At 34.2% G+C, this 53826-nt stretch overlaps 1 protein-coding gene across 1 annotated transcript; it reads right to left on the bottom strand.

Annotated features, from left to right (window-relative positions):
• Positions 1 to 12172: 12172 nt before the first annotated feature.
• Positions 12173 to 20970, bottom strand: LOC112011288 (agamous-like MADS-box protein MADS4). Its single transcript, XM_024043667.2, has 8 exons — positions 20786 to 20970; positions 18588 to 18666; positions 16486 to 16553; positions 16297 to 16396; positions 13358 to 13399; positions 13234 to 13275; positions 12819 to 12943; positions 12173 to 12254 (listed from the first exon to the last, which is right to left on the bottom strand). Exons 1-8 carry the CDS (start codon positions 20968 to 20970, stop codon positions 12173 to 12175), a joined length of 723 nt encoding a protein of 240 aa, XP_023899435.1.
• Between the last annotated feature and the right edge of the window lie 32856 nt (positions 20971 to 53826).

Here is a 53826-nt window from a genome sequence, read left to right as displayed (position 1 = left end):
AATTGTTTAAATTGCAAGATTTTGTAATTTAAAATTATGTATAAAAATAAGCTTATAAATTATATAATAAATAATATCCGATAGATATGAAATTTGACATGTGTATTAAGAGCATAAAAATCATACAATTTATCGGTTAGATTCTCAAAATATATAGTAAAATTTATTTTATTAAATAAGGTTGTAACCTTAGGCTACAACCACTTTTGTCACTAAACTTTGTCTATATAGGCAAAACTTATAGAAAATTCAATTAGATTATATTATTGAAGTCCAATTTTGCATCATGTGTCATAAATTATTTATTTTTAGAGAGAGTTTTATTTTTTAATTTTATAGTCAAATGTGGGATCACATCATAAATATTTATCTCAGTGAGTTATTGCATACAAAAAATCAAAAAGTCTAGAATTAATGAATTGAAAAAAAAAATTAATTGACAATTTACATTTTCTATCTAATAATATTCTTATAAGACTTTTTAAAAAGTTAAAAAAAAATAAGAATGACTATCAATAATATTTAAGTTATATATATGTAAGAATCATACTATGCATCTTAATGTATATCTTTTAAGTATATCCATGCATATGCATAGGGTTACAAACTAGTTTATTTAATAATAAAGATTATATTTCTTATATTTAGGAGTGTTCTTATACAAAAACAATGGTATCGAAGGAAATGTATTCTTCAGAACTATGGGTTATCTGCATACTTATCACAATTGAGAAAGACACATTTGTGGATGAAAGCATATTAAGATCTGTACACCCAATAAAAAAATTGTATTAATAACTTCTTCTTTTTCTTTAAATGGATTAATTAAGTTATTTTTTAGTATAATTAATTAATTAAGTTACATTTAGAGTAGTTTGTAATTGTTTATATATCCAAAATCAACCTAATAAACACCTATGAGCACAATCATACACTTCTTTTGTCAGTTGGATTTGGAATAATAGAATCTTCCACCCAAATTTTCACTGTTACTTATGTGTATGTGATGTTGTTGGTCCAAAGTGAGAGAATTTTTGAGAGCAAAATGTTAGAGATATTAAAAGTCTCACAATTTTTGTCATAAACTCGTCACATGATAAGTTGTGAATGGTGGAGGTCAAATAGTGGGTTCACATTTCTACCATTCACGATTCGTCATATGACAAATTATGACAAAATTTGCGAGATTTTATGTGTTCTTAACATTACTCTTTTCGAGAGAGTAAGTGAAATTATATGTGAAAGATTCAGTGTCAATAATAGCACCACGGTTACAATTTCTCATAATAGTCCAATCCTCAATGATTGCATCATCACTTTATGCATAATGGGTTTTAAGGGAAAACAATTATGCGAAGTTATAGATGTGTCATAATTTGCTTCTATGAGCATGAAATATGTGAGAATCTATATGTGCTAGGCACAATGTCAGCCAGTGGAGAAGATATTTTGGTCACACTGTCATAGATACATGCCTTCTCTCTGATATTGACACTTGGTACGTCAAACCTTTTTTAGAGTCTGCCATTCAACTATTCGTTATTCTTTCTCAGTTTCTCCTAAGAATCTGAATATTTTATGCCAATGGATTTCTATGCCTGTGATACCCTTTTTCCCTTTCTCTTCTTTTGTTACAGGTCTGCCCTCTCCCATTAAAGTTAGGGAGGAAGAAAACTGAATCACATATCTCTTTATCTCTTTATCAATGCAATGGTAATGAGAAATATTCTGGGGGTCTCAATCAAAGTGTGAAAGCATTGAGTACATCAACTAAAATTGAAGATACTTTCATACTAATGACAAGTTGGATCCCAAAATCTATAGAATGTTGACCATTTTCATATCATATAGTAAGACATTTTAAAAATCCATAGAATTGTAATGATAGTGCAAAGGTTTGCAAATGGTAATGAAACACCCATGAGAAATGATAAGGAAGGAAAAAGAACAATGGACTGCTAACAAGCATTAGCAATTGCATTGGCAGGGATAATGTTTGAGTACCAAGATCAAAATAACACATGTAATGGATATCAGCTAAGGATCCACTATTTCAACNCTGACAAATTAAACGATCAATTCTGCACTGCAAGAATTAATTCTGTCACTAATTTTGTTGGGTGGAGCTTATATCTATTGCATTAGCGCATTGGACACGTGTCTGAATTTCAACGTGTCTAGTGCATTTTTACACTGAATACAAACTGTGTCCAATTTTGTTAATGAAGCACTTACATTCATGCCAAGAAAGCTTCCCTGAGGTGAAAGGCACCCGAAAGTATCTCACAGGAAGATTACCTAAAATTTTAAAACTGAGAGGATTTGGTCGTTAAGCCTATGATTGGTAACAGCAAAAAACACCTCATTCTTGAGAGGATTAGATGACAACCCAAAAAGAGTTATATTCAATGAGAATCTGTTTGAGAGCTATAATTGATTTTAAATTTGACCCAACAAAGATCATAAAGTCATCGGCAAAGGTAAGGTTGGCAATATTTTGCTTGGAAGTTAGAACACTTGGGATCATACACTTTGGCCTTTATTGTTCATAGCAGTAGCATTAAGGAGAGAAGAACAAAGTAAAGGGATATTGGATAGTCCGTTCCTCTAAATACCTAACTAAAGCTTCCAATGGTGCCAAAAACAAGGATGAGATTCCATTCAACAGAGTCAGAGCTAGTTAAAAAAGAAGAAAAAAGAAGAAGAAGCCCATGCATCACATGATTGAAGTGGCATATATTTAAACGAACAAAGTTTAACTATAGTTTCATTTAATATCTTTTTTATCAAATATAAATTTTGATAAATTCACTATTGGATAACATTTTTTATTTTTTATTTAATATTTTCCATGGCTTTTCAAAAGATAAAAAATCAATAACTATGATATCAATTAAATGTTTATAAAAAATAAATTTATGGATAAAATAGTAAATAATATCCAATTGGTACGAAATTTGATATGTCAATAAAGAATATAAAGAACATACAATCCAACTATTGAGTTTTCAAAATCTCTAACCATGTTAATTTTTTTAGTGAAAATTGCAGCCATTTACTATAACAAAGTTTATTGTTAAGGTCATCAAATAGCCCATGGCCCACAGCCCGACCCAGAAACCCGACGGCCCACCGGGCTAATGGGCGGCCCAGCCCGTTGTTATTGAGGCCCATGGGTAGCCCACTAGCCCAGTGGGTCAGGCCATGGGCTATTTTTTATGCCCATGGGTACCCGGTGGGCTAGCCCAGTAGCCCAACCCGTGCCCAGCTCGTTGGCCTAACCTATTAGCCTAGTTTAATAACTCATAATTCATAACAAAAATATATAGGAAGTGTATGAAGGATTGATCTTGAGATATCATAGAGGAATTTCTTAAGAGAACTCCTCAACTATTAAGATATCCAAAGTAATTGTGCTAAATTTAGTTTACTAAATATATATTTTCTAGTAGTCTATCAAATTTGAATTAACCATTTGACATTTTTTTATTAAAGATAAAAAAAAAAAAAACTATTTAAAGCCTTAATAAATAAAAAATTAAATAGGTTTTCATCAACAAAACAAAAAAATAAATAGATTTGATTGTAAAAAATTTGTAATTAAGTATTAAATTATTTAATTCTTTCCTTTAAAAAAATAGATTGATTATTTCCTTATAAAAAATTGATTCTTTCTTTATAAAAATAATAAAATAATATGCTAACACAAGTCCATGGGTGACCCATTAGGCCCAACCCGATAGCCCAACTCGCTAAAAACAAAATGGGCATTGCCCATGGGCAGGGTCATGGGCTAAGGTTTTCTCTTTCGGCCCAGCCCGACCCGGCCCATTAACTAGTTAATAGCCCATTATGCCCAGCCCATTGTGCCCATGGGCCAAGTAAAAATGGGCCGGGCCGGCCCGACCCGGCCCATTGACAACCCTTATTCAGAAAGAAATAGACTAAGTCATGGGCCAATATAAAAGCTTCTAAAGTAGGTGGACGTAGTCTATGGTTATAAAAGCTTCCAAGTATAACCCACCTAGGCCTGTGTTTCAGACTTTCAGTTAACGGTCTATATCTAGGCCCAATAGCCTAATACACTCCTTTATGTTCCATTAATCGGTAACATAACAATGATTTTATTTTTGTTTCAGCTAAAGTTGCAATGTACAGTCCCTAAAGTTTGAAAGTAGTTAAATTTTATATCATAAAATTTCATAATTTGGAATTTTACTCTTGGAGTTCTATTCTGTTTGCATCAGCAATCCTTTCATCCAAATTTTCTATTAAATACCACATAAACTTATTATGTATGTTTAGTTTGTCTAATAAAATGATGCCATGTCATTTTTAATTATTTAATTTTTTTTAGACTACAAAAATGATGTGACATCAATTTATTAGACAAATTAAACAAGTGTAGCAAGTTTATATAACACTTAATGGAAAATACGAATAGAGGGGTTGCTAATGCAAACGGAATAGAATATTAAGAAGTAAAATTTAAATTCTGAAACTTTAGATGCAAAATTTAAACACCCCTAAACTTTAAGCATGTAATTTGCACTTTATCCTTTTGTTTTTTAAGATACGTAATTAATGGAGAAATAGGAGGTGGGTTGTAACTTGTAACTTTTTTTTTTTTGTTTTGAGGAAATGTAACCCGTAACTTGTAAGCATGATTAGTTTAAGAAGCCGAAACAAAATACGAAGCAAGTTTCTATATTGGAAAAAAATTATTTTTACATTGCACTATTCATGTAAAGTGTATATTGTAGTTATAAGAATTGTACACTTTTTCTTGAAGGGTCAAATATTAGTCACATTTTTATCTACAATGTACAATTTATCTGGTACTATTCATGTAAAAGCCCTTCTGTATTTTCAAACCAGTTTTGATAAATACAATCAAATTTTCATTTCAATTCCATTTTGTCTAGTGTTGGAAATTGAGAGGCTTGGGCAAAGTGGCCAGCCTTTTTTCTTCACTTTGCAGTTCCAGCAATGCGGCTTTTAGCAGTAATTTTGTGCGGCCCTTAACGCCACACGGAGCATCCAGTCAAAATCAATTACATCACTTCCTCTTCGTAGCTTAATCGACTTTACACACGTGTGTAGTGTGTGTATATATATATATATATATGCTAAGCTGTCACCAGTGGTATGTCTTCGGTATCAGTCAAACTATTACATAGATGATAGATTGTATCAAATACGTTATCTCACTGGCCATTTACATGTATTTCGTATCCTACTAGTGGATGACCACCTAATAAGAAACTAAACTGTTTTAATTTCATTTCACAACAGTCAGCCCAATGTTTGAGTGGGTTTTCAGCCCCGCGTATAATGCACATTGTAGCATTTCTTTGCCATGTCAAACAACAGGTTAGATTTGAATGTTCCATTTGGGAAAAATTCTTACGGTTAGATTTGAATGTTCCATTTGGGAAAATTTCTTACGGTTAATGTACTGCTCCTTAAAACACAATGTTCATCATTTTACATATGATATACACAATTTTTTGAGCATGTTCACACTTATTATTATTATTATTATGAGTTTAAATTCGGTCAGGCTGTGGCGTAAAGGTTTTACGCCAGCCAATAGAACATAGCCACGTCATCTTCTTTTGAGTGATAAGTTAAATTCCTCTCCAAACACAGAACGAAATAAGAAAACCCACAGAAACCCACAGCCCTGCTTCCTCCCTCTTCCATCTTTGCTTGCCCAAACCTCCACCACACCACACAATTCAATCATCAAAAACAAAGTACTTCCATGGGTCTCGAATGTTCAGGATGGCTTTGACCTTGTGAACGCCATAGGAGGTGGTGATTTTGATATATGAGGGGTTGAAGGAGAGAGGTATCCCGATCAGTGGTTCGGTTGAAGATTCTGACACTGTTGGAGAAAAATGCGAATTGGAAGCTGAGGAAATCGTTGGAGTGGGAGACAATGACATTGCTGGAGGATAAAGGCTGCTCGAGAATGACGTCATTGTAATGCTGGGAGTACAAGATTTCGGGTTTCCAAAATGGGTTTCGGAAAAAGCTGTTGCGGTGGGGAAGTTGAGGAATAAGAATAAGAAGTGAGTGTGAATTTCAATTTCTTAGGATTTGGAGAAGAAGAAGAACAACAACATGAATTTGATCCCATTGATGTGAATTAAAGATTACAAGAATGAAAGAATTACTCTCTGATAAGATTAACAACATGAATTTGAGCCCATTGACGTGAATTAAGATTACAAGAATGAAAGAATTACTCTCTAATAAGATTGAATATTACTCTCATGGAAGAGGGAGGAAGCAAGGCTGTAAGTTTTTGTGGGTTTTCTTATTTCATTCTGTGTTTGGAGAGGAATTTAACTTATCACTTAAAAGAATATGACGTGGCTGTGTTTTATTGGCTGGCGTAAAACCAGTGTTTTACGCCACAGCCTAACTGAATTTAAACTCTATTATTATTATGGTAAATTTCACTAACATATCATGAGATTTGGTAGGGTTGTCCACGGGTCGGTCTGGGTTGGGTTTGTGCCCAACTGGGAATCGACCCGACCAAATTGGGTCTCCTAAACCTGAACCTGCCGCCGACCCGCTGATGGCAGCGGTTCGGGTGGTCGGATGTTAGCGGTTCGCCGGTCGAGTATCGGTCGATTTCGAACTGTGTAAATCATTGGATTTTGCAGAAATCATCGCCGGATTTCTCCGAAATCTCTTGGCAAATCTCAACGAGATTAGGCCAGATCTGACCGGATCTTAAGGAGATCTTGGCAGATCTCAACTAGATTAGGTTGGATCTTGAAGAGATCTCGGCAGATCTCAACGAGATCAGGCCAGATCTCAAAGAGATCCGGCGAGATCTCAGTGTAAAATCGGAGGAAAATAAATAGTAACCATTTTCTGATGTGTTTCTCGGTCAAGTCAGTTGAAAATTGGTTTTTCATGCTCAAAACTGTCAACCGACTCGTCGGTCTCAGGTTTTATGGGCGGAGACTTGCTGCCGACCGTCACCAGCGTCGAGTCGATCAGTTTTTAGGCCGGGTTGGACGGGTTGGTCGGGTTTCGGGTTTGCTTGGACACCCCTAAGATTTGGGTCAATACCAATCAAGTCTAAGACATTTTAAAATTGACTAATTTCTTTCCTAAAACCAATTTAATACCTAACCATGTTAGCCCTCCGTTACTCATTTTTCTATGTTCGTTCTCAAACATCTCTTCTTTAAGCTCTCTCTCTCTCTCTCTCTCTCTCTCTCTCTCTCTCTCTCTCTCTCTCTCCTATGACTCTGTTTCTCTCAGGCTCACTTCTCTCTCTCGTTCCTCTCTCTCTAACCCAACCCACTCTCCTCTCTTTGACTCGCCTTTAATTGTCTCTTTCTACTCTCAAGCAATGACAATGGTATGGTGGGTTTGTTGTGTGGGTTTCGGAGTTTTCTATTTGGTTTTTATGGTTGGTGGTGGTTTTCGATGGTGATGGTGGGTTCCGATCTGGGGTTGATTTGTAGTGGGGGTGGTTATGAGTTCCAATGTGGTGGTGGGTTCGCTATGAGTTTTTTGGATTTGGGTTTTGTTGCTATGGGTTTGGCTAAGTTTTGTGGCCAGTGGTGGTTTTTAGTGGTGGTGGTGTGTTTCGATATGGGGTGGATTTGCGGTGGGGATGGTGGTGGGTTTGCTATGGGTTTTTTGGATTTAGGTTTTGTTGGAGAATTTGGGTGGGTAAAATTGGGTTGTTAGCATGGGTGGCACTAGTTATAGCCCAGGGGATTCAAACCCCTTGACTTGGCAAAAAAGAATATATAATATATAAAATTTTTATTTTTATTTTGTTTTGACCCTCTATGATTAAAATTTGAACACTTTGACCATAATTTTTTTTAAGCACAGCTAAAATAAAAGGGGGGGCGGGGGGGATTACAACTTACGCACATGTGGTTTGGCCAAAATTTAAGTTGTTTACCTATTGTTTGAAATTTAACACATACCCATTTAAAGTTTAACCAAAATTTAAGTTGCCTACCTATGATTTGAAATTTCATGATGCAAGTGTTCCAATGAATAGTTTTTGATCTTATTTGATCTTGTATTTTTATGTTTTTTGTGTTTTTGGAAGAGTCATAAAAGTTGAGCAAAATTACATATTTAGCTTTATTTTTTTAATAGATGTTGGTTATAGAAATCTAACTAAGCTAACCTCAGGTGGGTAAAGAGTCAAATTTCAAATCACAGATAGGCAACTTAAATTTCGGCCAAACCACAGGTGGGTAAATTGTAATTTGCCTTTTAAAAAAAAAAAAAAAAAAAGCCTAACAGCAAGCCAGTTTAATCTAAAACCTTGAAAATAAAAATTAGCTGCTGAATCTAAAGTGCTTTTTGTGAGAGACCGCAACTTCTTGAGAGGGTGCTCTCAAAAAAGAGATTTGGGTGTTTTGAAGGGCACCTCTCTTTTTGGGTAAATGGTGTGGAATCGCCACTTATTTTTTATACAAAAAAATAAGAAAAAATTAGGTACAAATTTACATGACTAAATTGTTCCATTCTTATTGATTGAATAAAAATACAAACTTAATAAGTTGAGTATTACATGACTTTGGGTCCTAGTTACAAACTACCAAAAATACATGGTTTTTTATTCTAGTTACAATCTACCCAAAAAAAAAAAAAAAAAAAGCCTAGGTCTACCTATCCAAAGATACTAAATTCGGAAGCTACATTACGGAATGAGAAGGTGTTAGGCATCTATTTTGCCCAAACAGAGTCTGGTCTTCTAGACTCTCATGACCAATATACCCATTTATGCATGATATGAATGACATGTTGCAAACATGAAACACTTAACTAAACTAAGTCACATACGTCTAGTTCATGAATGTGTCCTCTTCTTTGTTAAAAATTCAGATCTGTTGTTGTGGAAAAAAAAAAAAAAATTTTGATTTGGTTCATAAAAAAAAAAAAAAAAATATCTAATTTGTTTTGGAATAAAAAAACTAGCTTTGGCGAAGAAAAAATCAGATATGTTTTGTTAAAAAAAGGGTCTTTTGCTTAAAAAATATCAAATCTGTTTTGGAACAAAATAAAAATGTTTTTTAGTTATATGGAAAAAAAGAAATCTAGATTTGGAGAAAGCTTTTAAAAACTCAGATCCGTTTTGTTATGTGAAATAAAAACAAAAATCTTTTTTTTTTCTTTTTTAAGAAGAGAACTGCATTCATGAAATAAACCTACGCTAATTGTATCAAACAAAACAAACATGACATTATTACTTATGACTTTATTTTTTATTTCAAAATCTGCTATATTTAAAAATTCAGACCTGTATCTTAAAGAAGATATAGATCAGTTTTTGTGTAAAAAAAAAAAAAAAAAAAAAACAAACAAACAAACAAATCTGCATATAAGGAAGATACAGATCAGTTTTTTTGTTTAAAAAATTCAGATTTACATCTAATGAAGATACAAATCAGCTTTTATTTTGAAAAATTCAGATTTACATTTAATGAAGATGCAAATCATTTTTTTTTTTTTTTTTGAAAAATTCAGATTTGCATCTAATGAAGATGCAAATCAGTTTTTGTTTTGAAAAATTTAGATCTGTATCTAAGGAAGATGCAAATCAATTTTTATGTTAGAAAAAATTCAGATCTACATCTAAGGAAGATACAAATTCTGTTTTTGTATTAGAAAAAATTTTTCTGAATTTATATCAGTCGGTCCAGCTCTCGATGGGTTACGGTGGACCATGACTTATTCTACTCCCCGGGTCTTGATTGGACAAACATCGACCCAAATCTATGCTAAAAGATCCTCCAAACTTGCACCGATAGTAAGTGATTATTGATAAATAAAAAATTAATATATTGGTGAGCATATATGAGAATCAATAAAAATTAATCGCATCAACAGTTTATAAAATGATTATAAAATAGTTTGTAATTGTAATACTATTTATACAATATATATACACAAACATCAGTTCATCAGGAAAATATATATATATATATATATTCCCTGCTTAATTCTAACTTAAGGATCTCAAAAATTTGAGTTCTCAATAATTTGAGTTCAACCAAAGTAAAGTAATTCTACTTTCACAACAAGTTTAAAGTTTACAAAATTACCTAATAGGTACCCCCATAAGTTGGTTTGACCCTTTTTGTTTTGTCCGCCTCCCCCATGTGATTCTGATATGTTATAAGTATGGGAGTGACTTTTCAAACTTTTGTCTTATTCTCACCTACGCATTAGGCTACGTGACCAAGTCTTAACCACACCTTTTATTTATTTATTTTTAAGGAAAACATTTAAGTACTCTTTTCTTTAACCTTAACAGTGCAAATTTTTTAATTAAATAATAGAAACCATGCATTGAATCTATACCCTTTTTTTTCTTTCTTCTTCTCAAACAAGAAAAAAAAATGACACTTGGTAATTTATTTGGTTAACCTTATAATCCTAAGTGCTTTTGTTTTTTTAGCAATGATATTATTATCTGGTAGTATATTTATTTATTAAACTGAAATAAACATAAATTATAATTTTAGATAACGTTTTCAAGCATTTTATTGTTATTATTACTTAATTTTAAAACCTAAAATAAACATGAATTATGTTCATAGATATTAAAATACACCTAAAAATTTATATTTATTAATTTTTGTATCTCAGATGTGTCATACTCTAGTTTTTCAAAAAGATGTCATACTCTCACACTTGTACCTTTACCAATGCAAGTTAGCATCTTAGCTTTCTCAATTCTCATTTTATCTTTTGTTAGTCTCTTTTTATTTTTTTGTTTTTTTAGTAAAAAAAAATTGTAAAACTTTATGTATTTGCATATTTTTTTTTATGTCAATATATTCAAATTTTATTTTTATTAGATTTTTTATTATTTAAGTTTCTTAATGACAACTTAAAAAAAAAAAAAAAAAAATCCTAGGACCACTACTAACCTAAGCATGATTTCAACCTGCTAAGTTCAATTGATCAAGTGTGTTAGGCTAGGACATAGTAGCCTTTTGCCTGTATAGGCCCAAGTCCATTAAGTTTGACCTGTACTCGTGTTATTTAGACAACACTCATATTAATTGCACTATTCTCATATCATGTGCCTATAGATATAAGCATTTTTTTTTGGTACCAAAGCTTCTCTTTTTCAATAAAAAAAAAATTGCTTGCTGTCTTTGGCCCCCTATTAGTGGCATTTTCTCTACCAACAAGTCTAAGGCCACAACCAATTTTATAATGATTAAAATGGCAGTTTGTGATTAGTGTATAGTAAAAGTGATGATAGTTGTGATTTCATATAAAAGTGATGTATTACAAATTACAATCTATCACCTCAATAAGTTAATTATTAAAAGAACTGTGAAATAATAATGTTTTTGCAGCATGATTGTTTTGCTTAATTGTTCCATCTATGTTACTTGGTCCTTCTCATGAAGAAAACTTTCGTTCAAATCTTGTTTTCCCCATATTTCTCTAAGCCAAAAAAGATAATTAATATATATATATATATATAATACTAATTAATGTTTAGTAAGATATACTGAGTTAATGCTTTCACTCGGCATGTGAAGATAAGGGAACTACCTATTCCCTTCCAAAAATCAAGCTTCAGCTATCCAAGTGGTTAACCCAAGGACTCACCTTGAAGTGGTGGTCATGAGTAGATCCAAACTCTAAGTTTATGTCTCTTAAGGTCAGTTGATGGACGAGTTCAGAACTGGGCCTATAGAATTTTGTACATATATATTATTTCTCGTGAATATATTGTTTCCAAGTCGAGCTCGTGAGTGCTTATTCTTAATGAATATATTGTATTCCACAAGTCGAGCTCGTGCACATGTAGTGCTTAGTCTTGGTCAATTAGTGGCTTATTAGTCATTGCAGCTACATTTATATCCAATAATGGACATGAAAGAGTATACGAATAGTTAGCTGGTCTAATTCTGATACGCAAACCACAGTTAATTATTCTCAAACATCTTATGCAACTGCTGAAAGAAGGAAGAGCAGTACTTGGGCACACACTACATGTAGACAGTTAAAACTTAAAAGCATAGTTCCACACCAATACATACCATTACAAATGTTCCTTTCATCAAAAGGACAAAAAAAAGATGAATATGCTGATTCTTACGGAAGGAATGCCTGAAGCAAACCATGTCTGGCCATGCCCTTCTTATCATGGCATCCACCCTGACATGTAGTTATTCAAGGTTGGGGCTGAATTAGTGACGACTGATACTGCTTGATCAGACGGATACCTGCAATTCAGTTAACCAGTTTGATGAATTTAATTAGTGGATCTTCATCATCCATGCTTAATCTGTAATTATGGATGGTGATATTGCCTTATAAACTATTGAGAACATTACATTTGAAAACCATGATTCATTTGCAAGTATAATTAATTGTTCTTTTGGTTTAGCCTCTCCCTGACAAGATATTAATGTACCCTCATGAAATATGGCTAGCCAGATAGTTTTAACATTATATAAGATTACTGACCATTCCCTCTTTATGTTTTCATGCTAACGGGCTTAAGTTGGAGAATATATCTCATGTATTCAATATATGCATATTGATTCACACGTGTGCACACACGGCTAGAGTCCATGCTATGAGGGAAATGATGATCCTAAATTCTTAATGAAAGAAAAGAATCATGACTCTTTCAGGCACTTTCCCATACTGTACTGTACTTGAATGTCTCAGCAGACATGAAAAAGAGACTGTAATGAGTTCTCGGATTAAATAGATTTCTTGGTATCAAATTACGGTTGCATTGATACCCAAAAAATAAAAAATAAAAAATCAGGGATGCATACCCAATATGCAACGTGGGTTCACAGTCTAAGGGATGAAAGAAATCACTCTGAGGTTGAGCATGTTGTCGGCCATATCCCATATCGTTGACACTTGGATTCAGTTGGAGTTCGTATCCTTCCATCAACTGCAAAACATTAGCAGAAAAATCTATTACTGTTTATGATTATTTTGATAATGCAATGCAATTTGGTAGTTGCCAAATATGACCATTACTTTCAATTGTTTCGTCAATTCATAGCACTTCAATTCTTTTGAAAAAAATTTCTTTTGCATATTACAAATTTTGTTTATGAAAGGTATGCTTTAGGAGGTTTATCACAAATTATTTGGTTTTCAAATGAATGCCTTCTATATCAAATACTGAACTCCTAATAAAATTAGTATAGAATCAAAAGAGTTGGGTATGTTGCATACCCTTTGTTTAAGTGACTTATTTGCTTCATTAAGCACATGTTCCTGTACATATGAAAGTTTGAGATAAATAAGTGGGTGAAGATTCTGAACATGATTCAATGAAGTTTTGATAATGTTCTCATACCTTACGTTGAAGATCATTAAGCTGATCCAGCATGTACTGCGTCTGTCAAATAGAGAATAACAGAAGTTACAAAAATAGCTGAGTTTTTTTACCATTTTCATATTACTCATTTATATTTTTTCAGCATTCAGGTATTATTCAGTTTGATGAAGGCTTATTAATTCAATTCAACTGCTTTGGTTGATTTGTTTATGGCAAGGAAAAGCAGAAAAGGTTCTTAATTTACACAAGAAAGACAAGCTCTCTTTAGTGTGGAACGTCAAGAATTCCAACCCATCTTGTATCAGATTATTGGTTCCAATTCCCCCTACGGTCCCAATTTTTATTTTACCTTTTACTCAAATAGGAAAATATTACTGGTTACATTACTTCTACTCACAAGAAAAGTAAAGTTATATTACTTCTACTCACAAGAAAAACTCTTGCACTCAAACTCTAGGAGTTTTCCATCGTTACCTCCAAACCCTTGCATGAGAGAGACATGTCAATTGACACTATTTTTCCAAGCATCACCAAGACCAATTATTCTTTCATAATGCATTATACGATGCCAAGGACCCTTGTCATCAGATGATGCTTTTTGATGCCTCCTAAAGGAGACGTCCAAGGTGCGATCCCCTAATAATGGGGCACAAATATGTTGCAAAAGGAAAAAAAAATGTAGTGGCAACTTTAGCAAGAATGCAAAATTTATAATACACATAATCATATAATATACAATCTAGGTTATTTAACAATATATATGTGTGTGTATATATATATATATATATATGTGTGTGTGTGTGTATATATATATATATATTCAAATTTGTTTCAAATTCCTATTTGAACTTGGTTACCTATTTGACATTTCTTGGTATGTAAGGAAAGCTAACTTAATTACTTTTTTGAGTATTATTTGTATAGAAGGATAGTGTTTTCCTTGTAAAAGAAGTAATTTATATTTCTTGTCCACAAAGGAATAAAATTTGAAGGCATATATAAGACATTACAATGAAGGATTTTTTGTGTGGCTTGGCTTAAGGGGATCATCCCATATAGGGAAAAAAGAAAACTCTTAAAAGAAGAGTTATCCAAATAGAAGAAAAAACTCATAGAAGAAGAGTTTTGATAAAAAAAGAGAAGTCACTTAGAAGATAGTTCTCATAAAAAACTCTTAGAAGAAGAGTTTCACTTACTAGAGGAGAAGAGTATTAGAAAAAGCGTTGTTTTATAGTTTTTTGGGGTTAAAAGAATACTCATGAATGAGACCTATGTAAGAGAGGTTGAGAGTTTTAACTTTTATTAAGTATAGTGGATTTGATCTGTGCATGCATGCGTTGTGTGTGAAGGTAGATTTTTTGTCAAACTATGTAAATTGTTGTGTTTTCTATATGTCTTGTTCTTTTATTTTCATTTATTGTTACTTACTCAAATTCATGGAGTGTTATTATACGAAAGATATAAAAGCTTCCACCACACAAGTGGTATTAAAGCCCAATGTTGATCTTGATATGGTTCGAGAGAAGATTTTGAACGAATTTGCAATTGGTCTATATAGATTCACGTGAGTTTGGCTGTGCAAAGGATGATCACCTTCCTTGAAAAGATTTGCATGTATTAAGGTGGAGCTATCATTCAAATAATGAAGATCACTCATTAGAATTTTAATTAATATGAAGATTTGTTGAAAATTCTCTCAAATTCTTGTATAAACTAGATTACTTATTTGGCTTTACTTGATGTGGAGGGATAGTTGACTTGATTACTTTTTTGGGTTTTCTTTACATGGAATGAAAGTAAATCCCTTGTCAAAGAAGTAAGGAATTCATTGTCAAAGAAGCAATGAGTATTTCTTGTCCATAAAAGAAATGAGTTGAAATTTATACATACAATAAGTTTTTGACCGCTTTGACACAAGGACCTTCCTATTTAAGGAGGAAAGAAAACTCTTAAAAAAAAAGTTCTCGTAAAAGAGGAGAAGACTCTTAGAAGTATACTTCACTTAAAAGAGAGTACTCGTAGAAGAAGAGTTTTCCTTAGTGGAGGAGAAGTAGTTCTTGTGTTGGTGTGTGTGTATGTGGAGGTAGGCTATTTGCTAAATCATGTAAATTCTTATACTCTCTATGTGTGCTTTTTCTTTATTAGCCTTGACTATTATTTGTTTAAATTCTAAAAGCGTTATTACACAAGTGATATAAAAACTTACACTGTCCCAGCAATTGGTATCACAATTTCCACTATCATATACAACAATATATAAGGAAAAAAAGAACTAATAAATTGACAATATAAACTAGTAAATTTAATTTAATTATTTATAAACAATGTTTTATGGAAAAGAACAAATGATTGCATAAAAAACAAATTTGTATCAATTTTCAAATATAATCATAATGATAATTTTCTTTTATTTTGGACTTTTTTTATATTGATTCCTTCCGTTTTTCCCTATCATTTCTATTTTTCTTTATATATATATAAATGAAAATTTTTTATTCATTAATTTTCTTAAAAGTTTGATGCATCAAAGAGATAATAGCCAATTAATTATACAGTAAAATATCAAGTAAAAAAAGAAGGTATACGTACGGTAAAATATATCAACTAGAGATAATTATAGTGATGGACCATAAGCTTAAGGCAACTTGGCATGCTGACTAGCTTTTGTGAGGTGAATGTCTGGTATTGAATTCATTATATTTACTCTTAGTAAAAAAAATCAATCAATTAGTCTTACCAACACAAATACATACAAGGAAACACACTAAGAAAAAAAAATTCATAATATAAGTGGGATGTACTGATGTGCATACAACACTTATACATTCATTCAGTGTATGATGCATGACTAGCTATATTTTAAAAAGCACTTTGAAAAAATATGCAATTGGGAAAATTATTGGAAGAATAATTACTATGAAATCTATATAATCTGGTAAGTTGGTAGGAGCGAGTACCCGTGTTGATCTGATTAGCTTCAGTGAAACAGCTAGCTGTCTCTCAAGTGACTCGAGATCTTTGCTGCTTAAAGGGCCAAGATCTTCTCCCATAAGATTCCTATTATGATAACAACTCAAATGTTTTAATTGACAGTGTTTTAACATCTTTTCAATAATCAGCATAACTGAGAATAGAAATAGCAATACCTTTGGGATCGTTGTAGGTCTTCATAACGTGCCTTGAGCCTCAAGTATTCCTGCTGACTACTCAGCTCCTAAGTATAGCAATAAAAATTGATTAAATAGATAATTCATGATACCACATACTATTGCACAACAGAGTATTACACTAAAATGGATGACAACTATCCCATCATATTTTCCCATCTACTTAGTGCTGAAACTCACTTATAACAAAAAAATTAGAATAATAAACTTTTGGATAACCAGATTTTTTCAGATACTTTTTCTTTTAGTAGGCATTCTAAGACAAACATTGGTACATACGGAATGCAGTTAGTGATGAATGGACATTTTTCAAAGTGTGGCAACATTGAAGCTTTAGGATGAATTGCAACATAAAGAGCAATGTCACTAAATCCCGACTCAAGTGGCTAAAGAAAGGTTGATTAGGGTAAACTGAATCTTCTTATATCATACATTAAATTATGTGGATTGAATTAGATATGTTCATATTTTGTTGGCATATGTTAAGTTACATTAGATATTTACTAAGTAAAATTAACTTTATAAGTGATTATGAGTAGTTCTATTTTTTTGAAGGACAAAATTACAAATAATTCTAATTGCAACTTGATTAGTCTGTTTGTGTATTATTAGCCTAATATTGTTATGGTTTGTGTTTAACCATTTCTTATAAGATTATAATATGTTTTATATTTTTATATACTTCAGTATACAACCTCTTAATTCTAGTAAATTTGATGAGCAAAATGCTTGGTTTGGTAATATACTATTTTTAACTATATAATTTTCCCTAAACAAATTGTGACCTTATAACCTTTGGTATATTTAGGATCCATAAAACTGAAAACAGTTTGAAATTTTGAGTTTTAGTGATAAATCTCTTTAGTGCACTTTTCAATTTTTATTATAAATAATAATTTGACATAATATATTGTAGTAATTTTTTCAGAAAGACAATGTCCACCCATTTTGAGAGTGTATGCAATAATAATAATTAATTAAATATTGACCATTAATTAAATTAATTAGGTGTAACTATGAATTCATTTTTATTATAAAAATTATTATATCATCTCTAATCATTTCTCCCGTCTAAAAGTTCTTTAGCAATTGGTAACGAAATAGTTTAACAGATTTAAAACACTTTGGCGCTTTAGTCTGCCAAACATTCTAAACAATAAGCTTTTATTTTAATTAAAAAAATTTATCACAAAAGCTTTGCAACTAAAGCTCAATAGATAAAACTCAACTTCTTTCAACAATACCAAATAGATATTTAAAAGTTTTAGGCAATTGAACAAAAAATTTTAAGTACTAGATTTCATCCTTTATTATATGGCAAGATATTTTTCATACAATTTTCATTAACCTTTCTCTCTGCCTTTTCTTCAACAACCTCCTTTTACGTCTAACAATGTATTTGGAAGTTTGGAAGAAGAGAATAGTAGAGAATAAAAGAAGGATGAAAAGGAGAAGGGAGGGGAATGAATAACCATTCCACTTGTTTGTATGATTTAAAAATTAAATAGGGAGAACTATTCCTCCCTTTTACTTAGATGTTTTAAATATTAAGTAGGGGAGTAAAGGCGAAGGGAATGATTATATAAATTGAAAATAATGATACTTTTTTTCTACTTCAAAAAATAGATAGAATGACATTATAAGAGCAAAATCAATTGAAAAATTAAAATTTTGAATATAAGTATAACCCCTTCTCTTCTCTCCCATTCCGACTTCCCCCATTTAGGGCAATTAAAACTAAGGGGTTTAAAAGGGTAAAATAGGCTCCAAATCCCCTCAAATCTTTCCCCAGTATCCATACAAGGTTTATTAAACCCTCCCCATCTCCTTCTTTTTACTCACTTCTTCTCTCCTTCCATCCAAACAAGTTTTAAGTAGTAATATAAGGCACTTATTTTTGCAACCTCAATCATCATAATTTACAGTACTAATTCCCAACCACTATCAAAATATATGTGACAAATAAAATTTAAAAAAAAAAAAAAAAACTTCAGTTATTAAATTTGGATGCTAATTAATATAAAGTAAGAATGTATAATTATACCACCCAAAAAAAGTAAAAGTAAAACTTAAACAGTTACCAAGGCTTCCCTTGTGGATACATTCGGCTCTGGTGCTCCATAGTTGCATTTCTGGTACCTCTCTAGGGATTTGAGCATGCTGAATATGAACATAATGGAAAATGTAAGAATTCCTCATGTCAAGAGGTGCATATAACATCAAATAATAGATGATGGATCAAATGAAATGTGGCAAGCATGTAAAAAAGTGAGCTCTTGTGAAAGTAAGTAGTGTATGCCTATTCAATGACTAAGAAAAAAGATTCATGAGTTAGGACTTGCCTCATTAGAATTCAAATCAAGAGGAAACTATTGACTCTTGAGCTTGTATGTCAATAATTTTTTTATTTCTTTTTTTGTTTTTGTCTTTTAGTTTAAAATTCACCTTACATTATTGTTGCTAGCTTTGTTTTCATCTTCAAAAATGTGAATTATGTTCAATGTTTACTAGATTAAAAAAAAAAAAATTGTTTAGCTCAGTTACTTAACTAAGCTCTTTGGGAAATATTGTGAACTAAGAATTTAATAACAAAATGAAGTTTTTTCTTCCATCAGAGAATAAATAACCTGTAATCCCAAACTCTCTTCTAAGTAAAGACGCTCTCTTGTCTCATGATATGTTTGGTAAAATGAATTCTTCGCCTTCTATATAATGAAATGAATCCAAAAGCCCCTAATCTCTCAGAATATAACCATTTCCAGTATAACCAAAAAAGAAAAAACAAAGAAAGTGTAGAAAGATAGATCCTAGCTATTACTTGAGTTGCGTGTGCATATACTCATACTCAACCTAAAATCAACTCACAGAATAAAATCTCCTTTTTTTTTTTTTTCTTTTTTCTTTTTCTTTTTGGGTTCATTCTTTGTAGAAAAAGAAAAGAAAAGAAGAAGAAGCTCTCAAATCAATTTGATACACAAGAAATATTTTTGGAACCAGTAATAAGATGAAATTGGGGGAACCCATGGATATTAGGGAGATCACTAGTAAACTACTCTTTAAAACTCAGTAGACTAAAAAACATGTCATTCTCTTCACATCAATTTGGATTTGAAAGGAAACAAATGATTGAAAAGGAGAGAGAAAGACAGAAACCCTAAACTTACTAGGGCTTTGGAAAGATCAAGCCCTAAACTCATGTAATAAAAATGTCTCCATCACGATAACTGAGTCCTGACATTAAAAAGTCTCATATGAAAGATCTGAGGGGAGAGAGAGAGAGAAAGAGAGAGAGTTTTGATCCATTGGAAAGATTGGAGACTCAAAAGGACCGATCTGAAGAGCAGAGCTAGCTGTAACTGTATAAAACAAATTGGACTTAAAAAAATGGGGAGAGAGAAAGAAACTACTAATATATTACACAAATACTCTCTTTCAAAAATTACAAAGACTAATTTGAACTAAGGTAGAAAGCTTAAAAGGAAATATAAGTTGTAAAAGAAAACCAAACAACTACAAATAGAGATAAAAAGACAAAAAACAGAAGAAGAAGAAGAAAACCCTAGTTCAAGATCTGCATATAAGATAAAAAGACAGATCTTGTAAGCCGTAGAGCCGTAGAGGAATGGTTCATAAATTTGGATTTGTGGTTTAGAAACTTAAACAACACGGAGCTGCTAAGAAACTTAGCAGAACGAAAAGGGAAACTAAGTATAAAATCCACATGAAGAAAAATGAGAGAAGAGTAGGTGAAAAAGGCTAACTATGAAGAAAAAAAAAACAAATTTCCACTTGAAGCTTGAACCATATAATTATGAATGAATTTCTTACTCTTCTAAAGGCTCTCATAAATACTCTCAATTAGCTTTGATCAGTTTAAAAAAGAACTAAGATCAGCTTCTCTCAGATCACTTTTTAAAACAACGAAATTAAACGAAAATAGAAGAAGCAGATTTTAAAAAAAAAAGCGAAAAAAAGGAAAGCAAAATAAATGAAGGCAGAATCTTTTGACTCTCCCAAAAATAACACATAAAGAAGAGTCAATACAACAGTGATCGTCTTTTTATGGCGTTCCGTTCCCAGTTGCAGATCTAACACCGAAGCATTCAAGACACAGTCATTTCACAGAAATGGATAAAACTCCAACACCCAAAAATAAAATCAACTTTCATTTTATTTAAAAGAAAAGAAAAGGGTTTGTGTTTTGTTTTTTGTGTTTTGTTGTTTCCTTTTTGTGATTTGTAGAGTGCAAAAGTTGGTTTAGTTGTTTTGGTGATAATACCTTGAAGTGCTGGAAAACTCGTACAGCTTTCCTCTATTGGAGAAGATGATGAGTGCAACCTCGGCATCACAAAGGACGGAAAGCTCGTAGGCTTTCTTCAAAAGTCCGTTCCTTCGTTTTGCAAAGGTCACCTGTCTGTTGATTTTGTTCTCAATTCTCTTCAGCTCCACTCTTCCTCTACCCATTTTTTTTCTCTCTCACTCAACTAACCAAACCAAACCAAATTATTCACTTCTCTTTTTACAGAAAATTTAACAGCTATTTTGGTTCTGTGTGTCAGTGTGCCCTTTGCTTCTCTATTTATACTATCTCCGTCCCGGACAGTGTGTGGGCTATTTGAGTTTTGTTGCGTATCTTATACGGGAAAAGTAGAAAGATTATAATAAAGCAAGTAAATCTAAGGACATTTCGGACTTCACACTCAATTTCACAACATAACAAAATAATTGGTTGAAAAAGTTGAACATTTTCTATTTACTACTTCTTACATTAACTTACCGGTTTTTGTTTATCACTCACAATCGACAAATTTAGCATAATTTTTTACATTGATCCATTATTTTTGTTTTTTTGTCCAACGTTTATATTCTAACTAATGTTATGAATTTCGTTTTGGTGCCTATTTTAGTTTGTGTATTATAAAAGAATATTTCGATACCATTTGATTCCAATGTATCATTCCAAGATTATCTCTAATATATAAATAAACACAAATGCACATTCATCATCAATGAAATAATAATAATAATAACAATAATAATCAAATTAAAATAGATTTAGTTTTCTAGTTTTAGTTCTTTAAAAAAAAACACAAGAATGAAGCAAAATCAGGAATCGAAATCAGCTAAAATGACCCAAAATGTACAGGAGTTTAACCCAAAATGGAATAACTAGCTTTCTCGTTCCAATTTGCTTACATGTACATCATTTTTTGGTCGTTTTGGGCAAAACGGAACGGAATCCATAACTATACTTAAACTAGCAATTTTAATATATATTGTGAAATTAGATGTGAGATTAGTTGTGAAATTATGGAAAACAAATTATAAACTGTGAGCGGTTCTAGTATTACAACCATTTTACCACAATTTTAACGTGATATACTATGAATGATTACTTATCATTTTTATATGAAAAATACTTACTACTATTTTTTTTTTCCCACCACTCTTAATTTGTAACATGAAAAAAAAATTATGGCCATAGATTTTCTCCTAAACCTTTCTCTATTATTTAATATAAACTCTCTCCAACTTTGTTTGGCTTGGATAATAACAACACTAAACAAAGCTAATAAGGACAAGTAATGGTTACTACCACTACTAAGGTGTAGGTATGCTTTCATTAATAGTTTATCCATGGTGTCTGTTGTGAAATGGTTGTGGAGATCGGAGGGTGGAAAACTGAGGAGTGGTTGCACGTGGGAAGCAGGAGATTAGAACTAGAAAGTGGGAATGAGAGAAAAAAACCTTAAAAAGAACGGAAGGAAGTGGCAATGAATGCAAAGGGTATTGGGCAGTGCTACGCTACGTGTCGAGCTATGAACTAAAGGACTTCTGATATCCATACTGACCATTTTCGGGTTCGGGCAATCATGTGACCTAACCTTAAGAAGTGGAACCACTGAACTTTTTCGTGCTTCCTACATTTACGGAAATACCCCTCGTGGTTTCAGTTTTTTATTTTATTTTTTTGATTTTTACAAAATAAAAATTTCACTTTAACTTAATCTAGGTATGTATGTATGTATGTATGTATATATATATATATATATATATGTCTGTGTGTAAAACTCTATCTTGATAACTTGAACCTTCATCTTTACTTTTCACGCCCTACAAACACTGGAATGATCATCGCGCTAAATGTACGTGGTAGTTAGTTTTATACTCTTATATAAATCAAGATAGGATCACAGGAAAAAAAAATATGCAATTTTTACCACAACTTGACACTAATTATGAGTGATGAAAGTAAACAAGTAATTTTGGGACCGTTTAGTAATGTTCTAGTAATATTAGTTGTATTTTTTTAAAATACATATAAATAAAAAAAAATATAAAAATACGGGTAATATTATTTAAACACTAAAAATTATTGCTCAAAACATCATATCAAACAACCCCTTTGTGTCTTATATATATATATATTGCACAATTTTTGCGAGAACATGCCGTTTGACTAGTTGTGACTTGTGAGCGTAAAAATTAACAAGCGAAGCAAGTAAAGCGAAAGTGAAATATCATGGGAGTTGTCCATTGGCCATTACACCGTGTCAAACAGTGTTGTTGATTGAGATTTTGGCTTGCATTTTCAAACAAGATTCCTTGGGCTTCACTATGTGTGTACTGTACTATGTATATGCCCTTGATGACGATGTGATTTTGGCTTTTATGCATGATATATATGGACAATAATTTTTGTGTTTTGTCGTAACAATGTGGCAAATTATGGTTGTTTACCTTCTTTTTTTATTTTACTTTTACATGAATTTATTATTTTATATATATATATATATATTTTTTTTTTTTAAAGTTGATTGTAAATTTGGGTTCGGATCAATCTGATAATTAAGTTTATAATTTGTTTAGCAAATGAGTTTTTAATGGAAAAATTAGAGTTGGACCAATCTTAATTGCAATAGTTTTTTTTTTTTTTTTGAAAGATAATTACAATATGCTGCTAATCTTGCAGCTCGAACATTTTTCCCCTTAGACCTCCAAGCACTTTGTCCATGGAGAAGTGTCAATTCAGCTACAAGACCTTTGGCAATCTTAATTGCAATAGTTCGTCAAACGAAATTTCCTTGAAAATAATCCTTGATGACTAACGTTTGGAAATAGTTTGATAACTAACGTTTGATCTTCTTGATTATTGACTATTCTTGTTACTTGTGTTTGAATGTGCATGGACATTTTCTTTCTCATGAGAAATTCAAAATGTCTTAAAAAATCAAGCATTTTCAAAATCTCGCATGTATAATTCTGGTTTTGGTCCAAAATAATTTTCATTTTTCAATGATTATCATACTTTTTAATAGAATCGTTAATTATTCCAAAATTTTAAAAAAGATTATAGTGTTTTTTTTTTTTTTTTTAATGTTCTAAAAATGAGAGGCTATCAACTTGGCTCAACTTGTAGGACAAAATTTTGTCTTGAGTGGTGAACATACACACTTGATAGGTTGGTGGTAGGTCGTCCTGCCAGACTCATGTCTTGGACGAGCATTGTTGGAACAGCCATCCCCGTCAAATTTGGACCCTTAATGTTATGTATTTTTTTAATTCAAGCCTTTTGTCTAGATATTGTTTGAGTTTTTGTTTGGATGCCGAAAAACGTTGAGTTTTCGAATTATTATCTTTTATCTTTTATTTTATTTAGTTCATGTAACTTTTTGGATTTTAAAGATTTTAAAAAAATTTTAATTCCTTACCATATTTTATTAATGTGGCATAATTAAAAGAACATGTCATAATTTTATTGGACCGGTTAGCATATTAGGTGGCATTTAACAGTAATCTCTATAGACAAAAGGGTTTGTTTCAAAATACTTCATAACTTAAAGGGTTCAAATCTAAAATTTTAAATACTATGGGAGAAATCAAATTGAGTTCAAACTTTAAAACGAGTTTGAAAGGAGTGGAGAATAAAATAAAGGGTACAAAGAGTAAGGAAATTAAAGAGAGGAGGATAGAGAAGAGGAATGGGAATCCCTTTTTCCTTATTTGGATTTTTTAAAGATTAAAATAGGGAGGAAAGGAAATGATCAGACATTATGTAAATTTTCAATTAAGTTTTTCTTTTTTTCAATTTAATATATATATATATTTAAAATTTGATATCACAAAGGTAAAATTGACAATTTAAAATTTAAAATTAAAAAAAAAAAAAAAAAAAAAACTTAATCTAAATGAAACCCTTTCCTATCCAAATTTTCATATAATTTTGGGAATTAAAATTATGGTTTTGAGGGGTTTAGATATCTCTTCCTAATCCCTTCAAACCATTTTTCTCCTTCCTTTGAAAAATATTTAAACAAGATCAATTAAGCATTTACATTCCCTTCCCTCTACTGTCCTAATCCCCTCAATCCAAACATATTATAAAGGTATAAGTTATGTTTAAAAAAAAAAAAGTGTGCCAGGATTAGGAGGATCATTTTGATAACATATATAGCACCTCATTTTACACCACCACGGATTCTTGGTGCAATAGTCACTTTACAAGTATAAATACTTATGGGGTGTGGGAGATAAAGGCGGGGTTTAAGTCTCTAGGAATGAGTTTCACACACATATCTACTTAGATTAAGTTAGAGTAAAATTTATATCTTGTATAAAAAAAAATTTAAAAAAAAAAACAAAAAATAAAAAATGCACCTCATTTTGCATTAAATGCTGTGCTAATATGGTAGTTTAATTTGCCACGTGCTGAATCTGTAGTGCATATATGTGTGTGTATATATATTTCCAGATTATATGATTTATATCCAATGTCGATTTTCTTTAAGTAGAAATAAAGACACGTTTAGAACATAGGTGGCGTGGAGATGCACGTTTAATAACCTGCTTCTTTTGATGCTAAGCAGTTTACATGTGACCATGAAAATTGTGGAAATTTCCTTTCAGACAGAAAATAAAAGAAAGCTTTTTCAGCAGCGATTCTTTCCTGAAGCCAAAGACACAACGTGCTGTACATGTTAACCAAGGTTAGATAGGGTTGGCATTAAAGTAGAGCATGGCACTTGCTTCGTTTTTCATGGCTCTTCCCTTCATCTTTCACGCCTCTTGCCACAGGAGAAAAGAACAAACACAGGCCCAGGGTCATGGGTGGCGCAAATAAATACAAAATAACTGATACGAAAAAATATTTCAGTTCAACATATTTAACATTTTTTTTTTGGTCCTGATTTGATAGATTGTGTCATAGAACTATAATTCTTCTTAGGTGAATGGTTGTATTGCATTGCTGATATTAAAACCAAAAAAAAAAAAAAAAACGGTAGGTAAGAATATATAACCATTGCTTTGTAAAAACCATTGGTTATTGAGGCCTCCTAATAGAAGGAGATCAAGTAAATTTATTGAGTTTTGCAAACGATCAAAATGGCCAATTATTAATGATCTTCCTTGTCTATTCTCTGTAAATACTTGTTTGGATGAAGGCTTAGATATATTGTAAACTAAACCCATGTCACCAATTGGCATTAAAAAGGGAAAGGTATAGTCTATAATTGACCCAATATTGAAAAATGGAAATAATATTAGCAAAATATTTCATAATCAAAAGCACTACCATGTGCTACAATTCTATCAAAGTTTTAATGATTAAAAATCACTTGAAGTGGAAAATTTTATTCACTGTAGTGTAACAAATTCAACTAGAATCAACATTCACATGAACTTCTAAGAAGTAATGAATTGTGACACTTTCATTTGTGAATTCGAGTACATTGCTATTAATTGAAGTGTTTGTCATGCACTTTGGCTTATAGGTTTATCGAGAAGCTAGATATGCCACAAGCAGTAGTTACAGATATATTTGTAACAAATAAGAGCCCGTTTGGTTCAGAGGTGTCTCAGTTTTCATAACTCAGTACTCAATTTTCATAACTCAAACTCAAAACTCATAATTCATAACTCAAAATCTACTTTCACTGAAAAATCCCAAAACTCTTGTTTGGTTTAAAAACCCAATCACATAACTCATCTTTTTAAGTCAACTTTTTGCTATAAGTTGTGGACTCCACCCACTGACTATACACAATTGTGAAGCCATTTCCTACCCGCGCGTCCAGATTCTTTTCTTCTTTTCTTTTTTTCCTCTCCTTCATTTCATCCCATCAGAAAACCCCTTTTTTTCCTTTCTTCCCTCGCCTCCCACATCAACACAAAAGCACAACATAGCAAACCCAAACTGGTCTTGCTCTCTCTCTGATGGTGACGATCTAGTCTTACTCTCTCTCTCTGATGTCACAAAAAGAAAAAAAAAAAAAAATTCAAAAGAAAGCATAGCAAGCCCAAACCACAAACATAGCAAACCCAAACTCAAAATCCTTAGATCGGGACCCAAATCACGAAATTAGACAGAGGTGAACTGATCTAGGCTAAGCTTGAACTGATCTCATAGTGGCTCGTGGTGGTTGCTCATGATGGTGACGGTGGTTGCTCGTGGTGGTTTCTCTGTATCTCCCATCTTCAATTTGTTTTTGATTTTTTTTTTCTCTTTTCTCTGTTTCTTTCTCGGTTGTTTTTGGTTGGTTTGAATTAGTGGTTATTGGGTTTAAAGTGGTGGGTTGTTTCAGTGGTGGAGATCGGGTTTGATTGGGTTTTTGGGTTTCAGTTGGTGTTTCGGTGGTGATTTGTTGCTGTGACAGCATTGGGTAGGGCTGGGTTTGTGTTTTGGTGGTGTTGTGGTGGTGGTGGATTGCTGTGGCGGCGCTGGGTGGGGCTAGGTTTGTGTTTCGGTGGTGTTGTGGTGGTGTTGTGGCGGCATTGGGTGGGGCTGTGATGGTGTTTGCAACGGTAATACCCAACAACTCTGAACAGACAAGACAACACAGAAGCTGTGGGCTCCACAGAGGTCAAAAATTTTACAATACTGCCACTGAGTTGTGTAACTCAGAAACTGAAAACACCAATTTGGTGTTTCCGGTTTTCATCACTCAAACTCAAAAATTGAGTTTGAGTGATGAGAACAAGATTAGGAAATCAATCCAAACAAAAAAAGTTATGTGGGTCCCACGTTTTTTCATCATTGAGTTATGGGTTTCTAGTAATATCACTCAAAGCAAGCCTAAACCAAACAAGGCCTAAGTCACCACTAGCACTAACGAAAAAAAAAAAAAAAAAAATCAAATCAAATCTTTTGTGATCAAAGCAAGCACATTAATATAAGTTATCTTTTTGTTCAAGAATATATTTCTAGGAAGGAAGTTCAACTTGAGTTTATGAAGTCAAATGATCAGGTGGCAGATATGCTTGTCAAACCACTCATGTACAACACACGTTTTACATGATACAAACTTTACTTGGAGGGACAATAATTCAAGTTTAAAGGGGTTGTTACTTGTTAGAGAAATAAACCTAATTTTTATTAAATGAGTATCAATAATCATGGGAAGAATTATGGAATATAGGTTGTAAAGTTATAATTTATAACTATGTTTTATGTTGACTTTATTCCATGAAAAAAAAATGTTGTAATTGTTTTAATTTTGTTCTTTGTATTTTGTGAGATTTTATTGTATTAGATTTAGTATTAAATTGGTGAAGAATCGAACATAAAATGAAGAATCAATGCAATTTCACGACTAGCTCGCAAGAAGGGTTCTCGCGAAAATGGCACGTGAGAAGCACATGACTAGATACTGAAGAGTCAGTGCCAAACTGTTAATTTCGAGACTGTCTCACCAGAAGAGCCAACCTGCGAGGTACTCACGAAATGCTCTGCCCAAAAGATTTTACGTGTGACTTTCTTACTCTTTACTCATACTATATATACCCTCATTACCCATGAAAGTAAGAGAGGCTATTTAGAGAGAAAAACCTTAGATAAGTTTTTTATAAGACAACACACCCATCTTTTAGAGAGAAAGTTACTAATCCTTAATTAGAAATCATTGTAGCTTATTCTCATTTCCTCTCCCATTGTCATACCTTGAGAGGCGACTTGTACCCAAACACAATTCACACATTTTCAGAGTGTAGAGAGTGTTTTGGAACTTGGGAAGTTTTGGAGATTTTCCAAAAGAAGCCGATGAGGTTTGACAGATGTAATCGGGCGTATTGCAAGATCCGGAAAGCTAAAGAAGACATGACTCTGAGAAGTCCGTTGGTAGCAGAAGTTTAGAGGGCTCAAGTACATTTGATAGACTAAGTTTGGAGGATCTTTTGTTATTCGTGTACTTCAACTTTATTCTCTAGTAGATTGATTTCGACTTGGAGGGTCGTGGAGAACTTTTTCGCTGAGTTTTTTAGTTTCCTCTTCGATAACGTGTTATCTTGTGTTTGCATCTCTCTTCCCATACTCTTGTACTTTACATTTATTGTTTGTTGTTTATGTTTATGCACTAAAGTAGTATCGGTTAATTACACACATTTACTCTTGTTCCACACTTTGATTAAGTAAGAGTAAAAGCAATCTAACTGTATTTTAAAATTTGGGGTCTAAACAAACTCGTGTATTTTAGTACAAATCCGAACTTTCATAGATAGATATATATATATATATATAAACTTGCTTTTAACTTAATTTATATGGAATTAAATATTGACGCTCCGTTTATTTCAATGGATAACCTTGTGTAAAAATAATTTTTTGTATTTTCTGGTATTTGATAGCATAAAAAAAAAAAAAAAAAAAGTCAAAAGAAAACTATTTTTGGCTAATTTTAGAAATCATTGTAGCTTATTCTCATTTCCTCTCCCATTGTCATACCTTGAGAGGCGACTTGTACCCAAACACAATTCACACATTTTCAGAGTGTAGAGAGTGTTTTGGAACTTGGGAAGTTTTGGAGATTTTCCAAAAGAAGCCGATGAGGTTTGACAGATGTAATCGGGCGTATTGCAAGATCCGGAAAGCTAAAGAAGACATGACTCTGAGAAGTCCGTTGGTAGCAGAAGTTTAGAGGGCTCAAGTACATTTGATAGACTAAGTTTGGAGGATCTTTTGTTATTCGTGTACTTCAACTTTATTCTCTAGTAGATTGATTTCGACTTGGAGGGTCGTGGAGAACTTTTTCGCTGAGTTTTTTAGTTTCCTCTTCGATAACGTGTTATCTTGTGTTTGCATCTCTCTTCCCATACTCTTGTACTTTACATTTATTGTTTGTTGTTTATGTTTATGCACTAAAGTAGTATCGGTTAATTACACACATTTACTCTTGTTCCACACTTTGATTAAGTAAGAGTAAAAGCAATCTAACTGTATTTTAAAATTTGGGGTCTAAACAAACTCGTGTATTTTAGTACAAATCCGAACTTTCATAGATAGATATATATATATATATATAAACTTGCTTTTAACTTAATTTATATGGAATTAAATATTGACGCTCCGTTTATTTCAATGGATAACCTTGTGTAAAAATAATTTTTTGTATTTTCTGGTATTTGATAGCATAAAAAAAAAAAAAAAAAGTCAAAAGAAAACTATTTTTGGCTAATATAAAAAGTATAACTTATTTTTAAAGATTGTTTTCCATTAAATATTTTTGGAAAATAACTTTATCTCATAGCAAAATAAATAAGGAAAGTTAGAAAATTATTTTTCAACTCATTTAAGATTGATACCAAATATTAAAAAAAAAATGAAATTATTTTATAGAAAATTATTTTTTAAAAATGGCTCATTTTAGAAAACATGCGAATGTTTTAAATTTTATGAAGGTTATGTGAGGGCATGAAAGCTATATAAAACCATGCATTGTAAGTTGTAACCCAAAGTGAAATTAAGAAATAAGAGAGTTATCTTTAATTTCTTCTATCTTCCTTTTTATAAGTTTTTGAGAGTGAGAATTTATTTTTATTTTGAGTGGCGTTCATATATTATTATGAGTATTTGAAGGTCTTCCAACTTTCAACATATAGTGGAGATGGAGAGACAAATAAATCCTCCCAACTAGACTAAATGTAGTATACCGAATGGTGCAATCTTGTTCCAAATCTTCAGTGATAATGGGTCTCTCGCCTGCTCACTAATAGCCCTTGCATGCAGGCTGGATACTTTCCCTTATTTTAAAATTTCTTTTATAGTTTTCATGCCAAAAGTGCAGTTTGCTTGTTATTGCTTCCAATCTCAAAGGGAACCAGATAAGCACGCACCAGTAATTAATGCTTTTAGGTAAAGATTCCACCATTTATCAGAAAAGTCAAATTCTAATTTCGCCACCAGGACACACTCTCTGTCTCTCTGACTCTCTGTCACATATATATATATATATATATACCAGTGGACCAAAGAAGTCAGCATCAATAAATATTAACTTGACTATGATAATCTTAATAAAAATGTGATTATTTATGGAGATTGAAGTAATTATCGAGTGATGATGATATCCTTAAGTGATGTTTCATATTTATGGTTCACCACCACGTCTCTCTCTCCTGCTATCTATAACTATCTATTTAAAAGATAAAGATAAAAAAGAAAAAGAAAAAGAAAAAGTAACCAATTATAAAGATCATGCATATAGAAAGATTATATATGAATTAATTATATGTCACTACTTTTTCTCAAAAAAAAAAAAATTATATGTCACTACTTGATCAGTATATTTTGTATTAGAAAGGTTTATTGGATTGTTTAATATTAGAAACTTACTTCTAAGTTCATTTGATATTTTGATGTGCAAGACCCATGGAAAAACACTAAATTATTTGGGCATGAAAAACGTGCAATATATGAGCATCATTACAATATAAGCTTATAGTAACGTAAATAATTTTATCCTTGATATGGAAATATTAGGGTACATATAGTAGCACATTAAACATGAAAACAATTATTATTATTATTATTTTGATAAATTCAATAGTTACAATAAGGGAGGAAAGATTCAAACTTTAGAGATCTCAGTTAAAAATATTAGAAGGTCCTAATTGAGCTACAAAACTCAACAACATATTTTGTCAAATTATTTGTGAAAAATTATGATTAATTGGTTCATATGATCTCTTTTATATATAAACTCTTTGAAATTTTTTCTTTATTAATGGGGTAATAACCAAAAAAAAAAAAAAATCTTAAATTGCCACAGGATAATTCAAAAAATATACCTTGATATGAAGTCATTTAGAATTTGATTGCCATTTATTAGTATCCCTGAGTTTCTTCATAATCTTTGTTAATTACATGCACATATTCATATAATTAATTGTTAGAAAAATAATCAATATATACTTAATAATAAATTAACATTTGAAATCAATCTAAATAAGAAAATTTAACATAATTTTTTGATAATTTAAAGTAACATACATAAGAAAATAAATCAAGAATACAAGCAATTGTAGAGGCATTATACAAGCACTTGTATAACAACTCATAAAGTACTTTATGTGTTTACATGCGACTTTACAAGAAACTTCTAATGCTGAATGAATTTACAAGCCAAATGAAATTGGTTTTGTCTTTTAGTTTTTTTTTTCTCCCGAGTAAAATCAACATAATTTTATTTAACGAGAAATGTGATCAAACATGTATAATATGGGAAGAAAAACCTAGAACAACGTGGAGGGTTACCTCCTTCGATTCTAAATAAGACAAGAATTAGCCCTACGACAATAAATTGCAATCCAAATGAATCTCAATGGCAGAATCCAATCCCCCCTATAACCTTTAGCATGCACAATTTGGTCTAGCTTAATCATTTGAATTTTCTTCTCCTCACCCCACCAAACTACTCATCATTATGGTAGTAGTGGCGGAGCCAAAATAATTTCACTGTAGGGGTCATGATTGACCTTAATCATATGGATTATGACTAGAATTGAATTGTTCTACATCTAAAAAGAATAATCGCAAAATTATAAGATAACTATTGTTTTTAGTGTTCATTTTAAAACTAATCATTTTGAACTATGATATATTTCTTTGTTCAAATAATGTTTACAAAAAATAATATATTTGTATAATATTTAATTGGTTGTAGTAATTTTTTTTATTAAAAAAAATACTTATATTCTTCCAATTTTGGCTTTTTTCTAATCACACCACATGTGTTTTAAAATTATTTAATCAAGATCATTTGATTTAGGACTGTTTTAATCACACCATATTCATCTATTTCTCTTGGAATTCACTATACTTATAAACCAAAATATGTGACGCAAGTTGTGAGGAAAAATAAAATTTACATCATTATCTTTTATCTTTAGAATAATTTTGAAGAATTCCTTTTATATTTTATGTTTTCATTTTGAGAAGTTTTATATATTTAAAAGAAAATTAAGTGAGCAAAAATATATATTTTTGCAAATCACATATAATTTGCTCAATAATTTATAAGTAATGTGAATATTATATAAAACACTTTTTTTAACCATTTGCTAACAACATTGGGTAAAAGTTGTGATTAAAGCAATCCTAAATCATAAAGGTGTGATCAGAACAATTGAAAACTAATAACAAAAAATTAGTAAAATTTGGAGAGAAATGATTATATTTTACACAAAAAACTTTATAATAAATTAATTTATAACCTGTTATATATATATATATATATATATATATCATCAGTTGACTAATATATAATTTGTCTGGGTATTGTCTATAGATATGTTTTTAATATAAACTGTTAAACATTCAAAAATTATATGCTTTTAATATAAACATTCAAAAATTTTGAGGGGGTCAAATACTATTTTTCTTTTTTTTTCTTTTTTAAATATAGATCTATATATGCTTTAAAAAATTAGAAAATTCAAAAGGCTTGGGGCCATGGCCCCCCTAGTCATCTATGTGGCTCCCCCATTGCTTGGTAGATCCCTAAGTGGGAATGGACTGTACCACAACTTTGATCAAAATCTTTCTACAGGTTTGTTAAAGGATTTTCTTCTTCCAGGTCTGCAATTTTCTCTAGATTCATTTCCTGATTGTTGCAAAGGAAGCACATTTATTACACTCCACCATAGTTGATAGCCCAAAAATATCTCTTCTATTCCTTCTCACTACTAGCATGCATTCTTGGTTTGATTGAGTTTTGAGTGTCTCATTATTTGTGTGTTGGCTAAAGATGTTTTACATCAATACATACTTATACAAAAATAAGATAGGGAGGACCGAGGCTATGTCTAAATGAAAGGAGTGCCTTTTTTATTTTTTAAGAAACAAATATATATTCGGGATTGGATTTTAACATAAAAACACACTAAAAATCTTATTTGGTAGTTATAGTAACTTTTAAGAAATAATTGGGCAAGTTAAAGAAGGGAGTACCTTGGTTTATTTTTTTGTGGGGGAAGTTGGGGGATATCCAGTAAATAACTGTTCATGTTTCATCCATAAATTTTGATCCATGGTAATTGTAAAGTGGAAAAGTCCCATAAAAGCCAAACTTATGACATTGGTGGTGTGGGGGACCAATATTAGAGTACAATGCGACAGAGTCAAGACTGCATGGGGTCCTCCACGAAAGCTAAGTTTCGAACTTTGTTGATGTGGTGCAATATCACAGGACAGGTGACCCTTGGATTGGCCAATCAACTGTTTATTTTTTGGGTACATTGAATTATGAAACATTAAAACCCATAACATCATGATGAATTCCTAGTCCTAGTTTTCCCTAGCTTTCAATTTTGTTGAAAAACAATACTACCTTAGTTGGTGGAGGCTTTTAAGTAAACCCTGACTATGTGAAAAATGTTCATAATTGTTATATATGGCTCTAGTTCCTCGTTCTTTCCTTACATGAAATCCCTCTTCATTGACATTTTTCTTTTTGTTCTTATATATTCTTGCATAGACAAGGTTTTAGTCATTGGCTGCCTTATTATATGTCGCTAGCCTTAAAAGATAAAACAGCGTCGACCTTAAAGGCCAAAATTCAACTTCTAGTACTACCTTTAGCTATGCTATGAAATGCTAGCTAGTCATCCTTTCTTTTCTCTCAGTACTGGAACACCAGTGCACCACTTTGAATCTGTCACTGCATGTAGCTTGGATTTTTTCCTTTTGTTCCAGTGGTAAAGAAATGATAAAAAAGTACGTTGAGCAATTTCGGAATAACATTACTACATTTTCTTACATTAATTTAATTGAGCAATGAAAGCCATTCCTTTTCGTCTTTCAGTGAATTTAGGTACTGTGTTGAGTCGTGCGGTATAATATAATTCGCACATAGAGTTCAAAGAATGATACCCAAATACAAAAAAGAGTTAGATGGTAACTATCATTAAGAAAATTGACCATTGGGCCATATATTTATTGATATATGAGTTGCCAGTTTGATTGCGACTAATGTCCACCTTCACACCTTTCATCAATCACAGGGGGCCACTACACACAGATTTCTTTTGTCACTCTTTAAAAACTGGAAAGCAAAAGCACAAGTTTTTACAGAAAAAAGTGCCAATGGTTATTAATCACCCACAAAGGTCACTGTTATGTCAATAATTTCGAATAACTGAGAATTTTATTTTATGGGAGAATAAAATAATTGAGACTTTATTTAACTCACTTCACTTCTCTACTCTAACCAAACTCGGTACTGATCTCCATGGTAAATATCATATGGTACATAGTTTTGAACCAGCATTAATGGACTCTAGTTGTCATAATAAAGGTTTGAGAAATTATGGTATGGTTGCAATTTGAATGTTTCTACAAAGCTTGCTTCTTTAGTCAAAACAAAGAATGTAATATACAGTCAATTACGTTGAAGTCGATAATTCATCAATTTTTCATCTTCTTTGAGTCTACTACTTTTGTGTCACGCTTGTACCACCGACACCCTCAAATTCTATCTAACTAACCCATTAGTTACGTCGACAAAGAAGAAAAAAAGTCTTCTAAGTGAGGCTAATGCCATAATCCTTAGACACGGTTCTTGACAAACAGGTCCAAGATTGACGACAGTCATGGGTGACGTTGGCATCAGCAGCAGCAGTCAGCAGTCAGCACGCTGGGATAGTATTAGCAAATCAATAAATATTGCCCAAGATATTCCACGGGGAAAAAGAAAAGTGCATAACACTATTGGATCGTAATTGAATGTAAAACAAGGATTTTAGTTATGTATATATATATATATATATATAAAAGGATTTGGCTTGGGATTAGCACTTTTGTGAACTAGATTTGCCAATTGTTAAGATCAAAATATATGTCAAAAAGTAAACACATATCATAATCTTGATAGGTTAGACTCTAGATCCAATTTTTGCCCATTCTTTTTATACCAACAATAAATTTTTTGGTGTCTTGCAATTATTATGAAACTTAATAAAAAAAATCTTTATTATATTTTAAGTGTTTCACTTTGTATTCAATCAATCATAATTTGTTATATACCTTTTTTTTTTTTACCTTATAAAATAATCAAAATTTAAAATGATACAAAAATCAAACACAAAACATGTTTTGATGCTTGATTTGATAATTTCGATGGTCGGCGGTAAGTCTCCTCCTCCAAAACCCAATCTAATTGAATTGATTGACAAACTAAGAAAATTTCAATAAAATCTTTTCCAATGTCGATAAGATCCCACCAAATTTAATGAGATTTTCATTGGATCTAGACATTTTTTTTAACCGATTAGATCGGGTTGGGTGTGGATTGAGCACAATTCTGATTTGATCCTGACCTATGACCACTCTAATTGGATGTAAAGAATGTCAAATATTAATATTAGTACCATATTTTATCTAGAAAAAAAAAAGCTAAAGTCAAGAAGAAGTGGTTAGGGGGAGCAATCAATGTCTCACAGCAAACACAAATTAAGTTTCAATTTCCATGTCAGTTTATATATTAAAAAAGTAGCTAGGAATGATCAATGGAAATGAGAGGGGACCAGGAAATTTGGATGGTATATCCAATGGCTAGAGATTAGAGTTAAAAAGAGTTGAAATTTGGAAGGGGCCCAAAGTAATTATCGATGACAAGATTTTTTGCTATTATGAGGCGAACACAATCAACGTCAACCACAATGACACGTATACATCATTCCAAATATAGTAAGTCACTTTAAGGAAGTCAGGTCTAGTGGGTTGTCCTCGTAAAACCCACTTCGAATCACTTTAGAAAAACACTGACCCTCGTCTCTTTGCTTGGTTGTCTTTTTTCGGTCACGTTTCTTTTGTTTTGGCGCACCGGTTGAACCTTTGAAAGCTCTCTTTTCTTTTCTTTTTGGTTGTGACTTGTGACACCTGACAACTTGTGGTGGTAATTAAAGACACTTTGGTTTGATAAAAGAAAGAGTCACATGTGGTTTGCAACCATGTCTCAGTTATGATTTATCGTTTATGATCATCATCATCCAAGACTCTACCATGCGGTTTAAGGAAAAATTAAGAATGATGATTATTGTTATGGTTCATCTCTAGCCCATTGCCTGGCTAAAAACAAAGTAACAAGCCGGCGGTTTATATAAATATAATTTTACTGATCTTCTCTTCGTGGATAGGCAATGATCTTAAAATTATAGTTCACTTTTTTCTGTGTTGTTAGAATATAAAAAGACTATACCATAGATACGTGAATCATGATTTTAAAGAATATCATGGATTACTATATTTTTGCAATATTGTGGATTATCATAGTATTAAAATTACTATATATTGAAGTTAATATTATCTTTTATGTAAGTGTTAGGTTATATATATATATATATATAGGTTTATTGACAAACACATGAATACAAACTTGTTTAGATATAGCTCAGAGTTTATAGATATGATTAGACAATACTCAAAATGCTGCAAATCAGAGTAGAAGAATAAAGAAATTGCAAATTTATGGAATATGTTTTAGCAGTTCGATCGATTGAAAGACAATTATGCAGAAGTTATTTTGTAGCCCATCAACCCATCAAATGTTTAGGGTTTTAGTCCTACTTTACTAAGTATATAAATAAAACCCTAGTACAACACAAGTTTTTCAAGACTTGGGTGCTACTTTTTGAGGTTTGAGAGGTTCTATACATTGTGCTCTTTTAAGNAAAAAAAAAAAAATTATATGTCACTACTTGATCAGTATATTTTGTATTAGAAAGGTTTATTGGATTGTTTAATATTAGAAACTTACTTCTAAGTTCATTTGATATTTTGATGTGCAAGACCCATGGAAAAACACTAAATTATTTGGGCATGAAAAACGTGCAATATATGAGCATCATTACAATATAAGCTTATAGTAACGTAAATAATTTTATCCTTGATATGGAAATATTAGGGTACATATAGTAGCACATTAAACATGAAAACAATTATTATTATTATTATTTTGATAAATTCAATAGTTACAATAAGGGAGGAAAGATTCAAACTTTAGAGATCTCAGTTAAAAATATTAGAAGGTCCTAATTGAGCTACAAAACTCAACAACATATTTTGTCAAATTATTTGTGAAAAATTATGATTAATTGGTTCATATGATCTCTTTTATATATAAACTCTTTGAAATTTTTTCTTTATTAATGGGGTAATAACCAAAAAAAAAAAAAAATCTTAAATTGCCACAGGATAATTCAAAAAATATACCTTGATATGAAGTCATTTAGAATTTGATTGCCATTTATTAGTATCCCTGAGTTTCTTCATAATCTTTGTTAATTACATGCACATATTCATATAATTAATTGTTAGAAAAATAATCAATATATACTTAATAATAAATTAACATTTGAAATCAATCTAAATAAGAAAATTTAACATAATTTTTTGATAATTTAAAGTAACATACATAAGAAAATAAATCAAGAATACAAGCAATTGTAGAGGCATTATACAAGCACTTGTATAACAACTCATAAAGTACTTTATGTGTTTACATGCGACTTTACAAGAAACTTCTAATGCTGAATGAATTTACAAGCCAAATGAAATTGGTTTTGTCTTTTAGTTTTTTTTTTCTCCCGAGTAAAATCAACATAATTTTATTTAACGAGAAATGTGATCAAACATGTATAATATGGGAAGAAAAACCTAGAACAACGTGGAGGGTTACCTCCTTCGATTCTAAATAAGACAAGAATTAGCCCTACGACAATAAATTGCAATCCAAATGAATCTCAATGGCAGAATCCAATCCCCCCTATAACCTTTAGCATGCACAATTTGGTCTAGCTTAATCATTTGAATTTTCTTCTCCTCACCCCACCAAACTACTCATCATTATGGTAGTAGTGGCGGAGCCAAAATAATTTCACTGTAGGGGTCATGATTGACCTTAATCATATGGATTATGACTAGAATTGAATTGTTCTACATCTAAAAAGAATAATCGCAAAATTATAAGATAACTATTGTTTTTAGTGTTCATTTTAAAACTAATCATTTTGAACTATGATATATTTCTTTGTTCAAATAATGTTTACAAAAAATAATATATTTGTATAATATTTAATTGGTTGTAGTAATTTTTTTTATTAAAAAAAATACTTATATTCTTCCAATTTTGGCTTTTTTCTAATCACACCACATGTGTTTTAAAATTATTTAATCAAGATCATTTGATTTAGGACTGTTTTAATCACACCATATTCATCTATTTCTCTTGGAATTCACTATACTTATAAACCAAAATATGTGACGCAAGTTGTGAGGAAAAATAAAATTTACATCATTATCTTTTATCTTTAGAATAATTTTGAAGAATTCCTTTTATATTTTATGTTTTCATTTTGAGAAGTTTTATATATTTAAAAGAAAATTAAGTGAGCAAAAATATATATTTTTGCAAATCACATATAATTTGCTCAATAATTTATAAGTAATGTGAATATTATATAAAACACTTTTTTTAACCATTTGCTAACAACATTGGGTAAAAGTTGTGATTAAAGCAATCCTAAATCATAAAGGTGTGATCAGAACAATTGAAAACTAATAACAAAAAATTAGTAAAATTTGGAGAGAAATGATTATATTTTACACAAAAAACTTTATAATAAATTAATTTATAACCTGTTATATATATATATATATATATATATATCATCAGTTGACTAATATATAATTTGTCTGGGTATTGTCTATAGATATGTTTTTAATATAAACTGTTAAACATTCAAAAATTATATGCTTTTAATATAAACATTCAAAAATTTTGAGGGGGTCAAATACTATTTTTCTTTTTTTTTCTTTTTTAAATATAGATCTATATATGCTTTAAAAAATTAGAAAATTCAAAAGGCTTGGGGCCATGGCCCCCTAGTCATCTATGTGGCTCCCCCATTGCTTGGTAGATCCCTAAGTGGGAATGGACTGTACCACAACTTTGATCAAAATCTTTCTACAGGTTTGTTAAAGGATTTTCTTCTTCCAGGTCTGCAATTTTCTCTAGATTCATTTCCTGATTGTTGCAAAGGAAGCACATTTATTACACTCCACCATAGTTGATAGCCCAAAAATATCTCTTCTATTCCTTCTCACTACTAGCATGCATTCTTGGTTTGATTGAGTTTTGAGTGTCTCATTATTTGTGTGTTGGCTAAAGATGTTTTACATCAATACATACTTATACAAAAATAAGATAGGGAGGACCGAGGCTATGTCTAAATGAAAGGAGTGCCTTTTTTATTTTTAAGAAACAAATATATATTCGGGATTGGATTTTAACATAAAAACACACTAAAAATCTTATTTGGTAGTTATAGTAACTTTTAAGAAATAATTGGGCAAGTTAAAGAAGGGAGTACCTTGGTTTATTTTTTTGTGGGGGAAGTTGGGGGATATCCAGTAAATAACTGTTCATGTTTCATCCATAAATTTTGATCCATGGTAATTGTAAAGTGGAAAAGTCCCATAAAAGCCAAACTGATGGGTTGGACCCCCCCCCCTCCCCCACCTCCTCTTCAAATTGAACAAACCCGAAAAAGGCAACATAGTGCCGAGCAAACTCCTACTGATCTGGGAGGTGTTGTAACCCGGATTCCCCCCCAGCCATCTTGGGGTATTATCATACAGGACCCACAGACTCAGGCCGGGGTGGGCGCAACGTCCTCCTCCCAAGTAGTGCAGGCATGGCAACTTGAGTTTCATTTGGACAGCAAGCCACTTCCTGCAAGCGCTAGTGTACGGGTGTGGGAAAAAGGTAAAGGGGGTCGTGGTACCCAAAGTTTGGCGCACGGCCTTCTTCTGCCTGAGGACGTGCATGCTTCCAAGTAGGGGATGGAGGAGTCTATGGGAAGAAGGTTGTAGTGATTTACTGTTGCAGTAATCTTTCACTCACTGATTATTATTATTATTATTATTTGTTTATTTATCATTATTTATTTTTTACGTCGTACTAATCCCTGCGATTTCACTAGGCTGCTCAACTGGTTCACATCCTTGATGGGTGTTTGAAGGAACTTTCTGAGGATGCTGACCGAGAGAGGGCTACTAGGGAGACGGTCGTTAAGATAGCAAAGGAGAAGATAAAGGCTACTGATGCTGCTGAGAAGAAAGCTGCTACCGTGGAGAAGGCTAGAGGGCTGGCGGAGAAAAGGTTCGCGAAATTTTTGGCAAAGCAGAATGAGACGAGCCTGAAATTAGCTAAGGCAAAAAGTCTAAATACTGCTCAAGTCGAGGAGCTTGCCGACCTAAGAGTGGCTTTAGAGGCTAGTGAAGAAAAATGGTATAATAAGCGGTTTGCAAACGTAGAGAATTCCGCAAAGCCGGTTGTGAATCACGCTTGGAGGTTGGGTTTTGAAGCCGGTTGGTTAGCTACCTTGTAGGCCCTGGGGGTTCCCAAGGATTCTCCTCTTAGGGATCTTGGCCAAATTCCCTTCCCAAGTACTGCTCCGGTTGCGCAGAATCCCCAGGCGCCCATCGAAGAAGAAGAGACAGCAAGCTTGAGGGAGCTGGTGGAGCAGATGGACGCTTATGTGGAGCTGGATGATACGAAAGTCTCCAGTGTCCCCCGTCCTGCCGATCAACATGGTGAGGAAGTAATTTAGCCCACACTCGGCCAGTAGCAAACCGAGTCCGCCACCCTGATACAACCCGTAAACCCTGAAATTTGATTGTTGAACAAAATCCCTGCTGTTTTCTTTTTATTTGTTTTAATCACGTTTTTATTTTTAAATCTGCCTACCTCACTGGGTTATGGTAACTAAACAATTATTTTGTTACCGGATTTAACTTTTACATGGTCACGGGGCTGTTATGGCAAGACATTGGTTTCCTTTTTATATGTTGATCTCATTTGAGCAAGGTTTCTTTGCCAAACACTTGTTTTAATCCTTTTCATAAAGGTTTAATATCATGTTGTCTTCCTCGTTGTATTTTCCTATTTTCCACGCATACATATTTTCCTAATGATTAGCTATATATGCAGTATAGAAAACCGAGATGTAGGTTCCCGCCCCTAGACAACTTCCAACTTGGTGATTTCAATTTTTAGCTTTAGTCCTTAGAATACTTTTCATTTTAAGGTTTCCATTTGCTCGGTGGTAGATAACGCACTAGGAAGTAGGTTTCTATCCTTAGGATATTTATTAGCATTAAGGTTTCTACCTGATCAGTAATAATAATCGAACCATGCAGCAGGTTTCTGTCCTTGGATATTTATGAATATTAAGGTTTCCACCTGCTCGGTGATAATAATTGAACCGTGTAGTAGGTTTCTGTCCTTAGGATATTTATCAGCATTAGAGTTTCCACCTGCTCGGTGGTAATAATCGAACCGTGCAGTAGGATTCTGTCCTTAGAACACTTTGTTAAGGTTTTCACCTGCTTGATAATATGGATCGAACCGAGGGTCGGGCTTCTGTCCTTAGAATGACTTTTAAGGTTTCCACCTGCTCAGTGATATGGATTGAACCAAGGACCAGGTTTCTGTCCTTAAAACGCTTTGTTAAGGTTTTTCACTTACTTGGTGATATGGATCGAACCGAGGACCAATAACAGAATTAAGTATGTATGAGCAGGCAATTACCACCATCTTTATTAGTAAAATACATACACAATATTGCATTCAACTTACAACTTAGTGTACAACCGATCAGTGATAAAACTTCTTAAGATTATGGACATTCCACGGCCGGGGTAATGGTCTCTCATCTAGGTCCTCTAAGTAATATGCTTCAGCACTAGCAATGGCAGTAACTCTATAGGGCCTTTCCCAAGTCTGGGCTAACTTCCCGGCATTTGTATCTTGCATATTCCCCACCACTTTCCTCAGCACCAAATCTCCAGCACTAAATTCCCTTGTCTTTACACCTCGGTTATAACACCGAGCGAGCTTTTGCTGATACTCTGCCAGCCATATAGTAGCCGCTTCCCAGCACTCTTCCAACAAGTTCAAGCACTCCACCATCAGCTCATCATTTTGGGTGGGGTCGAATCCTACTACTCGTGCGTTGCAAAGGTTTATCTCAGCTGGGATCACTGCTTCAGCTCCATACGTCAAGGAAAATGGAGTCTCTCCTGTGGACCTTCTAAGGGTTGTTCGGTACACCCATAAAACGTTAGGTAGCTCCTCAGCCTACCTACCTTTTACGCCGTCCAATCTTTTCTTTAGCCTATTCAGGATCTCTTTGTTAGTGGCTTCAGCTTGGTCATTGTTTTGTGGATAGGCTGGAGTGGAATACCTGTTTGTGATGTCGGGATCACTATAAAATGCATGAAAAGTTTCACTATCAAATTGTAGCCCATTATCAGATATCAGTGAGTTTGGCACCCCAAACCTCATAACTATGTTTCTCCATATAAACTTTTTGACATCCATGTCCCGAATGTTAGCTAAAGCTTATGCCTCCGCCCATTTGGTGAAATAATCTACGACCACCAATACAAACCTTCGGTTACCCGTTGCTTGGGGAAAAGGGTCGAGAATATCCAGCCCCCACTATGCAAAAGGCCAGGGACTGCTGACTGGATTCAGATGACCTACTAGCTGATGGGTCAATGGGGCATGCTTTCGACACTATTCACACTTTCGTACGAATTCGACGGCGTCCTTCTGCATCTGTAGCCACCAAAATCCTTGAGTCATCACTCAATGCACCAACGAACACCCCCTACATGATTGCCACACACTCCATCATGAAGCTCGGCCAGAAGTTCACTCACCTTCTTTGGGTGCAGGCAAAAAAGGTACAGCTCCCCGAAAGATCTCTAGTATAGCCGGTGGTCTACCGACAACCAGTAATGAAGCGCTACTCAACGGACCCTATTGGCTTCCTTTTCATCATTCGAGACTCAATCCTTGGCCAGGAATTCAATGATTGGGTTCATCCAACTTGGCTCAATCATCGCAATCATGGCAACATCAACCCTATCAATGCCAACGTTATCTGTCACATCAATGCTCGGTTCCGCTATTAGCTCTACTTTGATCAGTCGAGGAACCTCCTCCGTCGACGACGATGCTAGCATGGCTAAGGAATCAGCATGCCTGTTTTGCGTCCGGCCCACTTAGGACACCTTCGCCGTGCCAAACTTGTTCATAATTTGCTTTGCCGATTGCAAGTATGCCTTCGTCCGGGGGTCTTGGGCTTCAAATGTTCCCTGGACTTGGTTAACAACCAATCGAGAATCCGAATATATCTCCACATCCCAGGCTCCCATTCCCAAAACAGCTCTCAATTTGGCGAGTAAGGCCTCGTACTCGGCCTCGTTATTAGAGGCTCTAAACCCCAGCCTGAAAGAATGCTCCAACCGTATCCCTTCAGGTGTGATAATAACGATCTCGGTGCCACACCCCAAGGCACTTGATGCTCCGGCTACAAATACCTTCCACAGGCGATTCTCCACATGACAAACCATCTCCCCGTTGTTCTTAGGAGAAAACTTTGCAACAAAATCGGCGAGGACTTGCCCCTTCACTGAACTTCATAGCCTGTACCGTATGTCAAAAGAACCCAGCTGAGTCCCCCACTTAGCTATTCGGCCCGTGAAGTTTGACCTTTTCAACAATAACTATAAGGGATACTTAGTTAGGACATACACCATATGGGCCTGAATATAATACGGTAACTTCCTCGTAGCATGTATTAGGGCTAGCACCAACTTTTCCAAAGGTAAGTACCTTGTCTCGACATTAACCAAAGTCTTACTGATGTAATACACGGGTTGCTGCATTCCTCGGGCTCCGGGACCGTCAATATGGGCGCTTGCATTAAATACTCCTTCGAATCTCGAAAAGCCCTATCACATTCCTCATTCCACTGAAATCCTTTCCACTTCTTCAGAAGCTGATAGAATGGTCAACACCAATTAGCGAATTTGGAGATGAATCGATTAGGGGCAGCTAGCATCCCTATCAATACTTGCACTTCTTTCAGGTTGCTCAGGGGCTTTAGACGTTTCACGGCTTCTATTTGATCCAATTTTACTTCTATTCCCCGATTAGTGATCAGATATCCTAAGAATTTACTAGCCCCCACACCAAAAGCATACTTCTCTACATTAAGGCGTAACTTATGTTGCCGAAGAACCTCAACCACCCTTCAGAGGTCCTCTATATGCTGTACCTCCTGCTTACTTTTCACCACCATGTCATTAATGTACACTTCAACCGTCCGTCCTATTTTATCCCAGAACATCCTCGTCATCATCTGCTGGTAGGTTACTCCAGCATTTTTTTAACCCAAAGGACATCACAATATAATTATAGTTGGCAACCGGGGAGATGAATGTTGTCTTCTTTCGGTCCTCGTAGGCCAGGGCGATCTGGTGATACCCCTGAAAGGCGTCCAAAAAGCTTATCCTCGGGTGTCCGTACGTGGTGTCTACCAACTGGTCGATCTTCAGCATGGGAAACGGGTCTTTCGAACATGCTCAATTCAGATCCGTAAAATCTATGCAAACCCTCCATTTGCCGCTCTTCTTCTTCACTACCATGGTGTTTGCTAACCATTCCAGGAAGTAGATTTCCCTTATAGCCCCAACCTTCTTCAACCTTTGAACTTCCGCCTTTACTGCCTCAACATGTTCCCTGGCTGATTTCCTCGACTTCTGCTTCTTAGGAGGGAATGAGGAGTTTACGTTAAGGCTATAAACGATGAACTCGGGATCCACTCCAGGCACCTTATATGGACTCCACACAAACGCATCCACATTCTGTAAAAGGAATAACAACATCTCTACCTTATCTTGATCCTTCAAGCCTTCTCCTACTTGGAAGTACCTACCTTCATCAGGCAATATTCTTACTTTCACCATTTCCTCAGCACATCCAGCCCCCTTTTCTTCTTGCAAATCTTGTAATTGCTATAAAGGGGTCCCTTGCGATGGGTCCTTTTGCTCGGTCTGCTCCTTCTGGTCAGTTCATAGTTTCTTCCAATTGACTATGGCAACTAAGCATTGTCTAGCCATCTGCTGGCTTCCCCATACTACAGCAATACCCTACTCAGTGGAAAATTTGACTTTTACGTGCAGGGTGGACGGAACAGCCCCCATTGCGTGGATTTATGGCCTTTCTAGTATCGCCATGTATGGGGAGAATGAAGCAACCACTATAAATGTTACCACCACCTCCTTGCCTTCCATATCTACGAGCAGAGAAATTTGCCCCTCGAGAACTACCACTTTGTCATCGAACCTGACCAAAGGGGTAATATTATTTAAAAGGTCCTCGTTCCTCAATCTGAGCCCCCTAAATAGATCTGGATACATCACGTCAATCTCGCTTCCCTGGTCTATCATCACTCTCTTCACTACGAAGCCACTTATTTGGGTCGTGACTATTAACGCATCGTCGTGCAGTTGAATCGTTCCTTCCAAATTGTTATCACCGAAAGCGATAGGATCCCGGGCGAGCTTTATCTTCTTCCCAGACGGCTGCATATCCGAGCTACCTTCCACTTGTGCTACAGTTAACACCCCTTTCTTTCTTGCTACAGCGAGGCCCCTTGGGGCAACATGGATAACCTCAATTATCCCAAGAGGGGGTGGAAGGGGGTTCCCCCTTTGTGGAGCGCCTTGCCCCATTCCTCGGTCCCCTACGTCTATCACAAACTCCTTTAAATACCCAGCCTTGGCCAGCTGCCCGAGATGATCCCTTAATACTCAGCATTGCTTAGTAGTATGGCCCTTATCTTTGTGGTAAGTGCAGTACAAGTTCGAATTCCTCCTAGATGGGTTACCTCCTATCTTGTTCAGCCACCTGAAGTATGGCTCGTGCTTAATCTTGTCTACAATCCTATGCACTAGCTCCTTAAACATTACATTTACCTCCCCTACTTGTGCTTCTGGCTCCTGAATCCTCAAATTCCCCCAGGTCCTGGGTGGAAAGCCACTCTACCAAGGACGATTTATCATTGGTGCTTTACTTTTGCTTTGCAGCCGGTCATCTTCCAGCCGTTTATATTCTTCAATGCGCCTCATCAACTACCTCATGTCCTTAGGAGGCTTCTTAGTCAATGATTCCTTTAGTCTGAAATCCTCAGGCAATCTCATTCTAAAAGTGCTTGCAGCAATCTTCTCATTCCCTATGCTGATCTCGTTGTAAAGTTCCCATTACCGACTAGCGTAACTATGAAGGGTTTCCCCAACCCTCATTTTCATGGATAGCAATGCGTCTACCGGTTGTGGTACCCGGCTAGAAGTTACAAACCAAATTCTGAACTCCTGTATCAGCTTAGCGAAATTGTGGATGGAGCCCTTCCGTAACCCATTAAACCATCTCAAAGTGATGGGGCCGAGGCTTGAGGGAAAGACCTTGCACATCAGTGCGTCATTACAGGTATGCAGAGACATCATGTGAATGTAGTGGCTAATGTGCTCTACCGGGTCCGTTTTACCATCGAAGGAATTGAATGGGGGCCACGTAAATCTATCCAGCATCGGGGCTCGCTCAATGTTAGTTGAAAACGGCGACCGAGCAGATGTGCATAGTGCACGGCTCATTGCATCCATGGTTGCATTACGGGGCCATTGTTTTTCTGGAGAATCCGAACCTCGATCTGCATATTCTCGTGAACGTGAACGGTCTCAGCGTTGATGGGATTCTTGTGAATGCGAATGGTCTCGGCATCGACGAGACTCCTGTGAATGTGAACGTTCTCGATGGTGGTAGGATTCAGATTAATTGGACCTTGCCTTATGACGATCTTCCCCAGTATTAGATCTTCTTTCTCGGTTGTCTTGGTCCCTTCTAAGGTGTCTATTCTCTGCTTCCAACTCCAGATCTCTCACCAACCTGCGCAACCATCCAAGCTCTTCATGCCTTTCATCAAATTCCCTATGCCCTGAAGCACTGGATACCGTCCGTTGTGTTTGGAATGACCCCTCTCCAAGACCAGACCGTTCTTCCTCCCGTTCATGATCCCTATTATTAGGACATATATGTTTTCACTTGTTAAGAACATATGTCACTTATTCATGTAAATTGGCTAATCCTTTGACAAAATGCACTCTACTTGTAATTAGGTAGTTCTAGGTGTTTTTAATACTTCAAGAAACAAGGTTTCAAGGTCAAGTGTTAAAGTCATCAAGTCTGTCCAAGAAAAAGCAAGCTGAAGTGCAATTTCATTAAAGCTCGACACTTGCTCGATAGCTACCTCGACACCTGCTATCTGTCGAGATTTATAATTTCAGATTTTCTGATCTGATTTTCTTGGGATCCGTGAATATGCTTTTGGGCCTTCTTTTCGTCTAACTCTAAACATATAAAAGGATTGTTTTAAGAGCCGTCAAGTGTGACACAAGTTGCAAAAGCATTGAACAATCTCTGTTCAAGCAAATTGTGACCAAAAGATGAAGTTCTTGACCTAGTTCATCTTCTCTGAAGAAGTTGCTATATATTTGCACCAAAGGGTTTTGTGACCAAGCATCTTCTTGATCTTCATCGTGTAGGATGAACTGAAGAATTTTGCAGCCAACCTTTCTTTCTTAAGTTAGTGTTTTGAAGTCACATACTAGGATTCGCGCATTAGTTAATCACGTACTTGGAGTCGTGCATCAAAGGTGGAAACTGTCACTACAGATCAAGTCTAATTGGGTATTGGGGTAAGGGTTCAACTGTAGGTTGGAAAGGTACTTGGGATTTCTTTACTTGTAACCGCTTGATTTAATAATAGTGGAGTTTCGGAAGTGGTGACATGAAAATCACCCGATGGGGTTTTTGCCGTGAGGTTTTTCCCCATTCGTAAACAAATAACCGTGTCATTTAATTTTCGCTGCATATTTAGTTTTTGGTGATTTGTTTGTGCTTCTATGCAATTGCATGATAAATTGATTAATTAATAACTTGACTAATTAACTAATTAGTTTAATCACAAAGGGTCATTCAGTTTGTGGCCTATCAAGTGGTATCAGAGCGGGCACACTTTGATTAGGTTTAATCTTTGCTGTGTAGATCCATTAACCCTTGCTTGTCATGGATAGAGGACAGTCATTAATTATACCTCTTTTATTTGATGGCACTAACTATGCATACTGGAAAGTACGCATGAGAGCTTTCTTGCAGTCTTTAGATGAGAAGGTGTGGCAAGCTGTAGAGATTGGCTGGACCAAGCCAAAAGAAGAACCAGCCGATTGGGATGACACAAAGATCAAGGAAGCTAACTTCAATAGCAGAGCGTTAAATGCCCTTTTTAGTGCAGTCACCAATGAGGAGTTCAAGAAGATATCCTCGACTGAAACTGCTAAGGAGACTTGGACCATCTTCCAGACAACTTATAAAGGAACAAAGGCTGTCAAAGATTCAAAGTTTCAGAGGCTCACTACAAGCTTTGAAAAAATTAAGATGGAGGAGGATGAGTCGTTTGATGAGTTCTATGCCAAGCTAAAGGACATAGTGAACTCAGCCTTCAATCTTGAGGAAACCATCCCTGAACCCAAGGTTGTAAGAAAAGTGCTCAGATCTCTACCTGAGAGATTTCATGCCAAGATTACGGCAACAGAAGAATCAAAGGATATTGACAAAATTCCTTTGACTAAGCTGGTTGGAAACTTGCAGACCTACGAGCTAGGACTATCTAGGATTGGCAAAACGGGTAAAGGCAAGAGCATGGCCTTGAAGGCAAAGAGCAGTGATACAGATGAGTCTTCCGATGATGAAGATTCTAAGATGAAGTCCTACATTACAAGGCAGTTTAAGAAGTTTATGAAGAATGCCAATGGGAGGAACTTCGACAAAGACCGCAGACAATCCAATTCTTCTCAGTTTAAGAGCCAAGATAAAGGGAAGAAGGACACTAAGGATGGCGGTCAGTACACTGTTCCGGCTGGACCAAAGTGCTTCGGATGTCATGGATTCAGTCACATGAAGTATGAATGCCCAACATATCTCAAGAGCATTGGGAAGAGTAAGGCACTTGCTGCAACCTTGAGTGACACTAAGCCCGAAGATGATTCTGACAATGAGGATGACGAAATCTTAAATGCCTTCACTGCCACAATCAATCCTACTGAAGGGATTGTTAAAGAAGTGGATGAAGAAGAAGAACTGGTGGAGTTCAAATTTGAGAAAATGGATGATCAAGATGATATCCATTCAGCCTATGAGAAGCTTTACAAGCTCTCTGAGAAGCATGAGAAATTGTATAGGCTGGCCACCAAGAAGCTCAATGATGTGGAACTTGATCGTGAAGAGTTGTCCACAAAGTTTGATGAGGCAAATCAAAATATTGGAGCACTGAGGTTTGAGAACAACTTTTTGGCTGAGAAGACCAAAAAGCTTGAAGCTGAACTGTTTCAAGTTAAAGCTCAATTGGAGAGGACTTCAAGTGCAAAGCTTGATGAGATGCTGAGCAATCAGAAAACTGCTTTGGATCAAACAGGCTTAGGGTATGATCTTTCTTTCTCTAATACTGCTTTTACTAGTAATACTATTTTTGTTTCTCTTGCTAATAACACTGAAATTGAGAACACTGATGTTAAAACTAAATTAGCTAGTGAGAACTTAGACAAGGGTAAATCTATCTTAGGAGTACCCCCTAATCAAGATAAGAAAGATGCTAAAAACCCTAGGACTAAGAAGGCTAACTCTCAAAAGCCTAAACAAAAGAAGCAGCATCTCTGTCATCATTGTGGAGCTGCTGGTCATACTCGACCTAATTGTTATAAGTGGCTAGCCACTCAACAGAGCAACGGCATGATAGCATCTGGTAGCCAAAATCAGTTTCAATCCTCTCTTACTCCTCTTGGAGATCTTCTAAAAGCCCTTACGTTCCTTTCGAACTTGAACAGTTTCAATTCTTCCCCCTCACCGTCTGGTGGTGATGCGGGGTATGTAAGTGACTCTAAGTGATTTCATCACTTTCTTTTCCCTTCTTGCTTTTCTTGTTTGTTGCATTGCTTGTGTATTTTGCATTTTTTTTGAGTCAGTCTAGTTTTTATACTTTGTTTTGTTTAACATGTTTTTGTGCGTTTATTTTCTGTTTTGTTTACTTTTGTTTTTAAAATAAAAATTAAAAAAATTGAAAAATCAAAAAAATACAAAAACAGTGTGTGTTTTGTGTACTTTGGTACTTGTGTACCTTGGATGGCCATTGAAACAAAGTTTTTAAACTTTGTATCTTTTGTAGCTTAGATGAGCATCTTTATGCACAACTAAGTAAGTGAGCTTTGTGGCTCTTGTTTGTAATGAGTAAGATTAAGTTATTTCTTAAACTTAATACTCGTATCACTCTTTTTAACGGGTAAGACTAGAAAATCCTAAGAGAAAGGCATAAATAATCATCTCACCACTGTTGCTTGCCAATCATAAATGACACATGTATGCTTCGGCATAGCAAAAGTGCAGTGTCAAAGACACCTGTATGCTTTGGCATAGCAAAAGTGCAGTGTCAAAGACATTCGTATGCTTCGGCATAGCAAAAGTGCAATGTGAAATGCTTAACATCTTGGGTATTTCTTTTCTCTCTGTTATATGCCCATGTATGATATGCTAAAATAAAATAAAATATGCAAAGAAAATAAAAAGCAAAAAGATCAAAAATGCTTTAAATATGGTTGCAAGCGTGTATTCTAGGATATGTGGGAGTTATAGGATGTACCTCGAAGGTGATAGTCCCCATCAAACAGTTATGATTATGTGTGAATTAAAGTTATTTTCTCATATCTCATATCATCATAACATGTATATACATATGCAATCTTGCGATGTTTTTCAACACAACACGCAATATTCTTTGCTACTTTTGATACATGTGCAGGTACAATGTGATTTAGCCATCACAAAAATTTTACATGTGCTAATGTATACTCACTAAACTATCTTAACTTGTTTTTGAAAAATAAAATTGGTTAGACTTGTTTAGTGTGTGTGTATGTTTTTAAGGATCCATGTGCTAAATTTTTTATTGAGAGATGATTTTGAAAGCTTAAAATATTGTTTAGATCTTTGGTTCAGGTGCATGTTGGATTGCATTCATATCTGTGTTTTTCTCTTCTCGAAAAACTGCTTTTAACTACTATCTCGACACCTCCTCGACACCTACTCGATACCCGATCATCTGTCGAGCTTCTCAAGCATTTTCTTATCGCAATCTCGACACCTCTTCGACACCTAATGGATCAATCGAGGAAGTTCCTGTCTCCTCGATACCTCCTCGACACCTTGTCGATCGATCGAGCTTCTGTTCTTTGAAATTGTTCTTGTACCTCGACACCTCTCGACACCTGAAACTATTGAAGGCCAAATCCTCGACACCTTCCTCGACACCTCTTGACAACTCAGCTGTCGAGAATTACTGAAGTGTCTATATAAGGCTCTTTCGTAATTTTTCTCTCATTCTCTCGATCTCTCTCGATCTGTTTGAGGCGTTTCATCTCTCAACCACCTTTCTCTCACTCAAATCTTCAAACCCTCTTGATTTTCGGCCTTCGCTTAGTTTCAATCACTTGGTAAGTTCATTTTTCCCTCCCTTTCTCATGCATTTCATGTTTTGAAACCTAGTTTTTGGGATTTTTGAAAACTTTTGAGGTTTTTCAAAATTGATGAGTTTTTCTTGAAATTTTGGGTTGGGTTTTCACTTAAATGCTTTCAAAATGTCATACATTGCATTCCATATGCATTAGAATGGTATTTACATGCACTTAGATGTGTGCTCTATGCTGTGTACTGGTAGGATTGGATTGGGCTGAGCCCATGATGCATTTTGATTTGCATGTCACATGTTCATGCATTCCCATGCATACGTTCTTTTTGTTCAATATATTTGATCTATTTGAACTGTGTTGGAACTTTTCTGATTGTCTCCCTCTTTATCTCTTTCTCATTCTTTTACGTTAGTAATGTCTATGGCACCCAAACGTAAATCCACTCCTGCTCGGAACCTTCTGCGTTCTGGAGCTTCCTCTTCTTCTGACTCTGCTCCTCTTAACCTTCGGTTTCATGATGAAGATGCCCACAAGGCATTTTCAGAGAACTTTTCTCGACGAGGTGTTCATTCGGAACCCCAAGTCATTTTGGCGGACTTCACCGACACTAACCTTCCCTCTGTCATTCACAGTAGGGGATGGGAGTCACTGTGTGACGTCCAGGTCACTTGTCCTCTCGTGCTGATTCAGGAGTTTTACTCCAATATGCACGGGATAAATCTTTCAGTACCTCTCTTTTTCACTCGTGTTCGAGGTACGCGCATCCCTGTCACACCGCAACTAGTTGCGGATGTACTTAGGGTTCCTAGGATAGAGTTTCCTGACTATCCTTCTTGTGAGCATCTGAGGAATGTATCCAAAGATGAGTTCATTTCTGCCTTTTGTCAGCGCCCTGCTAATTGGGGTGAGCAACAGTACACATCATATAGGCCTTTTGCTAAAGGTTCTAGATTCCTAAACATGGTGATGACTGTTAGGTTCTAAGGTCTTAGGATTTTATGTATTTAGAACTCTAATTTGTAATGTTGGCAAACCATGAACAAAACAATGTATTTAGTCTTGTTTAGGCTTGCTCAAAGTTGGTTTATTATTGTAAAGTTGGAATCGAGTGGCTGCAGAAGTACTTGGGACTTTCGGCCTGGCTCGATCGATCGAAGAATAGACTCGATCGATCGAAAATCGCACAGGTTATTTTTTCTGCAGAATTTTCAACTCACTCGATCGATCGAAAATCGCACAGGTTGTTTTTTCTGCAGAATTTTCAACTTAGCCCTACTTCATTAAACGTTTAGGGTTTTATGTTTTTATCCTAGGTATATAAAAAAAAAAACCCTAGCCACGTTTTTGAAGGTTGCTCCAATTGTATTGTTGCTCATACATTGCTGTTTTGTGTAAATCTCTTGTGAGATCTTTGAGGAGTTTTCCTTTACACAAAGCTTAGGGTTTTCAAGTTGGAGATATTATCTACATCTTGATGATCAACTTGGTTGCTACCATTGAAGCTTAAAGATAATCAAGCGGGGGTGCTTGTAGCTGATTGAAGAATCTAAGAAAGAAGGAGTCCGTGGATTCGGAGCTTGCACATGGTCGTGTCAGTAAGTTCTACTGGTGGGTAGCATTAG

The sequence above is a fragment of the Quercus suber genome, unplaced genomic scaffold (assembly GCF_002906115.3).
Source record: "Quercus suber isolate HL8 unplaced genomic scaffold, Cork oak 2.0 scaffold_275, whole genome shotgun sequence".
Lineage (NCBI taxonomy): Eukaryota > Viridiplantae > Streptophyta > Magnoliopsida > Fagales > Fagaceae > Quercus > Quercus suber.
The sequence above is the reverse complement of the archived record's forward strand: the minus strand, read 5'-3'. Positions and strand labels throughout refer to the sequence as shown.

Excerpts from the sequence above, each read along its gene's own strand:
- LOC112011288 (XM_024043667.2), bottom strand. The coding sequence starts at position 20,970 with ATGGGTAGAGGAAGAGTGGAGCTGAAGAGAATTGAGAACAAAATCAAC. Across the intron at positions 16,397-16,485 it reads GACCTACAACGATCCCAAAG|GAATCTTATGGGAGAAGATC; the intron begins GTATTGCTATTT and ends TTATCATAATAG. Across the intron at positions 13,400-16,296 it reads AGCTAATCAGATCAACACGG|ACGCAGTACATGCTGGATCA; the intron begins GTACTCGCTCCT and ends TCTATTTGACAG.